General features: G+C 47.2%; 2 protein-coding genes and 1 long non-coding RNA gene across 3 annotated transcripts in view; 1 reads left to right on the top strand and 2 right to left on the bottom strand.

Moving 5' to 3' along the window:
* Positions 1-7,367: 7,367 nt before the first annotated feature.
* Hadh (hydroxyacyl-CoA dehydrogenase) lies at positions 7,368-47,888 on the bottom strand. The gene is made up of 8 exons (XM_021157598.2): positions 47,672-47,888; positions 26,026-26,154; positions 24,137-24,294; positions 20,930-21,056; positions 16,394-16,483; positions 14,819-14,891; positions 9,469-9,585; positions 7,368-8,209 (listed from the first exon to the last, which is right to left on the bottom strand). Exons 1-8 carry the CDS (start codon positions 47,807-47,809, stop codon positions 8,091-8,093), a joined length of 951 nt encoding a protein of 316 aa, XP_021013257.1. The 5' UTR covers positions 47,810-47,888; the 3' UTR covers positions 7,368-8,090.
* LOC115030597 (uncharacterized) lies at positions 33,187-36,338 on the top strand. The gene is made up of 3 exons (XR_003836182.1): positions 33,187-33,244; positions 35,326-35,420; positions 36,282-36,338. It is a non-coding gene; the product is annotated as an uncharacterized LOC115030597 (long non-coding RNA).
* Positions 47,889-63,804: 15,916 nt separating the features above from the next.
* Positions 63,805-67,344, bottom strand: part of Cyp2u1 (cytochrome P450 family 2 subfamily U member 1) — a 20,388-nt gene continuing 16,848 nt past the window's right edge. Inside the window, exon 5 of the mRNA XM_021158843.2 lies at positions 63,805-66,272. Coding sequence (XP_021014502.1) covers positions 66,094-66,272 — 179 coding nt within the window. The 3' untranslated portion in view covers positions 63,805-66,093. The remainder of the gene's footprint in view (positions 66,273-67,344) is intronic.

Genomic DNA, 67,344 nt, shown 5'->3' with positions numbered 1-67,344 from the left:
GTCACCCTTGGAAATGGGTGTTTCCCTCCTGTTTCGGTTGGTTTGGTTGTCAGGGTTACCAGCAATACCTGTCCAGTTGGGAGGGACCTTCCAACTGTTTCAGGACTATGGCTGTCAGCTCAGGTTCCACAGCTCAGGTCTAAGGCTGCAACAAAGTAGAAAACTGCTGCTGAGCAGCACTAAGAAGACATCTGTGTGGCTTTCCTTTAGGAGTAAGATAATGGGATAATCCCAACAGGAGGGGAAATGTAACTTCGCAGCACACAGCAATAGCATAGCAAACCTCCCACAGCGCAGGAAAAGACTTTATGCAAAAGAGTTAATATGACATTAGTGAGTGGTAGTCAAACTTGGGACCTCCAGGGGACACCACTATTCCAGGCTCCAGGAGATTTTAAGAGCTGCCCCTGGCTACCTCTACTCATGATCCTGAACTGCTTTCAAGTAGGAGTTGGGAGTAGCTGAACATCTAAGTGGTACTAGAAAGAGATCCTAAATTCCTGTAGAGTATGATAAAGATGCCATTGGGTTTCTCGCATATCCTGGAAGCCACGATACACAATAGCAATACAGAACTTTAACTTAGATGCTCAAGAACCCAAGTGGAAGAGGCGGTTACTTGTTTGTCTTTATGGAAGAAATGATGCTACACCTTCATTACCATGTCTGTGGATCACGATGAGGGTGTACTAAGGAATCAGCCAGGCACATTGACACATACCCACAATCTCAGCAATTAGAGCCCAGAGCGGTGACTGACACCCCACTCCCCCAGTAACAGTTTGTGAAATGGACTTTCCCTTGAAATATAATTGTTAGAAAATATGTCTCAGCCCACTGTAAAAATGTCCCGACTGTATCGACCGTGGCCATAAAACACTGGTGAGCAGTCCTCGTCAGGGTAGCATTAAGGGCCCTTAACCAGCCTGTGTTGAACTCAAGAACGGTCTGGCATTTTGACAAAGGGGCGGTGGCGCTGGTATATTCGTCACCTACACTGGTGGGTGCATTCACTAAATCTCAACATCTGTGTGTCTTGTAAATGTTTATTTTGCATGTGTTTGCATGGCTGTGAATGCCACAGGTCTGTGGGGAGGCCAGAGGATAACTTGTAAAAGCTTTCGCCTTCTGCCATGTGGACCCAGGGTATTAAACTCTGGTCATCAGGCTTGGTTGGCAACCTTTACACACCGAGCTGTCTGCTGGCCCACAGCATGTATTTTTTTAGGCAGGATCTTACTAGGTGCTCCCAAGTTGGCCTCAAACTCACGATCCTCCTGCCTCCACCTCCCCAATGCTGAGGTTACAGATGAAATAGTTTGCTGAATCTAGATTGAGATGTTAATAGCAAAATCGATTTATCTTCGTATTAGATGTGTGGGAGACGCTGGCAGAAAACACACGTGGGCAGATGGGAAGGAGACTAGCACACATGAATTGCAGATGTAGCCCCACGTCATCTCCAGTGTCTCTTTGCAGTCATGGCAGAATTAGTGGAGCAGGCATTTTCTACCTTTCTCACAGAATCTGGCGTCAGTGGCATTGCTGAGTTTATGCTGTGATGTTTTCTCCATGACAAAAAGGGCAGATGAGATATCTGAACAGAAAGCCCCACAAGCTGGCCTAGTTATTGTTGTCACTGGCTTTTAAGGCTCTATTACTATTTTATGTGTCCTGATATAAGTGTTTTTTTTTTAAAGATTATTATTTATTTTATTTTATTTATTTATTATATGTAAGTACACTGTAGCTGTCTTCATCAGACACTCCAGAAGAGGGCGCCAGATCTCGTTGCGGATGGTTGTGAGCCACCATGTGGTTGCTGGGATTTGAACTCTGGACCTTCGGAAGAACAGTCGGGTGCTCTTACCCACTGAGCCATCTCACCAGCCCTGATATAAGTGTTTTGCCTGCATGTACATACGTATGTATGTATGCATGTATGTACGTATGCATGCATGTACCATGTGTATGCCTGGTGCCCTTGAAAGTCAGAACAGGGAATCAGAGTGCTAGGAACTAGAGTTCCAGAGGGTTGTGAGCCACCATGTTGGTGCGAGGAACCAATCCTAGGTCCTCTGAGAGCAGCAAGTGCTCCTAGCCAGCAGTCCATCTCTCCAGCATCATCGTTTTTTTTTTTTTTTTCTTCATTCAGTGCTGTTTAACAAGAGTCTCCAGGTCTGTACACCTCACAAGGGGAGGTCTGTGTGGTGTTTACTTGGGGAGCTTAACACAGTCCAGAGGTACACTGTGGATGACCTGATTTTTCTCCACACTTGCTGGCATCTGCCATCCAGGCTACACTTGTCACCTTCCTCAGGTTCCAGTTAGCGGAGCCTGTCCCCTCCGTCTGTGGCCTCGAGCATCCACACACATCGGATGGCCTTTGCAAATGTCACTCTGCTTCATGCTCCATGAGGCACTTGTAGCTGCAACTATTTTAAAAGATTTTTTTTTTTTTTAAATTAAGCCTGCCTGGATGTATGTGGGTTTGTACCCATGCATGCAATGCCCAGTGGAGGTCAGTAGATGGCGTCCTCTGGAGCTGCTGTTATAAGCAGCTGTGAGTGGCCTGACTTGGGAGCTGGGAACCAAGATGGGTCCCCTGCAGCACTTACATCACTGAACCACTGAGCCTCAGTCTCTCTCTCTCTCTCTCTCTCTCTCTCTCTCTCTCTCTCTCTCTCGCTCGCTCGTTCGCTCACTCTTTCTCTCCATCCCTCCCTCTCTCTCCTTCCTCCCCACACTCCTCTTGATAAGACTAGCATCTCAGATTGGATGATGAGGTCTTCAGCCAATAGAGATGTGTGATATCAAATGTTACCACAAACTGGGATATATAGAGTCTCTCTCAGAAGAGGAGGAAGCTACTAACTACAGATCACCTTTGTGAGCTGCTGCCCCCTGACCTCTGCATTTGGAATCCTTTTGGTCCTAATACAAGGGTGCTAAGCATTGTTCTTCCAGCAGAGCCATCCCCAGCCTAGCTGTGCTCACCCAAGACTTAAGAAAGTGCATACAGACAGGTGTGCTGCACACAGCAATCTCAGGAGGTAAAGGCAGGAAGACTGCCCGGAGTGGGTTAGCCTCATCTACATAATAGGATTGAGACCATCCAGGGCCACACAGAAAGACCCCATCTCAAAAACAAGTAATGCAAAGGTTGTAGGTATTAGCAAGCTTCCCTTAGGTCTGTGATTGTTGCAGACATAACTTCAAAGATCCACCACGAGGCCACGTGAGGAAGAGAAGCTGGTCTTCCAACTAAGTGTGTGCAAAACCTAAAGGCTCTAACTGCAGCAGAGACTGTGACCCAAGAGCCTCTTTACTGTCTCCTTTGGTCCTACTGTAAGTCTCTGGGTCTCTCAGCCTGCCTCTCCACAGCTTTTAGAGGGAGGCTGAGGGCTCTCAGAACTGACGGACCCCAAATGAAGCAGGACAGTTCAGTCACCCAAACCTTTTATGTAGAAAACTCGGTTTTCTCCTGTTTTGTTTTGTTTTTTTAAGATTTATTTATTTATTATATATGAGTACACTGTAGCAGTCTTCAGACACCCCAGAGGGCATCAGATCTCATTACAGATGGTTGTGAGCCACCATGTGGTTGCTGGGATTTGAACTCAGGACCTCCGGAAGTGCAGTCAGTGCTCTTAACTGCTGAGCCATCTGTCCAGCCCCATCCTGGTTTTGTTTTGTTCCAGCATCTCTACCTGGTAATTCTGAGTCAACGGCTGCTTCTGTGAGGCCAACAAAGGCAGTTACTGGAGGCTTTCCCATAATTCCTGTTCACCTGAGAACAGGACATGATTTTGGCAAGACGATCCAGCAAAGGCACCTACAACAATGAGGTTGAGGCATCTTACCAAGACCTGGAGACAGCGTCTGGACCCCACAGTCTCCCCCAAAGGCCTGAACCAGCACTCTGACCTGCAGGTCTCCCTTTCCCACGTAGACTTCTGTTTCAAGCAGTTACAGTGTCAAATCCCCCCCAAAATTCAAGTCACCATCAGCCTGAGTTAGTGTGAACAACCCTGCTGTCCCTCCTTTGTTTGAATATGCCTACTGGGGACTCCACAGTTCTGCCCCCATGAACTCCTCAGCAGCTCATCCGGTGTTATCTAAAAACGCAATGGGTGTGTGAGGATGCGGAGAGACCACCCAGCGGTTGAGAGCATCCACTCTGGCAGAAGACCCGAGTTTGATTCTGGGCAACAGGGCGACTCCCAAGCATCTGTACACCGGGATGCAGGGTAACGGCACCCTCTTCCTGCCTCCGAAGGCACAGCACGCAATACTCACACACATAAAATACATAGAAACTTTTAAAGAAATAAAACCATATCACAGTAGGATATAGTTCATGTACTACCTCATTTGCATGCAAGTCTAGACGCTTGAGAAAGCTTCATTCAACCTTTGCCCTGCGGTCTTAAACCATGCCATCTACTCCCTACATATAAAATGTAAATCAACTAAATGACAGTCACTCTTTCTTCCTCCAGCCCTTCCCTGGTAGCTGTGGAAATCGAGTAGGAGCCAGGAAGCCCAGTAGCTCACTCCCTAGGTATAAAGTAACCCCATGGCTTCCTCGGCAGTGGGCCTCTCTGCACTCCATAAGACAAGCGTCATCCTTTGAGATCTGACCATCAGCATCCCCACGGAGAGGTTCCGACTCCGTGTCCACCTTACCCAGAACATGGAGACAGGAACACCTCCGGGTCACTCAGGCAAAGTGAGGCTGAAGACCACAAGCCATTAGGGTCCTTTCAAAGCCCATGGCATGAAGAAAACTGACAATCCTCCAACAGCTCCAACTGGTGGGTGCAAATAAAACCCAGCATCGGTGGCACCGACAGCGCTCTATCATTAGTGGTGAAACCGTGCTTTGTCATCTCAACAGGGTAACTAAGAAAAGGTGACAAGACAGGTGGGGAAACCCTGTGATCATGATAACCACATCATTAAAAAAAATAGAGCTGGGCAGTGGTGGTGCACACCTTTAATCCCAAACAGCACTTGGAAGGCAGAGGCAGGTGGATCTCTGAGTCGAGGCCAGCCTGGTCTACACAGTGAGTTCCAGGACAGCCAGGGCTACACAGAGAACCCCTATCTCAAAAAGCCAAAAAAAAAAAAAAAAAAAAAAAAAAAACCCAACATTCTTGAAAAAAAAAAAAAAAAAAGGACACCACCAAATGGGTTTTTTCAAAGTATGGTGTTATAGCTCAGTTGGCAGAGTGCTTGTGAGGCACACAGTATGTCCTGGGTTTGGTTCCCAGCACCCAAAGGGCTAGGGAGGCAGTAAGATCAAGGTTCAAGGTTATTCTGGGCTCCATCTGGAATCTGAGATCAGCTCGGGACACGTGAGGCTCTGTCCCCAGGTGGGGAATAAGAGGGACCATAACAATGATGCCATCACTCAAGTGTTTTTAGATTACTATTTATGTTGCCCCAATGCTTGTTAGCAAGAAAATTTTCCCCGTGGAATTACAGCCACACCTTGTATTTTTAATAGACTTAGTTACTTAGGTTGAAATGTTAAGGGGATTAAAATTACGGTAGTTCAAACAAAAGCCCACGTCGCATGTATGAACAGCTTAACTCACCGAGAGCGAGCACCACCAGCTTGCACTGGTGTGTCAGCCATCACTCACATACCAGTTTTACTTTCTCCAGTTGCAGCCCAATCTCAAACAAGTTCCTGGAAGCTGACCTTGGCCAGACTTAGCCGCCTGGCCGAACTCAGTGACGAATCCCTTTATAAAAGGTTTTGAGTGGCTTTGTAGAATGGCCCACATCCGTCTTGAATTCACAATCATCCTGTCTCCACCTCCCAAGTTCAGGGATTACAGGCGTGGGCTACCGCACACTTGGCTAACACCAGTATTTCTCCGGGTCAACACCTGCTTCCCTGTGACCTCCCGCTACATCAATCAACAGTTCCCTAAAAACAGACCTCAGACCACGTGTCAGTAAGTTAAACAATGCCCCCCTCCTCAGTTGCTGTTATTAACAATAACAATAAATCTCGTGGACATTAAAAGACGGTCGGTTTGGCTCTGTAACGTGTCTGCAAAATAATCAAAGAATTTCCTTTGAAATTTTCACTTGAGGGGTTGTGAAAGGAAAAAAATTTTTTAAACCTAAAACACTGTATTGATTATCAGATGCTATGAAAGGTCCACACTACCATTAGGAGGCAACTTTAGAAGCTGAGAACCAAGGCTCACTCCTAACAGGGGTGACCAAAAGCAAGGTAAGACAGCTCAGGGATGGGAGTCCTACTAAGGTTGATTTTCAGGCAGAGCCATGGAAGGGCACAGGAGACCACTCCCCAAATGCTAATTGGAGAAGAGGAGAAGGTTCCAGTCCCCCAGGACAGAATGCATGGGAAAGATAGTATACAATGGCAAAGGAGTTGAAGGATCCAAGTGCATTTAAAAGCACCATCCAGAAACAGCCCTCTGCTCCTCCCCACCCTGGGAGCCAACAGTTGCACTATTGAGCATTTTCTCTTTCCTGAAACTTACTGGCTAAGAAAGAGCTGGGCCATTTTCAGGATGAGTGCCCACATCCTCTGTAGACTCTGGTTAGAGGGTGACAAACTGAAGCCTGTGGGCCAGAGGTCACAGCAACGGTAACGAGCTAGCCTGAGAACAAGCAGAGCTGTGAGGCCACAGGTGACCTAGAAACAGCGAGGCAGACTCCCTGAGAGGCTTCCCTCCCGGGACCAGGCACTATGCAAGGACAGCCAGGTTCTCGTGTGCTGCTAGGCAGAAATGCATCTCAGCGTGCACTCTCTCACTCTGTCATCCACTCAGAGCATTGAGAATGTGTAAGTTCTCTCAGCACACACAAAAGAGGAAAGAGAAAAACAAGAACGTCAGGATGAAACTATGACCTACAATTACCTGTTCCGGGGAAGAGCTACCTGAGAGTTGAGAGCTGCACGTTCAGAGTCATTCTTTTGTCTATACCGTCAAAAATCTAGATCTAATCCGGAACCTGTTACTGAGTATCTGATGACCTTGGACGCATCCCTTAAGCTCTCTGCTAATGAAGTCACTGGACGTCAGGGCTTTCAGATGTCTTTCCAATTCCACATTCTATCATGGAAGACACTCTGTCAACCCAATGATTAAAAGAATCTTATGTTACGTTGTTTGACTTTGTTGGCAAAGAAGAAACAGATGTTCTTAAAAACCGCTCTTTGTGCCCTTATGACTATTTTACTGGTAAGAAACGTGGAAGGGCCAGACACAGATCGGTCACACACACACGCCCCCCACCTTTCTCTCCCTCCTGTGCTATCACTTCAGTACCAGCCAGAGGTCAGAGAAGACAGGCCCATGTTTATAATTACTTAAGGATTTTATGCTTTTAAGTTATATAAGTTTATTTATTCCCATTCCAATGTTTACAAATTAAAAGATTTCATTTTAGTAGAGTCAATTCATAGGCACTTGGTAGCACAGATTTCACCGGAAGAAACAAGAAGGGCGGACAGTGATGGTTAAGATCTGAATGGCCTCAAAGATAGGCCTTTCCCCAAAAAAACCAAGCTCACAGGTATTTGCTCACCACTCCAGGAGTCCTGATGTGGGGTAAAGAAAGACAGAACATTTACTGTCAGGCCCAGAATGTAGGCTAAGGCTCGAGGCTGCAGGCTGCAAGTGTTCCCAGGCAGGCAAGACCTCACGTGCTACTGGCTGCTGCCCTTGGGTGCATCTGTAGGCCCCTGGGGTTCAACACCGATAAACATAGAATACCCATTTTCAGAAGACCTGAGGGAATGAGTCTAAGCAACGCTTTTTACAAAAAGTGGCAAGGTTCAGAAAAAAAAAAAAAAAAAAAGATGTTGCTCCAAGGCACCAAGTGTGTAATGCTTTTCAGAAAAAGTCACAGAGAACAGACTAAACTAGAGAATTCCATTTCAGTGGAAGAACCCCATGACTGCAACTAGTCAAAAGATTACTTCAGAGAGACTGCAAGGGAGGGCCCACTGAGCCGCCCCTGGCAAGCCTCGGAACCACCGCCCAGGGCTTGCTCATCCTTGTCCCGTTGGCTGGCTGGAGGTGTTGCTGGGGGAAGTGTCACTTGTATTTGTAAAATCCTTCTCCGGTCTTCTTGCCCAGCTTCTTCTGGGCCACCAGATTATTCATGGAAGGACTGGGCTGAAATAAGGGGTTCTCTGGCTCCATTTCATGCCACCCTGTTGAGAGAAAGGGCACAGGTTCACTTAGGTTCTGACCTTCTCAGGGCACGCCTGGGGCACAGAATCCATGCAGGCCAACATGGCAGAGACACTAGGCAGGCTGCACGGGTACAGCCAACATTGACTCTATAGCAGGCTTGCTGCTAAAAGCCTAGCTCCACTGGAGGGCTCCCTGCCACCCAGGACTCCCTGCAAACCAAGGCAAAGGCCCAAGAGCACAAACAGAAACTGGAAAGATAGTGTTCCAGATCCAAGCTAAATCCTAGGTTGTTCCAGTAGGTATTTTGCAGCCTCATATAATTTTAAATTTTCTAAGTCAACTAAAACAACCGTTTTCCTCCCCCAATATTTAAAGGTTTCTGGTGAAATGCTAGAGCAGTATAATACATTTGACTTCAGAATTCCAGCTTAATAATTATTCTTGTGCTGTCTCCAAAACCCACTATGCTTAAAAAACCATCTCTGAATAGCTTGCTTTCAATGGAGGTAACACACATTGGCTCACGACGGTGTGACACAGTGTACCACTGTCAATATCCTGACTTTCGTTTTGCACTGTGGTTATTCAAGATACACCTATTGGAGGGGAAACTGAAGGGTGCATAGGACCCTATAGAGCTATAGTTGGATCCAAATGAAAGGTTCAAAACAGATGCCCTGCTGAACAACAACAGGCCATCTTGCTCCTTCTAGGCCATCCATTAGTGTGAATCTCTAGCCTGCTGTTATGGCTGGACTTGCTTTGTTCTCCGAAGGCTGATGTGTTGAAATCTTGATTCCACGTATAGCGGATCCTTCAAGTGTTGGGGCCTGGAAAGGTACTCACAGGGCTCTTCCCACACAAGTGGGCTTAGAATTTTCTCAGAGGTGGGTCAAGTCTGGGGACTAGATTACTTTAGAGAGGTTAGACAGTTACAAACCAGGGTCATCCTATACCCACACCTAAGACCCTTCTGTATTCAGCTGTTTTGCTTCTTAGTCTCTGTGCCACAGTGGGACAAAGCCAGGGACATCATCTTGTCATTTGGAGCATCTCTAGCTATCAGAACCAAGAGACACACAACTCATTTGTTTCCTTTATAAAGTATCCTACCTCAAGCATTTGGTCACAGTAACACGAAATGGACTAGGTAAGGCAGGACTTTGACAAGTCTCTAAGGTTCATTGTAATTATTTCTTAACTGACATTACAATTTATAGTTCTAAGAGACCAATTCCACCCAGTGGGGAAAACAAAGAAGAGGTTTAAAACCTACCGTCCAAGATGAACTTTGTAGTATCCAGTCCAACATAGTCAAGAAGTTCAAACGGACCCATGGGATACCCAGCTCCCAGCTTCATCGCTGTATCGATGTCTTCCTTAGACGCATCGCCTGCAGAGACAAGGGCCCCGAGTCTCCACCACCCTTCTCCATCTCTCCCCATCCCCAAGTCACCTCTAGAACCTCCAAGGTTGTATAACACACACATCAGAAAATGTCTAAAAGCTCATGTTGCTGCTGTGGGTAAGATTTCTGTCCCAGATCACACACTACACTGGTCCTAAGCTTTTCAAATCAACTGCAATGAATGAGGAACCTTCTAAACTCTGCTGCGCAGTTCCTGGAGTGAGCATCCTGGCCCTGGGAGCACTGCCTCCCTCACAGCTTCAGATTTGCCAAGTCTAGAGTCCTTCACAAAAATGTCATTTAATACTAGAGAGTGTTCTTTTATAAATGGGCTTCATAACTATACACTCCCCCCCACATACATGTACACACGTACAAACATATACACATATAAATATATACATATACACTCACACATGTACACATATGCACACACACATACAAACATAAGCACATATGCACACATGTGCAAACACATATACATGCACACATAAAAACTCATACATGCTTAGGTTTCTGTTTATGTGTTGCATATGTTTTGTTTTGTTTTTTTAATTTCTTGTTTTACAAAGGAACATTGTACTGGGGCTGTATTCACAGTCAAGGCACCCGCTTAAGGACAGACAGAGCCGCCGTGCTCCACTTGCTGCGCATTACTGAGAACAGTTTCACAAGCATTCATCTACAATGCCCAGCTCCTTCCTGTCATTCTAAGAGACACTATAAATAAATAAATCTTTAAGAAATTGGAATTAGAAGCCTCTAAAAAAAATCACACTTTGAATTTAAGGTAGTAGGACGTAAAAAATAGTCACACAAATGAACATGACCCGGTGGTCTCGAACACCCCATTCTCCCTCCTGAGCCCCCGGCAGGGTGGGGCATCAAACCCAGGGTCACGCGCATGCTAAGCAAGTGCTCCGCCACTGAGGTATTAGATCTATTATGTACCGGGCACTAGACACTTGCAATGAGACATGGGCAAAGCGTTCAAGCTACTGGTGACGTAATGGGGTGGGGTTGGGGGCAAGCACTGCAGCATCCAAACCAGCTCACAATGTGCAGGCAAAGATGACAGAAGCGCTCAGACTTCACCAGCTCAGCCCTCCGTCCCTGAGGCCCGGGTTTTGAAGAGTGCAGGGACTCTCAAAGGAAGCTGGAAGGGCACTGGAGACAGACACTACAGCACATGCGCAGAGGACATGAGAGAGTAATGCGCAGTACAGACTCCACAGCTCGCACACACATTGTTCAGGATGCGGAGACGCGCGATGCTAAAGCGGCCTCCAGATGCCAGATGTAACCCCCTTACAGGCTCCTGCCCAGGTCTGCTTCCTGCAAGCCGTGGCCTGGGCCTGGAACAGTAGCCCTCCTACACCTTCAAGCCTTAGCCTGGTCCTTATTCCAGGTTTCTTTCACATGGCTCCAATCAGAACCTCTCCCCCACGCTCCACCTCCCAATCCCACACTACAGCGCATGAAACAGAAGCGGCTAGGCCTGGGAGCCAGGACACCCATCATCGCTGTGTCTCCACAGCTGTCAGAGCCACATTGACAGCTCATTTAAACAGGCAGTGTCCCCTCAAAAGAATGCACACGGCCCGGGAACAGAAATCTAACAGCTTCTAACCTAACCTAAAGCCATTTAATCAAACCCATAGTCAGAGCCAAACGCAAGACTATAATTCCCAATTCAGACCCTCACTTGAAAATTATTACTATTTCCAAAATTATTGAACAGCACAATTTTTTTTAAATCAGTACTCTTATACAAAGTCAGCACAATTAAAAAAAAAAAAAAAAAAAAAAAAAAAAAACGTAAGCAAATCAGAGTAAATAGGCAAAGAGAAAAAGACAGAAAAGCAACAGATACAAAATGTTGGCCAAGAGGGAGTTACACATAGCATGCTTTAAATCTAAATTCCTGCAATGCCCAGTACTTGTCTGAGAACCTGGTGGCCCTTCCATTTAAAAAACAAACAAAAAAGCCACACAGAGCTCCGCTTCACTCTCTTTACCTCCCCTGAGTATGTGGCCCTGAACTTTACTCAGGACAATGAGGCGAAGCGTCCTCAAAACAAACAAACAAACAAACAAAAAACAAAACCTCCAAACCTGGATGGCTGGAGGCCTGGGGCTAGAGCCCAAGACCAGGGACCTGCGGCCACAGTTGAGTCCGTCTCTAAATCTCTGGCACCACCTGCCGGCCAGTCTCAACATTACCAGCACAAGCTCCAGCTCTAAGGACCAACCAGCAAGGAGCGGAGCCCTGCCAGACAGACCCTCCTTCCTGACAGGTGGCTGAATTCCCACTTTGTCTGGAGTGAGCTGTTGGGGACATGAAGATGAGGACTCTGACCATGCCCCAGGACAGACGACAGCTGGGAAGTCAGATGTGGCGTGCCATAGGGGAGGGCGGCAAACGGCCCTCGGGCGAGCTATCGGAGAGAGCAATGGCAGATTATGCCCAGTTTAGACCTCAGGGACAGCATTGGGGCTCTGTGGGAAAGATGGAATGATGTACATGGAGGCAATGGCAGAATCTCAGGGTGAGGTAGAAGAGCTCCCAGCCAGGGCTTGTACACAAGTTACAGAAGAGTGTTTTATTTATCTTCAGCCAGGGTAAGTAGGGATGGGCACTTTGTATGCGTGCCTAGGACACCCTACAGTGACGAGAAGGTGAGTTCATGACATCCCAGGCTACTACAGCACAGCCGCCCTGTAGTAGCTGACCACACGCCCTCGCTGACCTTTCAGAGCTGAGCAAGCTCATGACAGGGCCAACAGCTTCCCAAGCCTACGCTACTCTGCCCTCAGAGCTGGGACGTCACCGTCACCGTACCTATCAAACAATGATGCCAGGGACAGCACACCACTGTGAAAAGCACAGTGAAAGCCTACTGCCGGAGACTGTCAGAGGTCAGACTTTCTACACAGGGTGCGAGAGGTGTAGTGGGCACTCATGATATCTGGCAGCTGCTCAGTCTCCCAGACATCCTTCTACCATCAGATGGCTCTACCACCAAAACAGCATTTACCAAAGTGCAGGGACACACACACACACACACACACACACGCACAGGACAGAAAAATTCTCCCTAAAGGAGCTAGGGAACAAAGCCAGGGCACCAGCCGGGAACACGGACAGAAAGAGGGAGCAGGGTCTCCTCCGCTTTCTTGGCAAGCATGGTGTAGGAGACAGACCTGAGAAAGCATGTAGTGAAAGCATGTAGAAAGCTGTGTGACCGAGCCTCAGTATGGTGGCCTGGTAGGAGGAGGTGGGGCTGGGAGAGAAGAGGAACACCGTTGACAGCGAGGGATCAAAGGTGACAGGTAGCAACCAACAGAGGGGGCATCTAAAGGCTTCAATGAAAACGCAGAACCCAAAAAGTGGGCATGTGTCTCAGCACGCCTCAGAGTTGGCCAACTGAATACCCAGTGACAAAGGGACGTTATAAGAGGACATTACACTGGAGTCCAGACCACAGGGTAAGATCTGCAAACACACCCACATGACACTCAGCAACTCTAGGACAGACCGATGTTCTGACACAGGATCCAAAAATGTACAACGGAGAAAGGCCACAGGCCACCCAGAGAAACAGCAAGAGCAAACTGAGAACATCCCCTGGGGCCAGGTCCTGCCTTTCCTGAGGCAGCACAGAAGGTGGCTGGTAACACCGAGGGACAACGGACAGGAAAAAAATGGTCTTCAACTTAGCACCAGATACTTGGCACTCGGGAGTGGTGTCACAGGACAGGGTGTTTCAGAGGGAAACCACCATGAAGAGGCGCTACATTCTGAAACCTTACACTTAAGGGAGAGAGGGAGGGAAGCCAAATGGTCTTCAAGATAGGCCAAAATGCCACAGACTTTCTCTGAGGTGTGATCGGGCACATTTGTTGAAGATAAACACAGAAGTGTTGGTTTGATCTTGGAGTAAAAGTAGGTGACGGCTTCCATAAAGCAGGGAGGCCAGTTTAATATTTAAAGCCGGTTTTGAGGAGGCAAACGTGCTTTCATCTGCTGGGGAGAGTTGGTGTAAATGCCCTGTTTGGAAAATGTTACTCGAGAGTATTTGTAACGAAGTCACTCACACCGACAGCAGCGATTGCATTTACCGGGTCCCTGTAGCTTGTTTGCCTGCAGTGTAGATGTCACACTCTCCCCCTCAGAAAAAGGGAGAGTCAGGCAGGGAGAGTGTGCATCCATCCTCACATCACAGGGACCATGTCCCAAGGGTTCTGATTCTATATCTGGCAAAGTCATTCTCTATCAACCTTCGAAGGGGACAGTGTAGGGCCAGGCAGATGGCTCAGCAGGTAAAAGCACGTACCATGCAAGCCGGGAGACTGGGGTTTGACCCTCAGAATCTGCACAAAGATGGGCGAGAACAAACCCCACAAAGCTGTCTTCTCATCTGCACACATGTGCCATGACATGATATGCAGGTGTGTATCACACACACACACACACACACACACGCATGCACAAGCACGCACACACACACGTGCGCGCACACACACAACACACATATACACATATGCACACACACATACACACAAGCACATAAACACACACACACTACACATACGTACACATGAGCACACACACACACAAATAATTTTTTAGGAGAAGGAGCACATGTCAGATCATGAGGTATAAACCAATGTTTCCTGATTTTTTTTCGATCCGGACCACGGCTTTACCATGTATTATCCCTGCCATTCATTTCCCATCTCCTGGTCACTTTTCCATTACTATCTATTTCCAAAGCAGGAAACACTTACTATTAGTAGTGTGTGTGTGTGTGTGTGTGTGTGTGTGTAACATGCATCTTGTATGTGTGTGCATAAGCTGAGAGCTGCCCAACATGAACGCTGGGAAGCAATCCTGGGCCCTATGGAAGAGCTGTGCACATCTCAACAGCCAAGTCACCTCCCCATCCACCTTCCACACAGTAAACTTTTAACTAATGGCAGAAGTGCAGGGGTGGAGATCTGCACCATCGATGAAGTTGCTGCTGGACTGTGTCAGAGGCTCGCAGGGAGGTCTGGGACCCTGGGAACCCAGTGACAAAATTCCTAAAGCCAGGGCAAAGCTGAGTTTAGTCCTTCAGAGCTAGAAGGCAGAACCCCCTTCCCAGGCTCTGCACAGCCCACACCTCCTTTGCACAGCCCAAGAGCTGCAGGCCTTCGCCTGGTCTGGGACAGGTACCTCGCTCGTGTAGCCTGACGGCTTCAATGAGGTATGGCACTAAGAGACGGTTCACGATGAATCCAGGTGTGTCCTGTTGCAGGGCAGAGAAAGACAAATGAGTGGCTTCATTGAGCTCCACCTTTTGTTCGGTGTGAACCTCTCCTTCTTACCCTGGATTCCGCGGCCCCGCTTCTATCATCCCCATCTCTGAAATGTGTTCTGAAGTCTCTTTACTCTGTCTTGTAAGGCATCTTCCCTCTCCTGCCCTCCTCTTCCCTGTCAGGAGTCACTCCAGTCTTACGCACTCCACCAAGGAGTGGCACTGCCAGGCTCCCCTGGGACATCTCTGTATACCTCTGAGCTAACCCAACCGCACGACACACAAACTGGCCACCGTGGCAGCAGGGTCCAAATGGCCCTTCACTTCAGCACACCTAAGACAGGGCCTGCCACTGTCTCCACAGGGCAGAGATGCCCAGCTAGTTAGCCTGACCTCACAGCCTTTCTGTGCTCACGAGCACTGCACTGTCCGGAGTTTGACAAATAGGTCATCGTCGACTATTTTGGCCATGACGTCTCACCGTTGCGGTTGATGTCACCCGTTTGCTTTCTAAAGTATTCTGAAGTTTGACTTCAGTATTATACTGAATCTCCAAAACCAGCAAAACAAAGCAAAAACCAAAGGGTAGTTTTGTTCTCTGAACAAGCCATCAGGCAGTAGAGGGCCCAGTAGCTAAAGAGAACTGACTCAGGGGCTCGGGACACTCGTCAGGAAGGGAGTCTTCTTCAAAACAAAACAAAACAAAACAACAACAACAACAACAACAAAACAACACCTAGTTTTGTCTTGTTCTTTTAAATCACCTGACTATTTTAGTTTAGTCACACCAGTGGGCGTGTTCTCCTACTGCTTCTCTATTAAGATAGAAAATAGTGATTGTATTACAAAGCACAGCAGTGTAAGAAGGCAGTGCCTGGGGTGGGGGTAACATGGAAGTTCACAAAGTTGGGGTTCTCCTGGACCCGCACATTCATCAGGGCAGCAGGCAGTAACTTTAGGGCCAAGAGAGTGTGATATCCCGAGTGAGGCCTTCTGGGAGCCTCTGAGTGAGTTACTCAAGCTTTGAGGAGGGATTTCCAAATAATATATGCAGCCACGAAGATCAAGGATCAGAAATTCTTCTGTAACAGACAGTGGATATAGCTATATACTGTGTAACAAAATGTTCCTCTTAGGGACAGAGAAGGCATCCATCTGTACCAGCAGCCCAGGAAAAAGCTCAAGTCACAGCCATCCTAATATTCAGCATGTTACATGTTCCAGATGCAGCAAGGGGAGTCTATAGTGTCTCCAGCTGTTTGCAGCAGGACACACACCCAACCCTGTGTAGTTGTTACTTGGAAGTACACAGTAGCACCACTGGTTGATGTGTTTATTAGAGCGCACTTTTCACCAGAGCTCACCTGATGCTGGCTGGCAACACGCCCTCGAAGCCAAGGTACACTTCACCCGCCCCACCTTCATAGTTACCTGCCTCGGTTATTTTACTATAGAAACAGAAACCAGACCCAAACATTACCCCCACACTTTACCTTGCAGGAGACAGGATGCTTTCCTAGGGTTTTACAAAAGTCCACCAGAGACTCAAATGTCTTCTGGCTGGTCATTGGTGTTTTGATAACCTGAAAATGCAAAGAAAGGATCATGGCTGGAGGGAACAGAGAAGCAGAATGGTGCAAGGAAACTGAATCAAAGGCTCTACACCAAAACAAAACAAAAAACAAACAAACAAACAAAGCCTTTGGTTTTAGCACAGTAGGTGTCTCAAGCCAGACCATGAGACACTGGAGTCCGCAGAATGCACAAACCCAGGGTGTACTGGCTATTTTTGTGTCAACTTGACACAGCTGAGTTATCACAGAGAAAGGAGCTTCAGTTGAGGAAATGCCTCCATGAGATCCAACTGTAAGGCATTTTCTCAATTAGTGATCAAGGGGGAAAGGCCCCTGTGGGTGGGACCATCTCTGGGCTGGTAGTCTTGGGTTCTATAAGAGAGTAGGCTGAGCAAGCCAGGGGAGGTAAGCCAGTAAAAGAACATCCCTCCATGGCCTCTGCATCAGCTCCTGCTTTCTGACCTGCTTGAGTTCCAGTCCTGACTTCCTTTGGTGATGAACAGCAGTATGGAAGTGTAAGCCGAATAAACCCTTTCCTCCCCAACTTGCTTCTTGGTCATGATGTTTGTGCAGGAATAGAAACCCTGACTAAGACAAATTGGTACCAGAAGTGGGGTATTCCTGTGACAACCTGACCATGTTTTGGGGAGGACTGTGGAAGGACTTTGGAACTTTGGGCTTGAAGATCCATTCGTTGTTAAGACCTCTGTCAGATGTTGTGTAGGAGCTTGGAAGATAATGTTGAGAACAGTGCAGAAGGTGGAGGTCTGGTTTGTGAAATTTCAGAGGGAAAATTAAAGACTCTTTTCAGGGCCATTGCTGTTTTTATTGTGAAGATTTTGTAGTTCTGGTTAGCTGGGGCTGAAGAATCAGCTGTGATTAACAAGATACCAGAACTACTAAAGCAAAAACTTTGCATTACTGGGACTATTGATGCTGGTTAGCTGGAGCTAAGAAATTAGCGGTGATTAAGAAGAGACCAGCATCGTTGAGGTGACATCTTCTGGGAAGTGTTTTCTGAAAGCACAAAGAGGCTGTGTTCCAGAGATAGGCAAGGTTGTACTCCTTCTGCAGTGGGACTTGGTAATGTGTAAGGGTCACCCAGGTGGTACTGGTTTTGAAGGCATGAAGGGGTCACACAGCAGCTCAGGCTCTGCACTGTGAGAGGCCATGGAAGGCCATTGGTGAAGGTGCAGCCCCAGTTGTAATTGAAGGCCCAGGACTGAAGGGGTCACGCAGTGTTTTGGAGATGCCAGTACCATGAGATGACCACCAAGAGCAGCAGCAGCAGTGGAGTACAGGCATCTGGAGCCCAGAGGACGATGTGTGTGCTACAAAGGGCATGGCTGGAGAAGTGACCCAAGCCCTTGGAGGAGCCCAGAAGATCGTGAGTTGGATCCCAGACGTTGGACGGTTGGAGATTGATTTTTGCTTTGATTGTGACTGTGCCCTGATATTTTCCCTCTTGAAGGAAGAAACTGTTTTAGTGGAGCCCACAGTTAAGAGACTTTTAATTGTAAAAAGACTTTGGATTTTAAAAGAGATGGATATTTTAAAGAGATTCAAATTTTAAGAATATGTAAAGACTGTGGGACTTTTAAAGTTATTTAGATCTTGGAGATGAATAAGAATGTAAGGGTTGAGGCTTACTAGTGATGTGTTTGTGTGTCAAGTTGACAAGGGGTCAATTGTACTGGCTATTTTTGTGTCAACTTGACACAGCTGAGTTATCACAGAGAAAGGAGCTTCAGTTGAGGAAATGCCTCCATGAGATCCAACTGTAAGGCATTTTCTCAATTAGTGATCAAGGGGGAAAGGCCCCTGTGGGTGGGACCATCTCTGGGCTGGTAGTCTTGGGTTCTATAAGAGAGTAGGCTGAGCAAGCCAGGGGAGGTAAGCCAGTAAAAGAACATCCCTCCATGGCCTCTGCATCAGCTCCTGCTTTCTGACCTGCTTGAGTTCCAGTCCTGACTTCCTTTGGTGATGAACAGCAGTATGGAAGTGTAAGCCGAATAAACCCTTTCCTCCCCAACTTGCTTCTTGGTCATGATGTTTGTGCAGGAATAGAAACCCTGACTAAGACACAGGGTTAGAATTCAAGTGCGCGTTGCTGGGCAGGGCGAGGGAAGTCTTGCGGGCATTTCAGTGGTCCAGATGTCATAGAGGCAAATCCCAGCTGGACCGCTCACAGCCCTTATTGGCATGGGACACTGGACATGTTTCATGAGACTGAAGTGACATTAAAACCACTCTGTCCACATCAGGGGGCTGAGTAAAGACAGACTAGGGGTAGCGTGCCGAGCATGGCGCCTAGTAGGAGAAGGAGCCCAGGAAACCCCAGCTCTGCTTCCTGTCTGTTAATGGAAGTTCGTGCAGTATGTGTCCGTGTGAGCGTGTGTGGAGAGGTCTTGGGGAGGATGGGGGGAGGCTGCTCTTAAGGTTCTCTGCATGGGACCTGCCTCTGCTGCAGATGAGGGGTGCTGTGCCTAAGCCACAGTCACCTGGATTCCTAGTTGAGTACCAGTCTCACCATGCCACCTGCTCCCTCCCACCCAGATGCCCCAGCTCTCGGGCCCCTCAAGGCGCCTCAGAGTGGGTTCCTTGGAGAGGAATGCTTGCTTGCTTTCTTTCTTTCTTTCTTTTTTTTTTTGCCAGCCTGGGTCCTGGAGGGCAGAGCTGGGCAGGAAGTCCTACCCCTAGTTGAGGTGCAGTACCCCCCACTCCAACCCCCATAAGTCAATCATGCTCCAGCAGGAAGCCACACACCAAAGAGTCCATGCACTTGATGGATCTCATTTACTAAAAGGAGGCTACAACATCCATCGGGAGGAGAGGAAAGGGGCTGGGCCTGGAAGGGGTTGTCAGGAGCGGGGGTCGGGGGGGGGTGTCTTAAGGTGGGGGAAGTGAAATATGATCAAAACACATCCTATGAAATTCTCAGAGAACTAATAAAAATTAATTAAAAGCTATAAATACTCAATAGTATCGAACACTTTCCTAGAATATTTTCTAGAAAATGATAACGTTTGCTAAGCATTACCTGTTAACCAATACACTACATTTCTCAAGAAGACGAAGGAAAAAGAACTCTGGCTCGTCTCAGTAGCACTACAGAATGTGCAGAACGCAGACACGCGTCACCCAGTAACTACGACCGACGGATCACTGAGAGCTGAATAAACACCTCTACGTAAGGGCAGACTGCATCTTCTACCTCCCACGACTCTTTCTTCCCACTGCTCACCCCCTTTATAAATATCCAGTTTAGGTAGATAGCTGTTTTGCCTGCCCGCATGCCTGGCCCAACAGGCCAAAGACACTGTGGTATCCCTTGGGACTAGAGTTACAGTCAACTGTCATGTGTGTGATGGGAATTGAACCCAGGTCCTTTGGAAGAGCAGCCCATGCTCCTAACCACTGAGCCATCTCTCCAGCCCATTTCCTACTTCTTCAGCAGCAGCCTAGAAGACCAGAGGAACAAGGTCACAGGACAGGAAAATTCCCGCTGCAGAAAGACTGGACCTGCCACTTGAGAAAAAAAGTGGATACGGAGTGGCCAGAACTGATAAAACACACTTATGGTGGGCATCAGCAGTGCGGGAGACAGAAGGCAGAGAGGCCAGCCATCAACAAGCCCGAGGGCGGCCCCAGCCAGTGTCTGGAGGTTTGCCTGGCTCCACAGTGCAGCATCCCCCACACTTCGCACGGCAATAACTCCCCAACCTCAGACCAAATGCTGCTTTAATGGCAGTCGCTCCCAGAGACCCTCTAATTAACCCCTATAAAAGGCAAGCTGCCACATGTTAGGTGTCAACTGTCTATTCTGACTCCATCTCCCTCCACTGAACTTCCCAGCAAGTGAGCAGAAGCAATCCAAACAGGAAGGCTGGCAAGCCCTGCCTGGCCCCTACTCTCTACCACTCGCCTTTGAGGTCAAGAGGCTCAAGACTACAGGAAGCTGCTTTTAATAGCTCTGATCACAGCATGGAACTGTGCCTCACTGAGACAGTAGTGAAGGGCTGCTGCATGGGACCAGAATTCCCACCAAAAGTGACAGGCGAGCTAGAACCCCATGTCAGAGAAGACCTGCGCATCTCCAGCATGGAGCAAGCTGACCTCAGCAAGACGGCATGAAGGTGTATGGCTCTCCCCTGTCTCTCTCATCATGTCAGTGACCTCGTGTTCCTTCCAGTCTGATGTCCCTGTCAGCACTGCCATTGGCCCTGGCACAGGCACATAAAAAAACAAAGCAAAACAAAACAAAACAAAGTAGAGGAGCCTTCCAAGATATGAGATGCCTTTTCTTCCTTTCCTGAAGAGGACAATTGTGACAACTGATATACAAAGGGGAATTCTTTTTTTTGTTGTTGTTGTTGTTTTTTGTTTTTTTGTATCGACCTTCCAGGTTCCGGTTACGTGTCACGCAACATCAGGACCAGATAGATGCCCACTGACCTCCACAAGCTTCATCATAGGCACGGGGTTGAAAAAGTGAAGGCCGGCAAATCGGTCTTGTCTGGTGGTGGCATTGGCTATGTTTGTGATCTGCAAAGAAGACGTGTTGCTGGCAAAGATGGTGTGTCTGTGGAGAGAAGAAACACGGGAGCCCATGGTCAGCACCACGGCGTTGTATCATCCCGGTGCACGAGGCAGACCTACCACCACTCCCCACCCCACCGCACATCCCGCTGAGGAAGTCAGTCAGAAGGCGCAGCAACAGGAAAGGCTGAAACCAAGCGACTGCGTTTTCTATTTAAATCCCCACATCTTAAATTAGCAGCTTCCAAAGCATCATCATCAGGCTCTCCTGAATTTTTAGAAACTAAAGTTATCTCATCTACACGTATTAGTTAATTTCACGATATGCGAAGGAAAGAGGAGGTAGCTGTTAGTGGGGAGACTACCAGACGTGGCACAGTGAAGTAATCGGATACTTGAAACTGTAAGCAATCCTCAGAGAAACACAGCTGCGCCCCCAGGAGCATGGGACAGTTCCCCCTCTAGTACAGAGCTTTAACTTGGTCATTAGACAAGAATGGAAATGAAGACACAGGCTTTGAACATGGCTGAAGGGAAGTTTAGTCTCAGACAACCTGGGACAGAAGGGTGTACACACACACACACACACACACACACCCCACATGTTCACAGACCTCTGTTTTACAGGCTATCCTGAAAACGCACTTGTCTTATTTTATGCATATAGAACCTTAACTTATCAACTTACAAATCACATACTGTCAGAGACCAAATCCAATTCTCTTCCCAAAACTTCATCTGCTAAGACCAGAAATAAAGTGAGGCTGCCAAAGGCACCAAGGCAAATCCCGTTCCTACATCGCCACCTTGTGGATAACCTACAAACCAGTAGGACGCCCTTTAGCACAGTTGGATCTGGCCCTACTACCCAAGGACAGTGGCCTCTACTGACCATATTCTCTCTAGGGTTGCTGACCAAAGTCAGGGGCTGGCAGGAAGAAACCAGCTGGGGCAAAAAGAAATCAGTAATTTGGAAAAGAGAGACGTCTGTGAGTATCCAAACACACATGTACACCTAGTACCTGGGTGGCTGAGGCAGAAGGATTGTGGGTTGGAGGTTGTCACCTTGGACTACAGAAGAAGACCGTCTTTGGTGGGTGTGTGTAGACTAAGTGGGAAGGTAGGTAAGGGACGAAGGTCTCCGAGGCTTAAGGTCAGGCACTAACAGATCCAACCTCAGGGCAGACTTTTTAAAAATCTAAGGTAGCAACTGGGAAGGTCTTTGAAATCTTCTACCTCAAGACCCTTCAGTCACAGGCTGGAAACTTTGGGCCATCCGCAGGTAAGGTAGAGCTGGCCTGGCCTCCCGACTGCCCCTCCCCCATCCCCTCCTTACCCTCCACTGACACCAGGGGGCGTTGGATGCTCACTGCCACCAGGTGACCTCGCATCAAGGTCAGACTGCTTCAGGAGAACAGTGAAGTCACCTTGTAGACTGGCCTTGGTTTGATGGCCTTCCCAGGCTCTGTGCTGACTTGAGAGACAAACCCCAATACCAGGTGTCCTCTTTGTCCTGTTTCTGAAGCGCTAAATGCACATGACCAGCAGAGTGCTGTACAGGGGACAAGAAGGTCACCAGGACACACACACCTGAGGGTTTACAGCCCCGTAAGCTGATGTGCAAGTGTTTCCTTCAGCCACAGGTCACCGGTGCTTCCCTAAAAATGACTTTTGCTTGTAACTTTACTCCATTCCAATCTAACCAAGAAGGGAAGTGTGGCCAAGTTGACCATGGGCCATAGACACATCACGTGAGCATAAGCACGCGGCGGTGAACTGGCCGGTCGTCATAACTGCCAAAAGCTAAGAGTCAAACACTAAGAGGCGGTCCTAGAGTGTGACCCTACAGTGTTACCTACGTACAATCTTACAAGCCTGGCAACTCCTCCATGACCCTGCTATGGCTGCCTTTCCTGCTGTCCTTCCCAGGAAGCCTGGTGTTCACTGAATGCCCTCAAGCGGGTTCCAATTAAACCCAAATAAAACTGAAAACAGAAAAGTGTTCAAAATGGCACAAAGGCACTTTGCCTTCTGTCCGGTCTGCTCTGAACTCCCCTAGCAGGCATTTATTTAAGACTTTCCCCGTGTCCCACAATGACTGCAGGAAACACACAGGTGTGTGACACTGGACATGGGCACCTATACCCCTCCCTCATGTGCACAAGGAACACAGGATGAAACCCAGTAGTTCTGCAAAGAGGTTACGGAGGTTTGGGGGTCCAGGGAGCCATGGAACTGTGGTGAGCCGGTCCAGAGCAACAGTGGGGTTGAGGTGAGTCCAAGCCTGGGAATCTCTTCCTCTCTGTCCTGCCTGTTTGTCCCCATGCACATAGCCCTGTGCCCTCACAGTTTGCCCCCTGGTGGAGGTCGCACAGCCCAGTAGCCAGGTTGAACTTCCTCTTGCCTTATAAGGTCACGCCCACCGGCACCTGGAATTCCTCCTTATGTAAAAGAGGCATCTCTAGAGTTCTGGCCCAGGCCCATGATGTAGACTCACCCCAAAAGCAGCTACCCACTCACTCTCCAAAGGTTTAAGTAGCCTTTGTTCCCCACATTAAATGAGCTGTCTCACGAAAGCTGCCTCCAGAGAGTCTGTTCTCATTGTGCCTACCGCAGCCTGAGGTCCCTTTTGCTCCTGCCCCTCTCAGGATCCAGAATGGCAGAGGTTTGAATGCGAATAGCCCCTATACACTCAGAGAGAGTGGATTATTGGAGGTGTGGCCTTAGAGGAAAAGGTGTGTCAAAGCTCACTTGGAGGACGGGGGCTTTGAGGTTTCAAATGGTCAAGCCAGGCCTAGTGGCTCCCTCTTCCTGCCGTCTGAAGATCCTGATATAGAACTTTCAGGAACCTGCGCAGCACCACAGGATTGCAGGCCACCAGGCTTCCTGCCATGATGATAATGGACCAACCCTCTGAACTGTAAGCCAGCCCCAAGTAAATATTTCCTCTACAAGAGTTATCACTGCCGTGGTGTCTCTTCACAACAGTAGAAGCCCTAACTAAGACAGAGGTGTTAGGTAGCAGAGAGGCAGGCCTACTGTCGGGAAGGGTCTGTCAAGGGACTCTGTCAAGAGTCAGAGAAGGAGCTTTCAGAAGCCAACCAAAAAAATTCAGCTATGTACTCTGCAGCGAACTTGTCCAGCCTCTGGAACAGCTCGTTCTTCAGCTTCAGGTTCTCCACAATGGCCTCCACCACCAGGTCTGTGCTGTGCACCACAGATGCCGCGTCGGTGCTGGTTGAAAGGCAGCTCAGGGTCTTCTCCACAAACTCATCCCCAGCCTGGGCAGACAAGAAGGAGAAGAGAGTGTTCACTGAGCCCTGCAGGCAAGGGGACAGGCCCTGCTGAGTCAGGGGGGAGGACCGAGAGACCAACACACCCAGAGCCAACAGAAGTCACTGGAAAGTGAGACGGGAAAGCTCCCAGCCTCCCCGTGGAGAGACAAGAGCATCGTGTGCTTCTAGACACCAGGCAAAGGTTAGCTCGTGGACAAACGCAGCAGTGAAGGACATTTGTTTACTGGGGGGAGGAGCCAGAGTGAGTTAATGAATACAGTTTCTGGTCAAAATCATGAAACAGCATTAGAATATTACACGCACAAATAAAACCAGTGTCACCGAATTTAAAAGTGCTGAAAGCAGAGGTAAGAGAGTGTAAAGGAGCAAGCAGGATCAAAATGCACTGTGTCTGTGTAGAAAAACATTGTAAGGGAGGGTAGAACTCCGTTACACAATATACACAAGAAAACACTAAGTGGTTAAAATGGCAAATCTTTTTTTTTTAATCTTTTTTTTTTAACTTTTAATATTTTTTATTACATATTTTCCTCAATTACATTTCCAATGCTATCCCAAAAGTCCCCCATAGCGCCCCCCACTTCCCTACCCACCCATTCCCATTCTTTTGGCCCTGGCATTCCCCTATATTGGGGCATATAAAGTTTGCAAGTCCAATGGGCCTCTCTTTCCATTGATGGCCGACTAGGCCATCTTTCGATACATATGCAGCTAGAGACAAGAGCTCCGGAGTACTGGTTAGTTCATCATGTTGTTCCAACTATAGGGTTGCAGATCCCTTTAGCTCCTTGGGTACTTTCTCTAGCTTTAAAATGGCAAATCTTAAGTTGCATATGTAATACAAACCACCATAAAAACTGTAAGGCCATTGGAGGCCAGAGGTCCTTACCACAGAGAAACACACCAAGAGAACAGGAATGCTAATCAGGCAGGGTGGCTCCTCAGTGAAGGAGACAATATTAAATACCTGCATTCCATCCAGAAAGCTGAGAGTGGATGTTGTTATGGCCGGGCGACCTTTACCCCTCTCTGTGGAAGCAGACCTCACCCAGCTTTTGCTAGAGGCAGACCTAACCTAAATTCTTCAAAATGATTATCCCAGACTCTTCCTCCCTAGACCCACCCTTAGGGGAGATGTCACATGTACTTCATGGCCTGCTGACCTCTATGCTGTCTTCAGAGCCCACACTGGATTCTAGGACTCTGGCTTACAGATCCCACCCTCGTGGTCACATGTACTTTGTGAAAGAGTTTGTATGTAGTCACAACTTAAGCTTTATGGTGCATCTGGTATTGGGCTGATTGTCGCCTGGAAATCTTTCAACAGATTGTCCAGTGTTTTAAATATGCTGACAACTGGACCACCTGGCATTGATCCGGGTTGACAAAGCCAGTCTGCACCAGATTTTCTTATCTCTGCTCAGGGATCCGAGTCACTTGCAAACTTTATATGCCCCAATATAGGGGAATGCCAGGGCCAAAAGAATGGGAATGGGTGGGTAGGGAAGTGGGGGGCGCTATGGGGGACTTTTGGGATAGCATTGGAAATGTAATTGAGGAAAATATGTAATAAAAAATATTAAAAGTTAAAAAAAAAGATTAAAAAAAAAGATTTGCCAAAAAAAAGCTAGACACCTGCAGGGACCCCCTCAGGCAATTAGACACACAGACACACAAAAACACACACAAAGGTGGAGCCTTCAGATAAGAATTTACCTTAGGGTTTTCTGTGAACTTCTTCTTTGCCATCCTCTTTAGACTCTCCTCAATTCCCTTCTTGGATTTTGACAGGATGTCTTCCGTTTGGTCCACCAATACTACTGTATGGCCAGTTGCTGCAGCTACCTAAATTAAAAAAAAAAAAAAAAAAGTTTTAAGAAAAAAAGAAAAAGAATCAGTTTCATATTCTACATGGCTTCCACTACTATTCCTCTCAAAATAGCTTATGAACCTAAGCATCAGTCAATGTCAGACGCGTGCTTCTTGCCTGAGACGGTCCTAAGTCACACAACAAATTCTCCATAACACGTCTCTTCTTGTGGCCCTTAAAGCAGTAGGTGAAGCTTACAATTCTACTCACCAAGCCAATAAAGATCTTGTCCCCAAGAGCTATTTAAGGATACAACTAAAAGGAGAGCAGAGTCTATGACAACTAGCCAGTTTTGGGAGGCAAAGGGGATTCCACATTTCTTGCCTTCTCCATTCCCCCCGGGTAGGTGACATCCCTGAGACACAGGTATATTGAGTGAAGCTGTGTCCCAAGTCCATAAACAACCAGCCTGGTTTACACACTGTCAGGGTCAAGTCAAGTCCTCTTTCACCAGTCTGCCAAAAGCCCCAGCAAGGACCATAGAACAGGGAGTTTGTTGAAAAAAAAAAAAACGACTATTGAGTCACCTACACACAAATGTGACTCAATTCAAGGTAGGAGTAGAAGGACACACCAAATCTACTGCAGACACGATGTGACAGCCGCCCTGAGAAGAGGCCCCAGGAAGCCTGAGTACTTCCTGGAGACACAGCTTTAGGACAGGTGGGCACTGGTGGTGTGGAGAGAGGGGCAGGCTAGCTGCAGAACTGCAGAAGTAACAAGGTGAAAAACACTGTGATCATGTGAGATTCTTGAAGCCAAGCAGCCAAACCTCAAAGCAAAAAACACATAGAGAATGAGACAGAACCAGACGAGCAGTGAGAGCCAACAGGTTCAAATCCCAAAGCAAGGTTCCCAATGCTGCATCAAGTTTGAAGTGTTGAAATGCAGGCTTAAAATGACAGCTACACCTAGGGCTTCTCCCACGCAGTGGTACAGGTCCGAGCCTGCCCGGCCTGTGGGCAGCTTCAGCATCCCAGGATCTGAGAAACAAAGAATGGGAAAGCTGCTGATACAGGAGAACTGACAGATCAGGGTGATGGGAGCAAGAAGGCCAAGTCATCCCGATGATAAGAGACAGAAGCACACAGTGAGTGATCCCACTGTCAGTGTAGGGCCAAACCGTTTCCCAAAGCAGAACACTTGAGGACCCAGGCCAGTGTTTCTCTAGCAAGCCAAGGCCAAGAGCCGACACGCCGAGGTGACTGGGCAGAGCAACTTCGGAAACAGTACAGAAGGGAGTGACCACAGCAGACCCAGGTCCTCTGCCTTTAGGAAGGCTGCTTGTGAAGCTGACCCTGGGATGACCTCTGGAACTTGGGTTTGGAGTGAGTTCTCGTCATTCTCTGACCATGCAGCTTCCACTGCTGCAGGCTCTCCTGAGCCAGTGCAATGTCGGAATCAGATGATATCATGGCCATCCGCCGGATGATAGCGTGGCTATTCCTCAGGAAAATGCCTGGACGCCAAGTCTCTAGCTGGAGCACCTAGAGACAACTTTTTACATGGCTTGTCACATCTCACTGCCGAGGGAACTACACCTGTCCGATGTGGCTGTGAGGGACAGGGAAGGCCCTTGCCAGCTCTTGCCTGGCACCTGACATACTCCAGCAGTCTTTCCTCTTTACTTCATCCCTTAGCAGTAGTAAGCTGCCACCATGCATATGTCTGTCCGTGGGACCTCCTAAAGAATTACGGAACCATGTGGGGGAAGGGCTAGTAGAGAAACAGAAATGAACAGATCTCAAGGTCCTGGTAGGGCCAGGCAGGAGTGAGGGCCACCAATAGAGGCTTATGACCGGCAACGCAGGGACAAGCAAGGTGCTGCCTTGAGGACTTCTGCTCTTGGCCCCTCTGCCATCTCTCTATGGTGTTTGAAACAAGTGATTCTTACATAGTTTCTCCTGACGTCTGCTCTAGACCGTTCCTCAAGGTGGCCAAACAGGACTCCTGGGCTCTTACCCACATGGGTCCCAACCCATACTTCCCCCCTTTTCATCTCTAGTAGAAAAGTGCTTGGGTTTTTCAGCTCTTAGAATTGAGAAGGCGTAAACAGTCACGACACCAGGCAGTCCCACAGTTGACGTAACAGCAACGGAGAGCGATGCTCTTGACAGCTCTCCTACACGGGGAGTTTATACTCTCATTCACAAAAGAAGCGAACCAGCCTCGAGGAAGCCTCCTGTCTACCAGCAAGCCCCGAATGGCCCAGCATTTCTAGGAGCAAGCAGGTCTCAGGGGTGAGACCACTGGTGGTATTTCTAGAAAACCACCTTCCCAGTTCCTACGTGCCGACAACTGGCCAGATGCAGCCACTCCATCGCAGGGAAGCTAACTCTCCAGGCAATGTTCCGGGAGCTTGAAACGAATGACACGCACGATCCCATCAGGGTGATTCTGTAAATCACTGGCTGCTTTCCCACTTTGTCCATAAGTCACAGGAGATGGCTGATACCGAGACCATTACCTTCTTTATGTTCAGGCTCCACACAGTCACTTCCAACAGATGTGCCTGAGAGACACCAACCAGCAACTACTTAAGGGCAACACCATGTCTTAAGCATCTTTCTAAACATCTAAGCCAGGCCCACAAATGACACATAGCCTGGTACATATCACTTGCTTCATAAAATAGCCATGGGGTCATGGGGCCCGTGTTCCTTCCACACCACTCCACACAGGGTTCATATTCCTGCTGCTGGCACAGCAATCTAAATAGATTACCACACAGGTGGATGTTGGAGCAGGCATTCTAGCTCTTGCCCCAATGAAATCCAGAGACGTCGCATGCTTCTCACTGTAGACAAGCCTGACCCAGTCAGACAAGTTTAAGTACAGTTATGCAGCTGAGGCCTCCTGAGTGCCCAACGTGCTTCTTCTGGAATTATCGGCGTTGTATTCTTTTGTGTAAGCCAATGTAAGTAACGTTCTATACCTACTCTCGACCAACAGAAAAACATAAACCCTTTAAAAAAAAAGAAGAAGAAAAGAGTAACAAGAAACCGAAGGCACTAAGACCCTGCTTAGTGCCAGGATCAAGGCTGTATTCCCCCAAGACTACCTCTGACTAAGCCAAGCAGTCTGGCGAAGCAAGCAACAGCCACAATTATGCAAAAGGTCCAGCAATATTAAAGGGGCAGCAACACCAAAGAGACTGAGCCACTGGACCACAAGCACCCAGTGAGGCCGGAAGCCAGGATTAAGTTCGGAGACTTCTTGGCTCCAGGACTGGTCCAGTTGGAGGCATACATGACACTTGGGCTAGCTGCAGAAATAATCAGCTTTTAATATACAACAGTTATAAAGTAGCATTGATAAAAATATAAACTAAATTTATATTCTCTTTCAAGCAGAAAACAAGAATGGAAACAATTGCCGGCTTGGTAACAATATCACTAAAAAGTCCTACTGAGTAACCGAATAATAACAAATCAATTCTTCCATGATGCTCTGATGCACTTATAACAAATCAATTTCCACCCACTCCTGCTCCCATATATTTTAAAGGTGCTTATGAAATGAACCTTACTGTTTCATTTGATACATGAAAAAACTGAAACTTATGAGTACTGTGTAACAGTTTTCTCCCAGATTGAAAATGTTCTATTCTATAGGAAGGAAACTCCTTAAGCAGGAAAGTAAACTCAAATAGCTTCAGGAAGTTCCTGAAACTGATCAGATTCTCTAGGCCCCTTCCTGCCAGAAGAAACAATAAAAGCAGAGTCCTCTCTCAGGTGGAGCAAAGCCAAGCTGCAAAGGTGACTCTCAAGGAAGAACAACTCACTGGAAGAAGCAAAAACCAGGAGAGCTGCCTGGAAGAGGGTTAGGCCAACTGAGGCCCTTGGAAAGGAGACTCTGAAACCTGATGAACTGCCTCTAGGCTGTGCAGTGTGTTCCCAGTTCCTGGCTTTGTTTTTTTCTTGTTTTGTTGGTTTGGTTTGGTTTTGGTTTTAGTTTTGGTAGACAGGGTTTCTCTGTGTAGCCCTAGCATTTCTAGAACCAGGATCATAGCTTTGTGAGCGGTTGGTCATCCATTCTGGGGTTGGCTTTGGTGATGCAGCTATCTCTGAGTCATCTCTGTGCCTGTAAGCAGCCCTCCATCCATATTCCTGTAAGTAACCCCAATAAAACTCATGGGCTCACCACGTTGCACTTTGATGGTATCTGTACTTTGGCCTATTGTGGGTGTTCCATTTGGGCCGAATAGACATCTGTGTTGCATCTGCCCAGAAAAAGTCTTGTCATATAGCACATAAGATAATTAAAGTAACAGGTCACTAATCATATGGCTTCAATCAAACATAATTATGCTACTAGCCAAAGTTACTTTTCAGGGAATTGATAATGTGCCCATCAGAAAAAGCAAGAGGACCTGAGTTCAGATTCCCAACACCCACATAAAAAGCCAGATGCCTGGGGAGGTGGCGACTGGAGGATCGCTAGGACTCACTGGTTAGCTAGTCTAGCCTGCTTGGCGAGCTCCAGATTCCATGAGAGAAGCTGTTCAGAAGACCCAGCCCTTTTCACTCTGGGTGGCTGCAGACCATCGTGGGTCCCTAACCCTGGCAGGTGAGTGTGATGCTTGCCGAGGCCTGAGAACTACTACCCAAGATCTACACCACAGCAAACCAGATCCGGCTGGGAACCTTTAAGATGACCAGAGTGCAGGCACCACCCACAGGTGTTGTGAGGCGTCCAGTCTGGTGTGTGCCAAGACGATGCATTAGAAAACTCCTGCGGATGGTTTCAATGCACAACCACTGTGCCCTAAGCATTGCTCTGCCAGCTCCTGTGGACCTCAGCCCTGTTCCTCCACCTACTCATGTCACTCCTGGGTTGTCACCGCTCCTTGAACACAAGGGATGAGGAAACCTCTGCCCTTAAACTAGTACCACTGAAAAGCCTTCCGGATGCTGCCCATGAAAATATCATATTATATCATAAAGGTACTGTCCAAAGATGCCTTAAAGGAACGGCACCTCCCACCAAGCCCCCTTCTGCCAGGGCTTTCAAACACCATGTTCTTGATCCATCTCCCCTAAATAGAACTAGTTTAATTCTTTGCTTAAAAGTCTGGTTCAGCACTCATTATGTTCCCATCCCTTCTTCTTGACCTCTGGCCACCTGAGCACGAAGCATGCTCATTTGCTTGCTCATCTTCTCTGGACTCTTCTCCGCCACCCTTGGCTAATGACCTGGCTTTGGTTCAGCACAAGCCATAAGGCTGGAGGGGGGGGGGGGGATATCCAGAATCTCCCAGAGAACAGATTCTTCAAAAGGCTCCACAACAAAAGAAAACCAAAGTCCACAGAGGTCGATCACCCAAAGAACAGCTTCCATATAAGAGTGTCTTCCTACGGCTGGAAAGGTGGCTCAATGGTTAACAACACTTTTGTTCTTGCAGAGGACCTGCACCCCCCCCCCCCGGCAAAACCCCAAATATAAAACGTCCTTATAAAGACCAAAGTTCATGAAATGTATTATGAGTCACGTCTCTCATTGCTGAGATAAAGGCAGCCTCAGGCAGGCAGGACGGGCTTATTTTGGCGAGGTCACAGTGGGATGCAGCTGCTCATATTGTGTCCTAGTCAGGAAGCAGAAAGCAACAAATGGAAGTGGCTGGCTGGATTTCTCCTTTCTATGCAGTCCACAAGCCAAGCCTAGGGAATGGTGCCTCCCATTTCATGGTGGGTCTCCCCACAGACAAGTCCAGAGGCCCCCAGGGGATTCTGGACCTCATCAGGTTGACAACTGAGATAAAGCGTCACACACTCTTTTCTTATCTGTGGTCACCATTAATGACCAGGTGTTACTATGAAACACCATAACCAGGGCAACTTAGGAAAGAAAGAGTTCATCTGGCCTTACGGTTCCAAGGGTTAGTGATAGCAAGTGACCAGCATGGCAGATGCAGCAGCAAGCTGGGAGCTCACATCTTGAACCACAAACATGAAACAGAGAAAGTAAACAGGAGACATGAGGAATCTTTATAGCAGCAATTCTCAACCCATGGCTCACAACCCCTTTGGAGGTAGAAAGATCCCTTCACAGGGGTCGCCTGAGACCATCTGCATATCAGATTACTTATATTATGATCCATATCAGTAGCAAAATTACATCTATGAATTAGCAACAAAAGTAATTTTGTAGTTGGGGGTCACCACAACATGAGGAACTGTATTAAAGGGTCCCAGCATCAAGAAGGTCGAGAACCACTGCCTTAAATTCTCAAAGTATGTCTCCAGTGACATACTTCCTCCAACAAGATCACACCTCCTAGACCTCCTCAAACAGCACCACCAATTAGGCCCTAGATATTCAAATACATAAGCCTTATGAGGGTCATTCTCATTGAAACCATCAGACCCAGGGATCAACTGCTAAGAACGAGGTGCGTGCTGACTTGAGTATCACGCACACATTTAAACTGAACATAATTCTACTTGGGTCAACATCCCTCCTTCCACACTGTGTGAAACAACTTACATAATTCTACAGTTTCAGGGCCATATGACTTTAGCAATGGCTTCTCATTTGGGGAAGTTCCCTCTCCCATCCATCAGAAGAGGTCTGCTTTATCTTCAAGAGTTTATCCTTCAAACACTGTCTCCACAGGCTCATATAATTTCCTGCAGCAAACAGCCAGGCCTCCACATTGGAAACATGAACTACAGTGCTCTTAAAGTTTTCACACAAGCAAGCAGCCTCCTCCCACTCCCCAACCCAGACAACTCTTCTCCAATTCCCTGTCCATTCACTCGGTCTGGTGAGAGCTGTCCTTTCCCTCTGCTGAGGACTCAGTGAGGATTGCCCAGGCGCTCTTCTGGAAAGCCCCAAATCCTTCATGTGATTAAGTCTTTCATCACGGTACACGTTTCACTGAGAGCTAAGAAAAGAATAAGAGACGCCACGTTTTCTTGGCAGCCAAGCAACTGCCGTGGAACACTCAGACAACCTGCAGAGTGGGGATGCAGGAGTCTCCACGGTTTGGATAAAACGCACAGGCCAGAAGAAATGCCTTCCATCAATGATCGAAGGTCACAGATAAAATACTTGGCTTCAAGGGTGAGTGACTTTGGACCCTTCTGGGGACTTGTAGCCATTTCAAAACACACACACACACACACACACACACACACACAGAGAGAGAGAGAGAGGGGGGGGGGGAGATAAGCCTCTTAACCTATAAACACCCAAAGAAACAAGAGAGAGTTCGGTATGTCACTAAGTGCATAAAACATGTATATAGTTATCTGTTTTATCAGTTACTACCATGGAGTACAAAGAAACCTATTTGTTATAAGAAACTGTATCTGTTTCCTCTGGATGGAAACATTCCTTCCTAGGAAGAGAGGAGCTGAGGTTTGGGAAACTCACAAAAACTTACAAGACTCCGAGGCTCAAGACACTCCTACGACTCACAAGGAAGGCCTTTCTCTCCAAAGTTATGTGAGCAGTAAACTGGCTGGGGAGAGAGGGACCCATTCACCCATCATCACATGGCTCTGGTTTGCACAGGGTGTTCCCGTGATGCCGGGTCCATCCTCCACACTAGGATGGAGAGAAGTGCAATGTATGCTTCTGTGAGAAAACTCATTAAACTCAACTTGGTGGCAATCATTACTTTAGTTTATCACTGCCCTTCTATCTGGGGTAAACAGAAAGACTCTTTAAAAATGGCATCTTCCACACACTAACTCCCACTGCAACCATGAACTATATTTGCCTGCATAAGACTGAACCAGTCAATAGCAAGTCATGGACTGGGTAGGGGCTCCTGGGGCCCCACCCCATCTGTGCTGAACTATTGGCTATTGATGGGTTGTGGAGGCTAAGGAGTCATTTCTTATCTTCAGCGTCAGGATCCACTGCATAATTCCATGTCACTCAGATGGCCCTGGTTAAACTCTTTTGTGGGTCACAAAAGAAAGCAAAAAGACATGAACATGGGAAAAGGAATGGGAGGGGGGAGACTTGAAATATGTGGAAGGGAAATAGGAGGGAGTAGGGGAAGTGAGGGTAACCAACTGCATTATATACATGTATGAATCTGTTGAAGAACAAATTTAATTAAGGAATAAAAAAATACACTCCCAGGCTGGTGAGATGGCTCAGCGGTTAAGAGCACAGGCTGCTCTTCCAGAGGTCCTGAGTTCAATTTCCAGCAACCACATGGTGGCTCCCAACCATCTATAGGAGGATCTGATGCCCTCTTCAGGCAGGCAGATGTATATGCAGCAAGCAGAGCATATATTAAATAAAGTTAAAACCAAACCAAACCAAACAAACAAACAAGAAAGAAACACACTCCCAGGGGGAAGCTAAAAATGCATCAAAACTCACACTCATAAGCTCTGAGCACACATGGTTCCATTTGCAATGGAGAGAAATGTAAATAAAAATGAAACATCAGATCATAACTTCAGACCATTACCCAAGTGTGCACTGCACAGCTGAGTCCTCCCATAGGTGGGTTCTCACGGTGGGAGCGTTGAGCCATCCGACCATGTGAACCATTCCAGTTCGCTGTTACAGTATTAAGGGATTTCTTACGGTCCTGCATTTTCCCTGTATACAATACATAGAATACACAAAAGCTGTGTTAATTTGTATTATCAGTAAGGCTCCTGGCAACCTGCAGGCTATTAGTTAAGTTTTGCAAGACTCAAATACACCAGGGGCTGGGGGGTAAGTCAGTGGTAGTGGACATAGTTTGCATGTGATCCTGGATTCAATTCTCAGCACCAAGAAGTAAGTGTGCATGCATGTGTGTGTGTGGGGGGGGGGTGATTAAAAATCATCATAAACAAAATTATGATTATTTTTTTAAAGTGATTAGACCAGGGGCTAGAGAGATGGCTCAGTGGTTGAGAGTGCTTGCTGTTCTTGCAAAGGCTCCCTCTATCATTATTGCTACATGAATTACAGATAACTTATCAAGGGCTATTGCTGACTGAATATAGTTTTCCCATAAAACCTTGTGTCCAGCTTTAGCCCAAATGAGGTGGTATTGGTATAGGCGGGTGAGGACTAGAGGATTATGGGAAGGGATGCATTAGACAAAAGCCGTCTGCAGGAGGGGGTCCATCACCACAGAACAGGCTGCTCCGAGGTGAGTGTGGCTCTTTTGCTTCTCTCCTGGACAGATCCACCTTCCATTCCACTCTCTGCTATGAGGGGAAGCAATACAAATCCAGATCTGGCTGCCCAACATGGGACATTCCAACTGACGGAATTCTGAGTTAAGCGATCCCCTTCTCTTTACCAATGGTGCCAGGTATTATTACAGCCACAGAAAACACTGAGACAGTCGCCTTCCCAATATCTAGTCCACGATCATTCTCCACTGCTATATTTTATGTGGAGGTGGGAGGACAGGATAAACAGTGAGATCCTGGAGACCTTGTACAAAGCCTTCAAAGTCAGGACACAAGGACAAATCTACTGGCAAAGGGGAAAGCTAAAAAACTGAACATGGGTCCATCCAAATGTGGGTGCTGGTGCAGGCTTGCAGGCGCTCGTGCCTGAAGACAATCTATTTACGTACAGCTCATCACTGTACTAAATGCACACTTGTGGAAGGCGATTTAAGCTGCTACTGAGACATGCAATGCATAGAAGCAAATGTGGAACTTCACATAGCTGAACACGCATGAAAAGACGGCATGGTGTAAATGACCCAAGTAGTCTGAGTTATTCAGATGACCTCAGAAACCCAGGCTGTGTGACAAAAAGGCCCCCACAGTGCAGCCACTGCAGCTGCTACACTTTTTGTATGCTCTGGCAAGACTGTGTCCTTGGAAGGAAGTACATTTGTTTTATCATATCTTCTTACTTTGTCCAAGGACAAAAGAACCTTCCAGAAGTGACATTGAACCCAATGTCTACCAATATCAATGTACGTACAGAATGAAATAAGAGTTTCCACTCTGAAGCTACAAACTGTGTCTCCTTTTGATGCTGTGAAGTGACTCAACTTTAAACCATCGTTTTCTTCAAGTCTCTATTTTCAATATTCTCCTGGTTTTATATCTCTTCCTTCTTAAATGTCAATCATTCCTAGAATTCCAACTGTACCTGAAACCAACATATTCTTTTCTAGGCCAAGTCACCATCTCAGCGTTAAACCCAGCTCTCTATGACATCACTGGTACCGCCGTTCAGCAGAGCAGAGTTTCCTGACAGCACTTTTCCCTTAATCCCATCTTGAATTTCCCCACTCATTTTAAAAAATATATATTCATGTGATGTATGTGCATTTTTAAGTGTATGTCTGTGTGCACGCACACATGTGTGTTGACTGCTCTCCACCTTATATTACTGAATCTGGGCCTCTGAACCCAGAGAGCCTTGTTTGATCTGCCTAGCCAGTTTGCTGGTAGGACGGCTGGAATTACAGGGGAATTGTCACACCCAGCTGGGTTTTATATGAATTTTAGAGATCTGAACTTTGGTCATGACCCTTGCACAGTGAGCACTCAGGATATTTGTTCCCACTGTGAACTCCGAGATTGTGTTGTTTACTGGGAAAACCTGTTTCTAGTTGTGGTGTGGCTCAGCCTCAGCACACACCTTTAATCCCTCTGGCTGGAACGCAGACACGCCCTTAGCACACACCTTAGTACACACACTGAAGGTGGTTTGTAGAAGGGAGCATTCGTGTTTGAAAGTGATGTTTAGTACAGTGGCAGACAAAGTGACAAAGCAGAGGAAGATCTAATAGAATAGGATCTTCTCAACTCTCACAAGAAGAGAGGAAGGGAAGGCTACTTGAGGGGCAGTGCAGAGAGGGAGGGTGTAGGAGGGAAGGGGGCAGAAGGGAGAAGGAGGCAGTTTAACCAGGACAATTACACAGAGAAAAAAAATCTAGGTACAAGGTAAGACAGAACGAGCCAAAGAAAGGAGGAATTGCTAGGGTTAGTTTGAGGCCAAACAGGGCAATTCAGGGAGAAGCAGAAAGAAGCCAGTTTGAACAGTCAGCTTGGAGAGGAGTTTGAGACAGAACAGGTGAGTTGAACCAGCCAGCCAGAGTTCAGAAAGAACTAGGAAGCTTATTCGGCAATAAATCTCAGTGGCTGAAAACATTCTAGGCCTAGATAAGATTGTATGGAGGCTAGAAGCCTCCGGGAGTAGGCCTGGGTTAGCAGACTGAGGAGGCCAGCCTCCGAGACAACATTTATTTCAGGCAAATAAATGTAAAAGACACTTTTACACACCTTCTCCACCAAGCCACCTCTCCACCCAGGCATCTTTAATTTTCGTTCAACAGTTTCATCTGTCACGACAAGGCCAGTTCAAATGCTAACCCCTCCAGAGAGTCTCTCAACAACTGATTTTCATTTGTTTTAAAACTTCACAGCAAGATTGTCATTGGTCATCTTCTATTACTTTATACCAGAGTATGCCACTTCAAAGATGGGTTTTAATCTGTCTGCTTTCATATTCAAAATCTCACAGTGTCAGAAGCTGTCTTGCTCTTTTTACCTTAGGCAACTCTGCAAGCTCTAACACTTGACAGCAGAGTAGCCTGAGCCTGTACTCTTTCCCAGACACACAGCACGTCTCCCTTCCCATGATTCTACAAACCCACACCCATGTGTCCTCTGCCAGATGTTGTAAAAAAATTTGATCACACCAGAAACCCCAAGATTGTGTTACTGGAAAAACCTGTTTTTAGCTGTGATGTGGCTCAGCCTTAGCACACACACCTCTAATCCAAGAGTTTTCTGCTTGAATAATAAAGAGGATGATATAAAGTCAAGAGGCAAGCAATCCATTGGCAGGAAGTGAGGATAGGATTATTAAGAAAAGAATCGTAGAGAGTAGCAGGGAGTCAGGAGGATGGCTAGAGAGACACACAGGAAGTAGAAGGGAGGGACTTTCAGTTGGAAGGAGGTTTTGAGATGGTGCGAGAGAGGGGCATTCCTGAAGGGATGTCGACTGAGGAGGAAGGTCGGCTGGTGCATTCTCTGATGCCCCGAGCTAGCAGGCTTTCACACCAGCATCTGGCTCCTGTGACTTCACTGGTAAAATGGAACACAATTGAGATTTTGTTTTTAAAAACAAAACAAAATGGGCTGGAGAGATGGCTCAGTGGTTAAGGGCACTAACTGTTTTTCCGAAGGTCCTGAGTTCAAATCCCAGCAACCACATGGTGGTTCACAACCATCCATAATGAGATCAGATGCCCTCTTCTGGGGTGTCTGAAGACAGCTACAGTGTACTTACATATAATAAATAAATAAATTGGAAAAAAAAAAACACAGCAGAACATGTTCTATTTCATCACTGCTGCTGGGGGACGCTGGCATAGAGGCTGCCTCTCCTTGAATGAGGACATAGTCACCTCCGGGTTCTTCTGATGCACAGAAGCAGCAGATCACCTGTGGGAACCACCGTGGGAGGAAGAGGACAGCAGCACATGCTCGGAGCCAATGAGTCAGCAGCTCTCAGTGGCCGCTCAGTCACATGATGATACCTCCAACCCAGAGTCTGTACATGAAATGGCAAGGAATCGATGGTGGGGCTTTTGTTTGTTTTGTTTTGTTTTGCTCTTTTGTTTTTGTTTTCTTTTTTCCGTGAAAACTTTCAAAATTTGGTCAATAAATAGCCAAGGTCAGGAGAAATTCCACTGAGGACAATGAGTGATAAATTAAAATTTGGGAGGTTTGTCAACAATAATTTTCAACCATGAATTCAAGGTAATGTTCTGGGGATTGTCTGAGGGTCACTGCATCGTCTGCTTCAAGTTCTGTGTCAGCCCATTGTGGACAGAGTGAGCAGGCAGTCTGCAGCCTTCTTAGGATTAGTCATTCCCATCTATATTTCTTCTTCAGCAGACAATGGGTTTCTCCTGGGCAACAACCACATCTTACCTGCCACCCAGCACACAGGAGACACTTCCTAATAACAACACTGGGGTGACAAAAGCCTCAATTTGTATATTATTCTAGAAATGAATGTTTAAGAAAATGTAACTGGGGCTGGTGAGATGGCTCAGCGGTTAAGAGCGCTGACTGCTCTTCCTAAGGTCCTGAGTGTAATTCCCAGCAACCACATGATGGCTCACAACCATCTGTAATATGATCCGATGCCCTCTTCTGGTGTGTCTGAAGACAGCAACAATGTACTCATAAATAAATAAATCTTAAAAAAAAGAAAGAGAGAGCAAAAGAAAGGAAGAAACTATGGCTGCCTTTTGCTATTAGAAACCTTTACAGCAACCTTGGAAATGTTTTAGAATTGTGAGATATCACATCATTAGCTTGCAAAGAACAGTAAGAAGACAGAAACAAGTTGAGAGCAGAATCTGTTTCGGTGGGCGGAGAATGGTTTTTCCACCGCTGGTGTCTGGGATGCCGGTGAGGGAGAAACAGCTGGACAAGCACTGAGTGCTGCCGAAAGAGAAACTCCTGCTCTTTGTGCCCTTTGACCGCCACGCCTGTGATTTCCAAGTGGACTGTGTTTAGCTAGTCTAGCCGGTCAATGTGTCAAAGGAGCCCTGGTGTCTGTTTCTGTCTGGAACCCAGGAATACAGACCCAGCAATTCCATCCATCACACAGGAGACTTAAGACATTTCAGTTTCTCCCCTATTGTAAGGTTAGGTCAGCAACCCTTTTACTGTTCAGGATATTAGTTACAGATCACTTGGCATGGTGGCTGACAGCAGTGCCTTTCAAATTGTGTCTAGCCATGAACCCCTTCTCCATAGAAAAACATACATTGGCTGATAAACAGAGCAAAGGTCAGAGAAGAAAGGACTGCTGAGTCCACTAGGAGACGTGTGGATGTTAAAGTCCATCCAAGAGCACACTGGGAAATCCCTAACCTGTCCCATCCATTAGAATAGCCGCTGCCAATGCACTGCAGATTCAAAGTTTTAAACTTGTGTGTCTGATCTAGAGCACAGAAACCCAGAAGGGGCTCATGAGAGAAGAGAGCAAAAGAGGCCTTAAGGAAGGCAGGGGCCAGAGTCCGTGTGATATGAAGGTGGAGGTGGGGGAAGTACTGGGGGAGGGGGACCTTACGGGATAGGAAGCAGGAGAATGGAGAGAGGTTGATCAAAGTGAAAGACATATGAAAAAGCCTTATAGAAACCCACTACTCTGTAACCTAATTAAAAAATAATGGTTTAAAGGAGAATTATGATCAGAGGTATGTCCTACATGGTGGACCATACCCTTCCAAGAAGATGTGGGTCACTAAAGAAACCCAGTGCCAGGCGTGGGATATCGCCTTACCAGTTATGGTCAGAGAGGCCATAGAGACTCCCCAAACACTGCAGAAACTGTCATTGCTCTTGGTTGCCATCCTAACTAAGACACTATTTTACTGAAGACAAACGATACTTCGGTTGTAGGGCAGAGAGAGATCAGGCTGAGCCTGGCCTGAAACCTTCCTCCCTGTTGGCTAGTTTTCACAGGACCAGAAAGTGCTGTGCAGCCTACTGAGAAATAAAAAGTCGTCAACAGACTTCCCCAGGGGTAGACCTGCATGATACACGAAAAGCCTACCTGGCAAGATGTGTCCTCCATGCAACTGTGGGATGGCTATGGGGAGGGGAAAGCAACTGCTTTCTGATTTGCTTTGAGACCTGCCCTACAAGAGGGAATTCATGCCTGCTACAGTAAACTTGGTCAAAAGCCCACAGCAGGTGGGAGAGGCCTATTCTGCTAAACGGACATGTTGTGAACACCCCTATAAAGGTGATGTTTATGCCCATGGAGTGGCGCTGCTATCAACCTTAGTCAGAGAAGCTTCACCCTCAGTTAATGCAGACTGGTGACTAGTCAGGGGGCTAAGAATAAGTAATCAACCCTAAAAAGAACATCTGTGCTGACCCTCTACACACACACACACACACACACACACACACACACACAAGGCTTGGGGAACATGGCAGAAGAGGGAGAAAGAAAGCATATGCAATCTGGAGGACGAGGAGTCACGCTGTCCTCTGGACATGATGGGGCCTAGCATTCACGAGTTCCTATCAGCTATGGTTACCTGCACGAGATCAAGCCAGAACATATTCCAGCATGGTTGGTCGGTGAGCTAATGAGACTCCACACCCCTGGCTGAGGAGCCTCTGGCAAGTGATAGCAACTGGGGAAGGGGGAGGAATTTTTTTCTTCAGGAGTATGGTCCCTGGTGGGTTGCCCAGGCTCTTGCTGCTCAGCCTCACACCCACGTGTACACACACAGCTCTCTTTGAGTGTATTCAGTAAGCTATTCAAAGACTGGAGGTTATGAAAGCGGGATAGGGTGCAGAGGTGGAGAGGGCGCAGAGGTGGAGAGGGCCAAAACGTATTGTGTGTATGGGTGAAGTTACCAAATACTAAATGAAAATCAGAATAATAGTTATCACACTCAACAAAAGTCTAGGCAAGGAAGTGGAAAAGGATTTTTTATGTATTGTTGATGGAATGCAAAAATAATACCTTTATGGAAAAAACACTGAAATTCCTCAACAGTACTAGAACAGTACTACTGTTAAGTAGCACTTTCATTTGGGGGTATATGTTTACAGGATTCAAAACTGATAAAGCCACCAGATCTTCCTTTGGAGGTCGCTTAAGGCTTCTCCTGATAGTTCAAGAATAATTACATTAATAAGGAGTGATACTTAGAAAACATGTCAGGCAGCAGGCATGATGATGGCTCAGCAGGTAGGGAGCTTTGTTGCCAAACCTGATAACCTGAGTTCAAATACCCAGGGCCCATGTGGTAAACCGAGAGAACTGACTCCTACACGGCTCTTTTATGACCTCAGTATGCATTCCCTGGCAAGTGCACATGAACATATGTACGTGTATATATACACACACACACACACACACACACAAACAAACAAATGTAAGAAAGCTGCTATCTGGGTGCCAACAAAGCAACTTGGGCTTTCTGAGTTCCATAACGACACCGCCTGGCCCACCTAACTGTCTGGAAAGGACGGAGCTGGAAATCTGGAGTGAAGCGCAGGAGTGGATGCCATTCTGGTTTGCTTTGGTTTCCCTCCACTATTTATTCAATGTTGTAATACGCAGGACTTTCCTTGGTTCTTTAAGTGATGGTTTTTTAAGCCATTGAGAACTCTTGTTTTATATTACAGTGGCCTGCACACTCACCGTAAGACACTGAGGGCAAACAATATGGAAAACACAGACACACAGACACACACACATGCACACACACAGAGCTATGTCCTCAGCTCTAAGACTTTCTTGGGGTTGGTGGAAGGCAGGCTCAGCCAAAGGGGAAATATTTTTAGACAAGGGTGCTTCAGAGCTGTAAAAATAGGTCCAGTGAATAGCACACTTGTCAAGGTCCCTAGTACTCCAGCCAAAGGAGCAAGCCACTGTGCCAAGAAGAAGTATGCTGGACTTGTGTATCTTTGTAAGTGGATCATAATACTGAATCAGGTTCTCTGAAGGGTAACTTACATGGTAAATTCGAGAAACTAGCATCACCTGGCCCAATACCTGGCCTCTCCACACTCTCAGCACATCTCTAGCCAGTGTCTCTTGGGACCCTACACCAAGGGCTGCTGTACGTCATCAACATCCCAGTCTTTCCACAAACTCCCAATGTCATGATTATCCTCACATCTGACTTCTGACTGCATCCCAGTCTTAGCACACTCAAAGGCAGGCACTGTCCTCTGACATCCATGGGTTTGCTGTGACATTGTGTGTGTGTGTGTGTGTGTGTGTGTGTGTACACTAAATAATAAAATAATGTAAAATACAAACCACACTCCTGCAGGGACCCCAGTGCCTGCTCTCTCACACTTACACTGCTCACCAGACACCAGCAGTATGAGCTCCGAGTTCTAGCAGAGCTGGCAGTGAGGCAGGTATATGTATGTGCCTAAGGTAGAGCAGCAGGGAGGACTGAAAATGATTACGAGAAAATGAGAAACCAAAGCAAGGGACAAGTGACAGGTAAAGTAGGATACCATTACCACAAAGAAAAAACAAACCTGACAGCCCAACCCCTTACTCCCTGTAGGAATGGCAGAACTTCCAAATATACTCCAGGTCAGAAGGTGGATCTGCCATAGGGCAGAGCTTTGATCTATATAGAGAACAACCTGATAAAGAACCAAGGGACTCAGGAAAGCGGGGAGGACTTAAGAACGGCATGCCTTAAGTAGAAAAACCTACTGGTGTGCTAGCTGTAACAGTGTATGCCTTCAATCCCAGCTCTCAGAGGCAGACGGAAGGGGATTTCTGTTGCCTCAAAGCCGATCTGGTCTATATGGTGAGAGTTCTATGCCAGCTAGAGCTACCTAGGGGAACCAGGGAGAGAGGGAGGGAGGGAGGGAGGGAGGGAGGGGAGAAGGGAAGGAAGGAGGGAGGGAGGAAAAGAGGAAGGGAAGGAGGGAGGGAAGATAGGAAGGAGAGAAGAAGGGAGGGAAGGAAGAAAAGAAAAAAGGAACAGAATAGCTGAGAATAAAACCATGGCCTTCATAAGGAACATTCAAAAGGAGCACTGATGATCCCGGAACTATCCCAGTCTCCTGTGATACTAAGACTTCTAAGTTTCTATATTTATTGTTCAAGAAAACTTTAACTCATTGTAACAACAGAAGTTAATAAGGCTAACAACTTCACAGAGCTCTGATTATTGTTCCATTAAAAACCAAGAAATTCAGAAGTGAGGACGGTGAGAGGAGATGGGATTGAATTCAGTGGGAGGAGAGAGGCTTTCCAGTCTCTCCGAGCATCTATCCAGTCAAGGAGCATTGCCCAAGAATGAACGACTGCAGCAAATGTTCACCTGTAGCTTAGAACACTCCCCTGAAGCCATCTCAATAGTTTAAAGAGCTCTAAAGAAATAGACACTATTTAGAACAGGTGTGTGTGTGTGTGTGTGTGTACACGTGCATGAGAAGATCAAAGGATAACGTATGGGAGTTGGTTTTCTCCTACCATGAGGCAGGGTCTCTCTTGTGGCTTCTGCCATGATACAGACTCCAGGCTGGCTGGTCTTCTAGCTTCTAGGTGACTCTGCTGTCATCACCTCCCATCTCCATGTAAGAGAGCTGGGATTAGTCACACAACTTCATCACTGAGCTACTAGCCAGCACATCCTTTGCATTTTGAAAAGGACACACATGTTCAAACACACATACACACAGGCACACAAACCACACAAGTTTGGTGGCTTTGGTCAGATGAACTTACTCCTGATCTTCACAAGTTCAAATATTCTCCACACCCCCAAAAGTGTGAGATGTAGACCACATTGTGCCAGAAAGTCTCTCAAACATTATTCCCAGTTGGCCCAGTGGCTGCACACAAGTTATGTAATGAAGTGTATGAGCGTTCGGGACAATTCTTACAAAGACAGTGGGCTAAGCCGAGCTTAGAACTCTTCTATCAACCTGAGAAGCACACAGCTTGCAGCTTCCTCTTTCTCTCTATAAAGCAAAAAGCGATCTGTCTCCACTCAAAGTTCATTTAATGATACAAGCCATTTTGTCAAGAGAAATCAGCAGTGAGAGCCAAGTCAGAAGTATATAACAGGCAAACACATAAAACAAGTCAATGCTCTTAAACATTAACCTGCAGGCTAAGAGGTTTGGTGTTTTTTTTTTTTTTTTAATTTAAAACAAACAAAAAAGGGCAGGCAATGTAGACACTCTTAGAAGGTACACAATCACTAATGGCCTATGGTCTGGCTAAATGTAACTAACCCTGGACCTCATTTGTCTAAAATTACTTAACTATTTGATAAAATGCATTGGGTGCGTACAAAATGTATTTACAACCCTTTCCATCCCACTCAGCACAAAATGGAACACGCCGATTAGTTAAAACTACAAACAGACCCTCCACTGACTTAGACCATTTCATAGAGAGTTCAGAAGAAATGGCAGCTGAGTGTGTGATGCAGGATGCTACTTCGAGTTTGTACTTTTATGGCTTCACTCGGGTGGAATAATTAAATAAAAGGTGCTGTCCTTCTCGGCAGCTCGTGAGCAAACGGCACTGTCTGTCAGCTGGGATCTGGGTCCCAGATCCCAGATGTTCTCCACTGAAACCCAAGGCTCCTGCCTCAACATGGAGATCAGGAACAAAAGGGGCCTGAGGGGCTGGTGAGATGGCTTAGTGGGTAAGAGCACCCGACTGCTCTTCCGAAGGTCTGGAGTTCAAATCCCAGCAACCACATGGTGGCTCACAACCATCCGTAAGGAGATCTGACTCCCTCTTCTGGAGTGTCTGAAGACAGCTACAGTGTACTTACATATAATAAATAAATAAATAAATAAATAAATAAATAAATCTTTTTTTAAAAAAGGGAGGGGCTAAGGCTAAAAAAGACAAGAGGACGGATGGCAGCAATGGTGCCAATGATCACAATGACACTTCTGGCTTCTTGGAGCTATATGCTATGTGTGTGTCAGTTAATTCCTTTATTCCTTTTCCATATTCCTACAAACCCTCTGCTCTAGAGAAACTGCAGAGACCAAGCAACCGCTTTACCGTTTCACCAACATGCAGGTCGCCCAACTGCCTGCGCTCAGCACATGAATTCATCATCACTCATCCCTGGTACCAGAGGCAAAAAGAGATTTACTACCCTGTACCAAAAACGGTCCATTATGGATTTTTTTTTTTTCTCAAAAAGGAGATGGCATGATGGGTGGAGAGATAACTCAGCAGTTAAGAGCACTGGCTCCTCTTCCAGAGGATCTGGGTTCAATTCCCAGTTCTCACATGGCAGCTCCCAGCTGTCTGCAACTGTAACTGAGGTCCAACTTGAAGGAAGGAAGGAAGGAAGGAAGGAGACAGCACTAACTAGAACTGTTTGCTGCAAGGCCAAGTATAAGAAATGGACCATCTACACTGGAACATAGTAGAGCCATTAATCAGGAAAGCAGTTTCCCCTGCAGGATCAGAATGGTCACCTAAAGTGACCCAGAGGAACGGCTGTTCCTATGAATGCCCTCTATTTAGACAGTGGGTCTTTGTTACACTTTTATTCCAAAAGTTCTGCTAGGAGGTGCATAGCTTTTCCTCCCCGCCCACCCCCCCCCCCCCCACATTTCCCTAGGAACTCCCTGATCCAGCTGCTCCCTGATCCCCATCCTTGTCAATCACTTTAATCCACTCGTCTCAGGCCAAAGTTCGAGCACCTTACCCAGCTAATTCTATGTGCTTCCCGTGCTTCAACACACTTTCTTTGGATAGACACAGCGTAGCATCCCGCATTTGTGCAAAAGCTGCTAGATGCTTTCTAATTAGTTTCGAATCCAAAGCAGTTTCTGAGGCGCAAAAAACAAAACAAAACAAAACAAACCCACCAAACCCCTATTATCTTGTTACTAAGATGTTGCTTAAACATTGTTTAAGGGATACATTGTTTTTCTTGGACCTGGACAACCAATCTCATTCCTCACAGCCTTGAGTTTTTGTGGTGCAGAGGGATACAGCAGACTAGCTATATTTTCTTCAGCATAGCCATGTATGGTTTTTGTTGTTTAATTTAATGGACTTTGGAAGGAAGTGCAATCAAGGCTAATACGTTTATAGCAAGCATGCAAGTGTGCATTTGGTTGGGAAGACACTGACCTGTGAATACCCTCCCTAATTAAAATTAGGTAAGCCCTCCACTGCCACAACACTCAAACTGCAAAGGCCTCAAAAGGTACGAATATAATAGCAAGTTCATGGAAAAAGATCAGAGCTCTCTACTGTGTGTAGGAAGTTAACTATTAAGAGAAAACGGTATTACAGGCATCGCAGTAGCCAAACTGCACAGTTGATTTTGAACTGTGCCTCAGCTGGCACCAGGCAAAGTCCCACAGAAGCCGATTAGCGATTAGAGACTTCTCAGAGCATAAACTATGCTTATCTCTGTCGCCCACTCTCTTGAGGTTCAGAGCTGGGCAAGAACGCAGATTTCAGCGCCGGGCACTGGGTCAAAGGTCAAAGTTTCCTGGCCCAGGCCTGGGCAGAGTCCAAGCAATGCCACAAACTCCCACTAGGTGACTTTCCAAACTGTTACAAAAGTGAAGGCCAACGAAGGAAACTTGTGGGAGAGGCAGGACACTTGGAAAGAAAAGTGCCCAGACCAACACCCAAAGAACTGTAAGGAAAAAAAGGAAGAAAGAAAGGAAGAAAGAAAGAAAGAAAGAAAGAAAGAAAGAAAGAAAGAAAGAAAGAAAGAAAGAACAAAGAAAAAAACTTATCAGGAAAACTAAAAGAAATCGCAGCCCAGGTCTTGGCGAGCGGATTCCTGTCAGATCCAGGCGGTGAGCAAACACTCTGCAACTCTGCACGCACAACTGTGCACAGTTCAGCTCCAGTGTGCACGCGTGCACCAGCGCGCTCCACCGAGCCTTCCCCAACCCGGGGCAGCTAGTTGAGAAGCATGCACGTAAGGATCAGGCCGAAGGCTGAAGTTCTGGGACACTGAAGCATGCTGCACCTTCTCGGACTTCATCAAACTATTTCCACCACACCCGGGGCGCGAGGCCCGCTCACCTGCGCGATGCCGGCGCCCATCAGCCCGCCGCCGATGACGGTCACATGCTTGATCAGGATCTTCTTGGCGGCCGCCGACGCAGAGGAAGAGGCAGAGGAGGACATGGAGCGCAAGAATTGCCTGGTCACGAACGCCATAGTTCAGTGGAGCAGCCGAGGAGGAGCAGTGGGGACTGCGCGAGAGGTCCCGGAGCGTCGTGGGCGGGGCCGGTGACGTTGGGGGCGGGGCCTCTAGCACGCCCCACCCACCCGCCTGCTGCACAAGCTGCAGGTCCACCCCGCCCCCCAAGAGGGCGGTGCCAGGACTCAGGCCAGCATGGACTCTGGCAAAGCAGAGACCCACCAAGAGACAACCTGTAGTTGCCTTCACAATCTGGTGGGCTGGAGTTGTGATCGTGAGAATTGTGTTTAGGATGAGGACGGTAACCCCGGATAGAGAACACAGGCAGGGAAAGCCTGGCTATTGGCCAACTTTCTGCCTAGTACTGTGCTAGTGATAACAGAATTGCTGCTGGTTTTACTTCTAAGCGTTCATCTGGTGCCCCCAAACTCACCATCCAGAGGAATGCCATCCGCCTTTCACCCCACTGGAAGAAATGATAGTTAATCCTGTGTGCAATGAAGCTCCCTGCAAAAGTCTCATCTGTGTCTCACATTCTGCAGAATAGAACTAACTTCCTGTCTGAATGTTAGAGCTCCAGAGTCCAAGTTTTCTCGGCCTGTTTCTAGTTACTCACCTCTGTATCTAACTTAGGTTACATCGAACTTAAGCAATGTGTTGCCTAGCAGATCACTTGCTCCCATCGGTCCCAAACTAAAACAGTTAAACAACAAAAACAAAAACAAACAAACAAACAAACAAAACAGCATAAAACCCTGGGAAAAGAATTACTTGTTCCGCTGTAACCTGCCTGCCCAGGGTCTTCAGCAATGTTCTGTAAGCCGATGGCTTTATGACCTTCTTGCTCTGTAGCTATAAAAAGTTTATGTAACTCTGTCAGCAGTGAACCTTGTCCTTCAGAATTGTTTCCATGCCTGTTCCCTGCCGCGGGCTCTTGCATGTGGCTGGGAAGAGACTCTCCTGCACTCCCTTTGAAGCAGGGGCTATGTTTTGCATTGACCCTTTGAATCTTATTTTTATATTTAATTCTTCAAAATAAGCAAAGCCTACTGAGTGCTGCATTCCAGCCAAGTCACAAAAATAAAATAGAATAAAATAGGAGACTAGGAACGGAGGTAGAAGGCTACCCACAGAAACTCAACAGCTTGAAGAATGAACACGTTTATGAAGGAAGGAAGAAACGTGTACAGCAGTCTGAGGGAAGATGCAAGACAGAGAGGAGAGGCCTCTATGGCTGAGTTGCCACTGAGAGAGGACAGCTGATTTCGAGGAGGCTTGATGAGAGGGTTGCAACTCTTAGTTTTCATTTGGAAAGATGAAGTATAATCCAAGTTTGGTGCTATGATAATATAATTTTCTCTTCCTTTCTTCCTCCCTTTCTCTCTTTCTCTCTTTCTTTTTCCCTCTCTCCCTCCCTTCCTTCCTTTCTTCCTTCCTTCCTTCCTTCTTTTCTTTCTTCATCCTTTCTTGTTTCTTTCTTCTCACCAGTGTATTATCTGTGCACTGAATGGATGTACGTCCAAGGAGGCCAGAAAAGGGCATCAGGTTCCTGAACTTGGAGTTACAGATGGTTGTGAGCCACCATGTGGGTGCTGAGAATCAAGCCCAGGTCCTCTGAAAGAGCAGTCAGTGCTCTTAACCACGGAGCCATTTCTCCAGCCCTACAATATAGTCTGAAATGATATCTCTGTTGTAATATTTCATGTGTACCTCATGCCCAAAGTAATGTACGTTTTCAGATCTCTGCTTTTCCTTGGGAAAGAATGATAAATGTGTCTTGATTCACTTGTGCTGCTACAACAAAACCCCCAAAGTTCTTCTGGGAGCAAGGCAACCCCAAGTCAAGGTGCCATCAGGTTCATTTTCTGATGTGGACCCACTTTTAGCTCAAGGATAGTTCCTTGTATCTGCAGACGGTTGAAGGGTGTGATGGTGAATCGTGATTGTCAAATGGAATGAATCTGTAGCCGACTAAGAGAGCCACCTCAGGAAGACTCCGTGGAGGTATTTCCAAGAAAGGTTAACTGAGGGGAGACGATGTCCTCCCCAAGTGGGCAGCACCTTAGACAGAGTGGGGGTGGGATGCACCCTAGATATAAAGTGATCTGAGAGAGAAAAAATAGACTTCCTGCCTGCCTGCCTTCTTCTCCTGCTGGAGAATTCCTCTATTCTGCTGTAGCTGCTGCAGTCATCCTTCCCTGACATCAGCACCTAACTTAGGCCTTCCAACATGGGCTGAAGTGCAGACTCTCTAGGGTTCCTCCAGGCCTTCAGCCAGACTGGGACTGCTGATGCAACCAGCCTCACAGACTAAGTGGCTGTGACAGCCTCAGCCTGTCCAGTGGCAGGCACCACTGATGGACACTCCAGCCCTGATTGTGTAAGCAAGTCTAATGAATCACATCTCATCCCGCACACTACCCTGACAGCTCTCCTGCTAGAACAGTGTTCTCAACCTGTGGCCAACCTCCCTCTCCCAAAATACTTACAACTCATAGCAGCAGCAAAACTACAGTTATAAAGCAATACAATAATTTTATGGTTAGGGGGTCACTACAACACAAGGAACTGTATTAAAGAGTCACAGCATTAGGAAGGCTGAGAACCACTGCTCTAAAGAGAACCATCTGGGACTCTTTCTTAAGCCACTAGCCCACCCAATCACCTCCCAAAGGCCCATCCCTAAACACTTCTACATTGGGTTTTAGTGTATGCATCTGGAGAGGACCCACAAACACTACTGTAGTACTCCCTAGTGACTCTCAAATCCAAGGCCATCTGTGATAAACAAGGGTGCTGTGTAAAGAAAAGAGGCGGGAGGACTGTGAGTACAAGGCCAGCCTGGGCTACATGGCAAGACTCTGTTTAAAAAACAAAAACCAACACTCCAATAAAACACAGGGAAGGCCAGCTGCAGAGCCAGGGTCCTGGTTGCTTTGCTGAAGGAAGGGCCTGGTACAGAGAAATCTCTCTCTGTTGGTCATATAGACGGATAACTGTAGTACTTAGAACACAGAAGGCAGAGCAGCATGGTTTGGGGCTGGGGAGGTGGCTCGGGGGTAAGTGCTTGTTTGCTATGAGAGCAAGGAGACCCTGAGGTCAGATCCCTGGCACCTATGTAAAAATCTGGCTGTGACAGTTTGTGCCTCTGATCCTAGCCCAGGGAAGGCAGCGAAAGGACAATCCTAGGGGCTTGATGGGCAGCCAGTGTAGCCAATCGGTATGCTCCAGCTTCAGTGAGAGACTGTATTCCTGAAGAAAGCAGAGAGGGATAGAGTGGCAGGGGTAACCATTCTGCATCAACCCGTGGTTCCCATGTGTGTACTCTTGGATGTGCCTGCTTACACATTGCACAGGCATACACACACATATGCCCCATACACACACATATGCCCCCATACACATACATATGCCCCCATATCTCCCGAGCTATCGTTCTCGCCGGCAAGAACACACTCGGACAATCGGAATCTTCTGCAGCAAAAAGCTTTATTGCTTCTTCAGGAGGGAAGACCCAGACCCCGGAAAATGGTGTTGCTTATATAGCCCTCAGCCATGGCGTTTCAGCACCTGATGTGGCATGTCAGCTCCTGATTCGTTGCTCGCCCATCACCCCATTACTACGCCCTAAGATGGGCAGTGACTAGGCGTGAGTTCACTCTCACACCTGCGTACAAGTTGTTTACTAGTTAGGCACAGCGGAGGCCAGCGCCATCTTATAATGACAATTGCTCACAGCACGGCTCTCCACACCCATACACACACATATGCCCCCATACACATACATATGCCCCCATACACACACATATGCCCCATACACACACATATGCCCCATACACACACATATGCCCCAGACACACACATATGCCCCCATACACATACATATGCCCCCATACACACACATATGCCCCCATAACATACATATGCCCGCATACACACACATATGCCCCATACACACACATATGCCCCATACACAAAAGCAGCATATTTGACACTGCAGCCAGTGGGATCTAAGAATATCAAAGCAGGCACTAGTAGACCCTGTGCCCCATGGTGATGGTGGTGACCAGGCAGAGAAAGCTTGGTAGACAGCCTTCCCTCTGCACATACACAGAAGGGCAGGATTTGGTAACAGCCAAAAGCATTGATCAGGGGGTCAAATTCATTGAGTATGTTGTAATTTTTTGTTTGTTTGTTTATGGAAAGAGAATGACCTCTGGCTTTGGGGGAATGAATGAGAATTATACTGTCTTTCTTGTTTTGTTGAATAGGTTTTAGCTTTCCTATATCACTGTGATGGTGTGTATATGCTTGGCCCAAGGAGTGGCACTATTAGGAGGTGTGGCCTTGTTGGAGTTGTTATGTCATTGTGGGCATGGGCTTAAGACCCTCATCCTAGCTGCCTGGAAGTCTTCTACTAGCAGCCTTCAGATGAAAATGTAGAACTCTCAGCTCCTCCTGCACCATGCCTGCCTGGATAATGCCATGCTCCCGCCTTGTTGATAATGGACTGAACCTCTGAACCTGTAAGCCAGCCCCAATTAAATGTTTTCCTTTATAAGAATTGCCTTGGTCATGGTGTCTGTTCACTGCCGTAAAACCCTGACTAAGACAATCAGAAAACAAAAAGTTGTGATTCCAAGAGCAAAAACCCAGAGACCATCGAACTGAAGGTTCACTTACTGAAGAATCCATGATGGTTGACCTTGCCTAAGGTTTCATGAAAATAAATTAATTTTCATAATTAAGAAATATGGTAAGTTTGAGAAAGCAGAGTTCTCTTTTCACACAGCCCACTGACACCATCCTTCAAATGACAGATGAGCCGAGCGTTTGAATAACACTGGGATATTTTTACAAATAATTTTATCAGTTTGAGCTTTGGAGGAAAAGGGTCACGGCTGACTTCAGATTATGAAGTTTTCTTATTGCAGGTTTTCTTATCCTGTCTGCTGTTGTCCCTAAGCCAGCTGCGCTTTAATCACCTGGGGAACCTTTCTCTCCATCCAGAAGCACAGTGGCCTTTCCAACTCACAAGTTAAAGTTTAGGAAACCTAAAACATAAGATCTCTTGGGAACAAAGTGGTTTAATTAAAAACAAAACACCCAAAACCTTAAAGGTGAATTTACAGGAAATATAGTGGTGTGTGGTAGGGTTGGTACAGTCTGGATTAAAGGTTCGAAGCCTTCGCATATCTCACCTGTGCCCTCGTGGCTGTGGGATTTATAGATCAGGATTTTCCCATTTCATAGCTCAACTGAGCTGTTGCCAGTGGACTGCTCTCAGCTGGCTTTCTCTAAACCATTTGTCAAGATAAAAGAAAAGAATCACCAAGTAGGCCAGTGGGGAGGGTGGTGCAGTGCAAACTCCTCCCCCTGCCCCCCTAAGGAGGGAACAACTATGGACTACATCTTTACAAATGAAACTCTGGATTTGTTTTCCTTAGATTCCCGTGGACAGACTTTTGTGCTTTGAAAGCGAGTCATTCGCTCAGCCTCCTGAAAAAGAGCGACGAAGGGAGTCACCTTTCTGAGCAACTTTTATTTACTTTTGATCTTCAACATTTATCTTGTGTGTGCTTACATACCACGAGTCACGCATGAAGGCCATACGGCAACTTACAGAAGATGGGTTTTGTGGCCTCCCTTCCCCCCAGCCTGGAACCTGCCTGCTCAAGGGTGGAGCTACCGGCTCATTCGTCCTGCCACGCCTACCTACTGCTGGAACCTGCCTTTGCCGTCTGGAGGCACACACGTGTTCGTCCTGCTACTGGACCCTGAGTTACTTGGCGGGAAATTGGGTTCCCTCCCCCTTCCTTTATAAACTGAGTGTCTGGAAATATTAAATTGAGTCTTGATCAGAGTCTTGTCTTGACTCCATTGTTTCTTCCGCCCCGTCTAGTTTCCTCTCTTTCAGCCTGAACTGCCTTTCTCAGTTGAACCGTTCGTGTTGTGGACCGCGGGCGGGCCGCAACAGGGTTTCTCCTTCTATCCTGTGGGCTCCCAGGTCATCGGGTTTGGTAACGGGAGTCTTTTCCCTCTCCACCATCTTGATGGCACTTGACTTGCTCGTGTTAAATGGCTGCACACGGAAGCAGCCAACACACACTCAGCCCTTCAGGATGTTTGCCATTGTTCTAGGTGTTTGGGGTGAGTTAAGTTATGGAATCTTTATGATAATCCCATGAGGTAGCCTTCTTTAATACACAGGGAAACTGAAGCCCAGACAAAGAAACTTAGCCGGGATTGGACAGAAAGTGTTGGAGTTGGAATGTGGGACAGCGTGTGTGTTTTCAAGGCTCAGCTTCTAGAGCTGTTTGGTCACCAGGGCAGTTCTTGGGGCTTTCATGTTATCCTCTAAGGGTGAAGAAGCCAGGGTTTTGAGTGGTAAAGTCACTTACAAGCTCACCTAATACAAGCCAGACCCGGAGCTGAGCCTACTCCAAGGCAAGGGCCCATGCTTCTCATAAGCCCATACTCCTTAGGAAGTGCCCTCGCTTCTCAGTGGGGAATGGGCAGACAGCAATGGGCATTACATATGTGGAGAGCATCATGCACATGGAGATTGTTATATATGTGGAGAGTGTTACTCATGTGTAGAGCATCATATATGTGGACCGAGAGCATGATACATGTTAGAACAGTGTTGTGGACTGGACTCAGTGGGTCCCTCAACCCGAGGGGAATTAGGGTCCTGGTATTCAGGTGGGCAAGGAGTTGGCTGGGTGACAAACAGACGTGAACACAAGGGAGTGTTGATCTGAATGTAATTTCTCAAAGCGAGCATCAGATTTATATTACAGAAGGAGACAAGGAAGTGATACATTAAGCTCATCCTAGGTACAGTGAGGTTACAGATGCAAAATGACTCTTTACACAAAACAGAGGAATGTATACATAAAAGCTAACAGGAACCAGGCAGTGTTTACAACTGAGATTAAAAAGCAGCCCCACCTAAGGTTGGCTTATTCTTAGAAGCCAGGGGCAAGGGTTTCATGCCCTTGCCATAGTTTCAATTCTAGTCTATTGTATAATCCACCTTCCCCTTAGTCCATTGTAAATTCCTGTGTATGGGAGTGACTCAGCTATTGTTCTAAGTATTTACTCTAGTTCCTTCTTAGACCACAACCTTCCTTCTTCCTAGGTAATGGTAAATTCCTGTGTATGGGAGTGACTCAGCTACTGTTCTAAGTATATTTTGTAGACTAGCCCTGAGATTTCTAGCTCTATTCCAGTAAATTGTAATGTCTGATTTCTTTTACTGTCTGCCAACACTGGAGGCTTTTCATCTGAATGAGTAGCATTCTTACAAAAATCAAAACCCAAGTTCGGCTCAACAATTTCCTAGAATATTGGAACACTGGTGGAGGCTAATCTAACTTGGCTATATGTCAAAATCAATCCTTAGAGGCACTTATAATACAGCAATATTGAAGGAAAGCACACAGATCCATTCACCGACTAACGCCAGGACAAGTTTGGAGTATCCGTGCTACAGGATGCCAAGGCTCCAGGAGACTAAGTTTCCGTGAAACTTTTTGCCTCAGAACTGCGTCCAAGCTTTTGGGCCTGCCACGCAGTTTCCACTGGAGTGGGTGTGGCAGAACAGCATGCATGTGAAGAACATTTTATATGTGAAGAGTATCATATATGCAGGTGTATGTTGTTAATATGGAGAGCACCATGTTTGCAGAGAGAGCATTACTTATCTTAGTGCACCACACTTGGGGATAGCCTCACATATGTGGAGAGCATGATGCATGTGGAGAGGGTCACACAATCAGAGAGTGTTATACATGTGGGGTGCATTATACATGTGGGAAGGGTTTTGCATGCGGAGTTTTTGCTCTCACTCGAATACCATGCATTGCCAGGGGCTTATCCACGCCCAGGAAGGCAGCAAAGGGTACGGAGTCAGCAATCGAGGCCAAAACCACTTTACCTTTGGCAATCCTTTGCTATTGTGTGACCAAAAATGGCAAAACCAGATGAAATGTCTAATGGAGGTGGACAGCGTGGGTCAAACCAGAATGAAACCCATGCTTGGTTTGCTGAGCCCACAGTCAGATATCAGCATTTAATTGACAATCCATGAGAGCAATAGAATCCCAGTGAGTCTTTTTCATGGGCTAATTCAGCAGTGTCCCCAGGGATAGGACTTGGGTATTCTGAATAATTTTCCAAACCTGTGACTTTGACAAGAGGTTGCCTTTAATTAGGGAACAGGGACAGTTAGGGAGCAGAAGGACATCTGACAGTTGTAAGAAGGACTCTTCCAGACAAAGAATATTTCACAATTGGAAAACAAAAATAAAACAAGTGAAAAAACAAACAAACAAAAAAGCCCTTTTTTTAATTAAGAAGAGAATCAGAACATTGAGTAATATATTAGCAGATATTTAGGAAAATATTAGCAATAGTTGCCCATCTCATATGGTTCAGTATAATGTCTGAGGACTATTAAATAAACATATCGATCATTTAATCCTTGTTACACTTTCCTTATGGGAGTCTGAGATCATGGAGGTAGCCAAAAATCAATCACTTTTTTTTGGTTTGTTAATTTGTTTGTTCGTTTGTTTCTACTGTTGATGGCACTTGAAGATCTGGTCCTCAGGAGTAACTTGGGATTGAAGGAACTTCAGTCCCTCTAGTCTTCCTTCTGTTGTAGCTTGTCAAAAGACCCTCACGCACACAAAGACCACAGAGACCGCCATCGTTGCAAAACACATGAGGATTTTACTTATCCAACATGTTGGGGAACCCCCTCTCAGCACGCAGGCCGGAGGGGAGACCCAGAGCAAAGAAAGAACACACTTTTTATAACTTTGTAAGGGCCAGATATAGGCACCAGGGTAGTTTGGCTTATTTTAATTGGAGTAGGCAATAACCTTTGTAGACATTGGTTGGTTTGTAGAGGTTGACTCTCATTTTGTCTGTCCTTGAGGTTTTTAGTGTGAGGCGGGGCAGGGGAATTGTTAATCTTGTTTTGGAAGCTTAGTAATTTTGACCGTTAAAACTATGTTTCTATATTTGTTTAGTCAGCCAGCTTTTTATCTGATTCTGTACTTGGTCTGCTAGTACAGTTTGGACTGTTCTTTTGAAGGGGGAAGGTTACTGGGTAGTCTTGAATTTATTTTGGATATTACACTTCTGTCGATTAGCCAGGAGTGTGAGGGTAAGTTAAAGGCTTTGCTTGAGCACTGTTTCAGTTGAAAGTGTGAAGGAAATTTCTGCATCTGTGTTTACCCGCCCCCCTGAAAAGTGGACACTGGTTGTACTTTTCCATTGCTATGACAAACACCATGACCAAGGAAATATAAGTTTGCGGTGCAGCCGCTGATGACCTTAAACGCTTGCTCCCCCTGGCTCTGTCTCCATGTGTGCTGGCATCACAGGTCTGTTGCCCCATTTCCTGTGCTCCATGTTGCTTTCTTTGGCTGCGATAAACACAGTTACCAAAAAGTAACTTGGGAAGGAAAGGGTTTATTTCATCTTAGACTGTGGAGTTCATCACCAAGGGAATTTAGAGCAGGAGCCTGGAGCACTGAAGCAGGAGCCCTGGAGGAGTGCTGCCTGCTGGCTTTGCTCCCCATGGCTTGCTCAACTTGCACCACTCAGACCAGGCTGGGCCCTTTGTCTTAGTTACTCTTCTATGGCTGTGAACACAGAGGCCATGATAGAGGCAACTTATAGAAGAAAGAATTTGTTGGGGTCTTACAGTTTCAGAGGGTGAGTCCAGGGAGCACAGCAGCAGACAGGCAGGTGTGGTGCTAGAGTGGTAGCTGAGAGCTTACATCTGCTCCATACACAGGAGGCAGAGAGAGACACTGGGCCTGATGGGTTCTTTTAAAAACCTCAAAGCCCACCCCAAGTGACATGCCTCCTCCAAGGCCACGCCTCCTTCTCCAAGGCCACGCCTCCTAATCCTTCCTACACACTTCCACCACCTGAGGGTCAACATTCAAACATATGAGCCTATGAGAGCCATTCTCATTCAAACTGCCACATCTTCCCACATCGATATTTAATAAAGGAAATGGATAGAGTCGATTCCTCAACTGAAGTTCTCCTTTTCAGATGACTCTAACTTGTATCAAAGTGACAAAACTAATTAACTAACTAACTAACCAGTATATCCAGTTTTATGCAGTGCAGGGGATCAAACCCACACTCAATAAGAACTGCATCAACTGATTTGCATCTCTACGACCCCCCTTTTATCCTTATTTTGCATATGGGTTCAGAGTGGAAAATAACTTGGCTGAAACAGGAATGCATCTCTGGAGGGAGCCAGGTCTGAAACTTGACTACCAGAAGGCAAGGTTGCTACGTTTCATCAGTGGTTAAGCTAGCTCCACACTGTGGTCCCCACAGCCTTCAGGATCAGATGGAGGGGAAAAATATGCCTGGGGACTGTGAGGGAAGACAGATGGAGAGCAGTCTATAATCACACTGTGTAGAGTGTCCATGGTGTGCATTCGTTGGGAAAATGGAGGCAGAGTGGTGGAAAGGGGCTTAAGCAGGGTTGTCCTGTTCATGTAGTTGTGTGTTCGGTTGCATCAAGCTGACCTGTAAATAACTGCAAATTTACAGGCAAGGTGCAAAAATGAAGAATGGCTCCCACACACACACATACACACACACACACACACAAACACACACACATGCACTCACACACACGCACACACTACGAACATACTCACACATCCCTCTAATTCAGAGGCACCATTATTAAGAGTTTACTGTGTTGTTTTGTTTTGTTTGAGACAGGGTCTCATTGTAGTGGAAGCCAGCCTTGAACTTGGGATCCTCATGGTTCCACCTCCCAAGGGCTGGGATCACAGCTGTGTGTCACCATCATCATCTCATTGTCCCCCATCACTTAGTATCTGTATGCAGACATACACTGGCTGAACCCTTTGAGGGTGAGTCCCACACAGGGATGCTTTATTTACAAGACTTCAGTGTATCTTTTGTACAAATACAGTCACCTTGTTACATAACCACGTTAGGGTCCTCAACTTTTACAAATTTAAATCTGAGCCATTTCTCTCTAATCTATTAGGTGCTCTCCGATTTACTTAATTCAATCCACAATGCCCTTTCTAGAGGCTTCTTTGTTCGCAGTGAACTCAGGCCAGGTGGTGCATCTACCTTGTCTCTCACAGCACGCCAGCTGGCTCACCTTCCTGGAAGTGGCCCCAGGGAGCAAAAGGCAGAGGGCAGTGTTTTTCTGACCTTGCTGTAAAAGCTTACCACTGCGTTTTACATAGCAGCCTGGTGTTTGCACGGGTCCGTATTAATCAGTGTGGGAGGGAACTGGATCGTCAGTCAGGGCTGTCTATCCTCAGCTCTGGCTACTGCGCTATGCCAAGGTCCTGGAGAGCTGTTTACATCATAGAGTCCCTTTGTCAAGTGTTTACACCATAGAGTCCCTTTGTCACACGTGTTGCCTCTATGAGCTGTTTTTTTCCTCTGAGCTAACACCACACTTTCTTTCTTTCTTTTTTATTTTTCAGATAAAGAGATGACTTTATTCAGACTGCTAGGAAACTCAGGCCGAAGGTCAGACTGGTCATCTCATTGTACACTGTGTCATAAATTTTTTTTCCTGTTGTTTACTGATTACCCTAGGGCCTTGTGGCCAGCAGGCAAAACTACTCCTCACCTCAAATCCATTCCACAGTACCCACCTGCTCAGCAACCTGCAAATGAAGTCCTGTGACGAGGGAGGGTCCAAAGTAACATCCTGGTTTGCCGAGTTTTGACAGGATCTCCGGCACATCCCTCACCGTGGACACAGACAGATGGAGCCCATCTGTGTCCTATACTCTCAGGCTACTACTAGTCATCCTTTGCCCGAAGACCCCTGCTCCTGCTGCCTGCTCACAGACTGTAGAGGCGACAGGTGTCTCAGAGAACTGACAGAGTGTGGGAAAGTGACTTCTCTTTGAGCCCGGTAATCTCTAGAACTGTGTGTAAGGCGAAGCCTGGCAAAGATGTCCTGGCACCTGGCGAGGGAGAAAGTAGGGTGTGTCTGTTTCCACAATGATGCTCCCCAACCGGATCTGTCTAAGAGCGTCCTGAACCTCCCAGGCGGAGGAGAAGGTCAGCACTGCTGTGAAGCCCACCGACATGTTAGGGAAGTACTTCAACAAGGGCTCAGTGACTGAGTAGCTGCCAAATCTTCATCAGCTTCACAGCAGTGAATGATCAAGGGCTTCTTCAGAGACATGGCCAGCTTCAGCTGCCTCTCAAACACCTGGTGCTGTTCAGGAACTGGGGTCGTGCACTTGTGAGAGTCGTCCAGGCCCATCTCCCCAAACGCCACAGTCTTGGGGTGGTGTAAGGCATGCAAGCGCTTTCTTTCTTGACTCTCGTTATAGTATCGTGCAAAATGAGGGTGACAGCCAAAGTCCCTCCCCTCTCAAACCAGATCTTCCTCAGAAGTTCTTCATAGGCACAGAAGTCAGAGATGCAGCCTTGAAACTCCTCAGGGAAGGAGCTGTTATAAATCTTTCTGAGGGGCTGGAGAGATGGCTCAGTGGTTAAGAGCACTGACTGCTCTTCCGAAGGTTGTGAGTTCAAATCCCAGCAACCACATGATGGCTCACAACCATCCGTAATGAGGTCTGATGCCCTCTTTTGGGATGTCTGAGGACAGCTACAGTGTACTTACATGTAATAAATAAATAAATCTTTTTTTTAAAAAAATCTTCCTGAACTTTGTAAAGGTCCCCTTGAAAGACAGCTTGGAGTAGAGAGTGTGCAGATGACAGTGGGTATTGATGAAGTCCTCTTCCAGGCTGAGCTCCCAGTGGCTGCTTGGCAAAGAGCTGGGTGTGTGTTCTCTGAACACCACACTTTGCTGGCCACACAGCTGTATGTAAGTTTGGCTACATGATATGACTTTCATGCGTGTGGATATTTTGGGGTTTTGACTTTGCCTTGACTAACTGTACTGACTGACTGATACTCAGGCCTGATCCCAGTGAGATTCAGGTTTAACTGGTCTTAAGTGGACACCAGCATCCTTCTCTTTATCAAATGCCTGAGGCGGTTCTAAGATCCTTTTTAGGGTTGAGAACTGTGATCTAGTTGACTCCAGTCTGCGGCACAGGGGAATCGAGGCCCAAAGAAAGGAAGGGCAAGACAAAGTTACACAGGCAGCTGCAGGTGCTGGGCTCCACTGCAGACAGCCTCGTTCCCAGTTCAGCCCTCCTCCCACCATCCGGATCCCTGAATACATCAATGCAGAAACTTCTCAGCTCCCTACAGATCTGGGAACTGTGGAGAGGTAGTTATGGTAGTGTGTGTGTGTGTGTGTGTGTGTGTGGTCTGTGTCGGGGTGGTGGTGGTAAGAGATTTTCAGTCTTCAGATACAGCGCAGATGTTCAGTGGAAATCTGTTAAGCAGAGCACCTGAAAGGGGTCTTTCCTAGTCTGCGACAGAAGAGGAACGCAGGGCCTAAAGAAAGCAGGACTCAGGTCTGAAGTACGCTCTGGTCCAGCCTCCCTATCTCACTCTGCCCATCTCCTGTGTGCTGCATGCAAGTCACCCCTGGCCTCCATGTGGTCCAGCTTGTCCGTGTTTACCTTTGTGCGCCTGCGCAGGTCTTTTCCTCGCTATTACGCGTCTCACCAACGAGGCAGAGAGAACACACAGCTGAATGCGGCATTACTATGCTCTGAACTAATCTCAGATCCTGAGAAATTCTTTCCTTTCTAACATAGCTTTTGCCTTTAGATTTTTGATGGGAAGAATTTCTGTCCACAAGAGGGCAGCCAAGAGCCTCTTCAACACCGCCCCCCCCCCCCCCCCCCGCCTCAGGTGGGGGTGGGGCGGGGACTGAGGCCAACTGACCTTTCTTAGATGGGGCGGGGAACTCAGGGGCGGCGTTATTTCACCTGTGCATAGGAGACACATATTTTATGTGGGCGTGGGTGTGGGCATGTGTGCCAGTGTTGGCAGAAGGCATGTGGAAATCAGAGGACTACTTGTGGGAGTTGGTTCTCTCTCTTCCCACCCCGCTGAGTCCCAGGGGTCAAATTCAGGTGGTCAGGCTTGAAGGCAAGCACCTTTGCTCTCTGCTACCGTGCCAGCCCAATTATATACATATTCTTATTAATAGACTTTTCTTTGAAAACTCTATAAAATGCATATTGAATACACACACACACGTCTATCTGGGTGGGATCAGGAGTGAGCGCATAACTGAAAACAATGACTTCTCCACTCCCAGAAGCCACCGTCCCCTCTCCCAGGATCTATCAGCCAGTAGCCAATAGCTCAGCAGTAAGGCGGGTTGCAACAGGAATGCCCACACTGGACCACAGCCCCAAAGGCTGTCACGGGAGACAGCACTCAGTGGAAGGTTTGCCGTTGTCTATGGGTCATCACCTTCCCTCAGACTCATGTCATTCTCACTGAGTCTGTGGACTCAGACTCCCCGGGAGGGCACTTGTACACTATGTGGGCACTTGTACACTATGCACCACTCGCTATAGTGAGGCCCCAGCTTCAGTTTGTGGCCAGAGGTTGGAGAGATGGGAGGTTATAGAAAATGGAGGTGGGGGGATGGGAGGTGGGATAAGGCAGGTGGAAGAGACAGGAAGTGAGGGAAATGGGAGGGGTGGAGATGGGAAGTGGGAGATATGAGAGGTAATGGAAAATGGAGGGGGGAGATAGGAGAGGGAGATTGGAGGGGGAGGGGGAGAGATGGGAAAGATAGGATGGGGAGGTAGGAGGGAGACATGGGAGGGAGAAAAAGACAGGGGGAAAAAATGGGAGTGATGGGAGGTAGGGGAAAAGGGAGGGGGAAAGATGGGAGGTGGGGGAGATGGGAAGGGAAGGGACAGGGAGATGAGAAACCCTGTAAATTCAACAACAAAAGGACAGCAAAAGGGCTCAGGAGGGAATAAGCTGGAAATGAGGTTTGGGAGTTCTTGGGCGGTCAGTTTTAGCAAGCATGCGGGTTGGGTCTTCTCAGCAGAGCTGTCTTCAAGCTGTGACCTATAGAAGGAAGGTCTGGGAAAGCTGGCAGGGAGCAGCTCATCCATTGGCCAAAAAGATGCTTCAGGTATTTATCGCTCCTTTTCCTTAGCTAGGAAGCACCAGAACCGGGTGTCACCAGAACTGGGTGTCATCAGAACAGGGTGTCATAGGGAGGCCAGTACAAAAAAAGCCCCAGAGGGGTAAAAAAAAAAAAAACAAACCCAAAACCAAACGATATCCTCTTCTTCAGAGAGAGGGAAATGGAGCAGGAGGCATCTTGAACAGTCCACGTGCACTGCTTCATTTCAATCTCCCTCTGGCACGAGCTTCGTCTTTCTTGGCTAATTCATTTCAACAAGAGGGTTGGAGGCTAACGGCTCTGGGCTTCCAATAGATGAGGGAACTTCAGAAAAGGTACCAGGCAGCACTGCCAGTGTTCAAGCATCCTTGTCTCAAGGGATCCTGCCTAATCTCTAGGGACAGGCAATGATTTACCACGAGAGCCTTTACACGAGACACACTCTTCTCTGATCTGTACAGGGGTGCGGTGTGAGACGTAAGAAAACTGGGCTCAGCAGTTAAGAGCACTTGTTCTTACTGAGGACCCAGGTTCAATTCCCAGCCCCCACACGGGGCTCATGACCCTCTGTAACTCCAGTTCTGGGGTTGATGCTCTCTCCTGGCCCCTGTGGCACTAAACACGCATGCAGTGCACAGAAGGACATTCGGGCAAAACATTCACACGCAGAAATCCACACAGAAAACATTCACACACGTAAGAGAGAATCCAGCTGCTTGGGCATCTCCCTGAGCCATGTCCTCTAAGTGTGACTGTACTCTGATGGCGGATTTTAAAAAGAGTTACCGTGCCTGTAGTTACATGCCTGTGCTACGCTGTGGGCCCCCTCTCTGGAGGAGGTCTGCTTGCTCTTCCTTTTTGACTTAGATTTCGTAAAACCAACAAAAAATTGCTAAGCAACTGAAAACAAACAAGCACAAACCAGCTGACACGGTCTTCACTGAAATAAGCGCTTTAATAGGATCACCAAGAGCTCCATTACAGATGAGGTCCAGACCTCGTGATTAGAAAACTGACTCCGGTTAATTTCAGATGAATCGTGACATGCAAAACCGTCCAACAGCAGTGGGCTCGGGAAAAGCGCACTCCTCCTGTAGCCATGTTAGTTAGTAAAGGAGTGTTCATGGCTTTACAGCGTGAGGCACGGTGTTAAACTGCTGGATAATCGTGGGACTCTGATGTCATCTCAGAGAAGGCGGAAGTCCTTTTCAAGTACGATGTAAAATCTTTGGTTAGGAGGTCCAGAAATCCATGTGCGAGTCATGGAATAAGGGGCCAGCAAAGGTGGAGGTCAGATCAGGACAAACAACCTGCACAGGGAGCAGGATTTCCCATTCCAGACCTTATCCACAATGTGTGCATCTTAAGCCCCTTAAGACTGTGCTGGCCTAGACACAGTCTTTAGGGAGCCTGCAGATTAGCATGTGTTCCATTCATCTATTTTGAAAGTTATTATAATTTATGAAGAGGAAAACAGAATGGTGGATAATATAAAGAATATAGACTCAAATATTAATCAACACCTGGTTATATCCCACATTTTTCTTTTTACTCATATTAGGTTTTTATTTAGCGGCTGTTACCTTCCCTCAGGAAGCAGCTGAGAGTCGGCCTGGGTACCTCAGCGAGCGGCCTGTGGATGCACGCAGTGCAAAGCTGCTGGAAGCTTCCATTCTGGGTTGTATTAGCAGCTAAGGCCTCATCCTAGATTTGCCTAAAATGGTTACTTTAAATGATAAACAAAAGTCGAGTACATTTTTAAACACTGGCTGAATCAGGTAGGACAAATTACACTGTGTTTTAAAAGTATCCTGGACTGATGGGCAGGCTTTTCCCCTAAATCGCTTTCCCTACCTCACTTCCAAGTTGCCTGGGCATCCCAAGAATCAGGCATGGCAAGGGGGCAGCAATGTGCAGCCTGGCCCGAGGAGTCAGCTGGGGCAGAGAGGGGCACAGGTAACGGAGGCCAGCTTCAGGACCATGTGGGACAATACTGAGATGAGGCTCAGAAAGTGTTCTCCAGTCACAAGGCCAAGTAGCTTGGAGACCCAGTGGGTGATGGCACTTTTTAATTCTGGGCCTTAGCACTGGAAAGCCTCAGCTCCGTTAGTGTGAGGACTGCATATACACAAAAGCATTCAGTACGGCGCCTTTCTAAGAAAGGCTCAGCATCACCATGGTTCCTTCACGGTTCTCGGGGAGACCCGAGGGAGGGGCCAGACACAAGCACACTGAGATGCACACTGTTGGTTGTGGGCTGGCTTTGCCACCAATCATCCCTTACCCCTGGCAGCAAAAGGGACAATGCCTCCCGTCCATTATGTGCATCCCCACATTTCCATGTGGCCCTTGGAGGAGCCATGAGAGGGCCCTCTAATCACGCAATGGCTTCTTGTCTTGAAGAGTAAGTCAGTCATACCATGGCTGATGGCACAGCAGGAGAGGAGGGTTCTGAGTCACTTGAGTGAGAAATCCCTTCTGGACAAATCCCACAACTCCATTATCACATTCCCCAGCCCAGCATCCAGGGCCCCAATCGTGCCCTGCATTCACCTACGCAGGGCGGACCTGTCCTGTGCAGCCAGGCTCACTGTTCACGTGGCTACAGATAGCAGACACATGGGTGGTCAACAACCTCAAGAGGATGCTTTTCATCTTCTCAACATACTGGGCAAGGGGACATTTCATCCTAGCTCTATAAAAGGGACACATCCCTAAACAACAACAACACTCATAAGACAAACCCAAAGAAACTGACATTGAATCTATGCCAGAAAAAAAAATACAAAAGAAAAAAAAAAGTATAAAGAAAGGGAAAAAAAAGGTCTACCTCAATATAACCTAGACCTACATCCCTCTCTGACCGAGTGTCCAGGCTGACACTAGATGTTGCAGGGGCCTTAGGAGGTCTGAAGGCAGATCTACTGATCTGCCCAGCATCTGCCACCAGCACAGACTTCATGAAGCATCCAGTCCCTCTCAGAGTTGAGAGATGTTTCATTACCTCATTTTACCATGGGATGACGGAGGCTGAGAAATGAGAAGCTCTGCTTCCTGATGGAATCCACACAACTAAACCGAGTGTCCGTGCTTCCCCGTGGCCAGTGGGCACCCCTCAGCCTCTCCTGGCTGTGCTGAACTTCGAGGCCCATGCTCAGCAGCAACAAGAAGACTGTCTAGGACCGGTACGTGGAGTCTGCCCGCTCCTCTCTTCTCGGGGCTTCTTCATCTCTTTGAGATGGTTACATTAAAAGGGTGAGGGGCCAGTGTTAGACCAAATCTCCCAGTCATGATGGGCTTCTCGGAACCCTCCGGTAACGCAAAGGTGAAAGTCTGCATCAGGCTCACGAACATCAGGAATAACTCCATCTTGGCCAGCTGCTCTCCCATACACACCCGCTTCCCTACAAGTGAGATCAGACAAGGAACAGTTAGGACACACCCTGTTCTTTTGTAGCAAGTGTCTACCCGGTCTGTAGAGAGTTTTAAAGTAAAATCACCACCTAAGCCAGTCCCCTTCAGTTTACCTGTCCACATTTGGTTCACCCTTGAGCTCCTAGTCATGGAGACAGGAACTAGGCATGGACCCGGAGAGGCAGCCACCCTGCCCTTGTCTTCCTACCTACCTCACCTGGAGGACTAAGGGGAAGGAAGTGAGAGCAAAATTTCTGGAAACTTCTGTTTCCACAGAAGGAGCCTTGTGTGCCTTAATCTGGGAACTTAAAGAAAGACCAGAGAGAGAGAGAGAGAGAGGCCTTCACTCCCAGCCTAGCAGATCGGGAGCTGCTCTCAGGCCTGTAACATGGCCGAGGCTCTCGCTCAGGCCTCACAACCTGTGTTCAATCCCTGAGGCACACATGGTGGAAGGAGAGAGCCAACTGTTTTAACATAACATGCATGTTATGGTATCTGTCTTCCCCCCTAGCATTCTCTCTCTCTTTCTCTCTCTCTCTCTCTCTCTCTCTCTCTCTCTCTCTCTCTCTCTCTCGTGCACGCATACGTGCACAAAAACAAGTAAGTAATTAAACTGAAAGTTGGCAGGGGCCATGCAGGAAGGGCTGTGGCAAGCAAGAAGGCTTCCTTGAGATGGCCCATCCTTTTGCACAGCTGTGAAGGGTGGGCTCTGAAGAGGCATGGACCCCAGGGACTTTGTCCCAGGACTGTTCTTGCTGCTGTGCACGTCCATGCTGGCCACTGCCGTGTTCCTCATGAACCTGACAAAGCCTGTTGTTTCCTGGGGTTTTACCTACTCTGTTGGGCAGATTTCTTACAGAATCAATACAAAGATGTACTTACTTGTATTAATACTTTTTAGATGAATTAGTGATTTTTATAGAATTCCTGGTTTGATTCAAATAATTTTAGGAAGTTACAATAATTGATAGAAAGTCTAAGGAGATGGTTTGATTTGTTTTGCCAGAAAGATGATAAAGTTAGAATCAAGAGCAGAATATCACAAAAAGGAGTACAGCGAGC

This window comes from Mus caroli, unplaced genomic scaffold, assembly GCF_978045245.1.
Source record: "Mus caroli unplaced genomic scaffold, Mus_caroli_1 scaffold_3, whole genome shotgun sequence".
NCBI lineage: Eukaryota > Metazoa > Chordata > Mammalia > Rodentia > Muridae > Mus > Mus caroli.
This window is presented reverse-complemented; position numbering and strand designations above follow the sequence as displayed.

Bases quoted from the DNA above. Each gene is read 5' to 3' on its own strand.
- Hadh (XM_021157598.2), bottom strand. From the start codon at position 47,809: ATGGCGTTCGTGACCAGGCAATTCTTGCGCTCCATGTCCTCCTCTGCC. The intron at 26,155-47,671 runs GTGAGCGGGCCT...TTTTTAATTTAG, and splicing joins TGGGCGCCGGCATCGCGCAG to GTAGCTGCAGCAACTGGCCA. The intron at 9,586-14,818 runs GTACCTGTCCCA...TTGTCTCTGCAG, and splicing joins CGTCAGGCTACACGAGCGAG to GCGATGCGTCTAAGGAAGAC.